The sequence below is a fragment of the Eptesicus fuscus genome, chromosome 12, assembly GCF_027574615.1.
Source record: "Eptesicus fuscus isolate TK198812 chromosome 12, DD_ASM_mEF_20220401, whole genome shotgun sequence".
Lineage (NCBI taxonomy): Eukaryota > Metazoa > Chordata > Mammalia > Chiroptera > Vespertilionidae > Eptesicus > Eptesicus fuscus.
In genome coordinates this window covers 42,500,863-42,572,951 of record NC_072484.1, presented here as the reverse complement: position 1 = coordinate 42,572,951, position 72,089 = coordinate 42,500,863, and the positions used below count along the sequence as shown (strand labels likewise).

The following is a 72,089-nucleotide window of genomic DNA, read 5'->3' as shown; positions in this document are numbered from 1 at the left end:
GAAGGGACCGAGAGGTCGGCTGTTCCTGCCTGCTCACTGGCCCCGCCCCTGCAGTGGGTGAACATCAGGCGATCAGAGCCTGCCGGCTGGGGAAAGGGACCAAGAGGTGATTAGTGTGCCTCATAGTAACTGGTCCAGTGGTCGTTCTGGTTGTTCTGCCATTAGGGTCAATTTGCATATTACCCTTTTATTATATAGGATAGAGGCCTGGTACACAAGTGGGGGCCAGCTGGCCTGCCCTAAAGGGGGTCCCAGATCAGGGTCGGGTGGGGCCAGCCTGGGCGAGGGGCCTGGGTCAGTTTGCAGGCCGGCCACACCCCCACTCGGGGTGGGGGTCCCTGCTTGGGGCTGGGGTTGGCCTGGACGAGGGGCCTGGGGTAGTTTGCAGTCTGGCCATGCCCCCGATTTGGGTGGGCGTCCCTGCTAGGGGGGGTAGGGCCAGCCTGGGTAAGAGGCTGGGGGAGGTTTGCAGGCCAGCCACACCACCAATCGGGGTGGGGGTCCCCGCTCGTTGGTGGGGTCAGCCTGGGCGAGGGGCCACGGGCAGTTTGCAGGCCAGCCATGCCCCCGGCTTTGTCAGGAAGAAGGTCTGGAAGACATCCAGTCTAATTAGCATATTACCCTTTTATTAGTATAGGTAGTCACCATGCTGTACTTTAGATCCCTAGAACTTATTCATCTTATAACTCAAAGTTTGAACCCCTTGACCATCACCAACCCATTTTTCCCGTCCCCCAGCCCCTGGCAACCACCAGCCCACTCTCTGTTTCTATGAGTTTGACTTTTTTAGATTCTACATATAAGTGAGAGCACACAGTATTTGTCTTTCTGGTCTGGCTTATTTCACTTGGCATATGGTTTTCTAGGTTCATCCATGTTGTCACAAATGGCAGGATGTCCTTCTTTTCATGGCCAATTAATATTCATATATATATATATATATATATATATATATATATATATATCTCACATTGTCTTTATCCATTTGTATGCTGATGGATGCTTAGGTTGTTTCCATATTCTGGCTATTGTAAATAATGCTATAATGAACATGGGAGTGCAGATATCTCTTTGAGACATTGATTCCATTTCCTTTGGGTATATGGCAGGAAGTAGGATGGGCCAGATCATATGGTAGTTTTATTTTTAACTTTTTAAGGAACCTCCAAGCTGTTTCTATAATAGCTGTGTCCCACTTTTTAAAACATTTACCCTTTGAGTACAATATCATATTTTAATTTTATTATTATGCTAATAGAGAGGCAGTTACTATGGAGACACAAAATAAGCTCTGCACAAATAAAGGAGAAATTATATCATGATCCTAATGAAACAGACATGGCTCTAAGCCTTTCAATGGATGAGAATAGTCTATTCCAGTTTGTACATCCAAGTACAGTATATATGGTGGATCTGTGGTTTTATTTTAATCACCATTCTATACCAATTTTACCATTTTGTTCATATTTATGGTCAGGAACCTACTAGAATGCTGACATTTACAAGGAACTCTTGAAAATAAGTTATTATTTTTATTATTAGTGTTATTGTTGTACTATATTTGGTGCTTAGAATCTCTTTAGTAAGAAGTAAAGGAAGGAAGGAATGAGTAAAGAAATGTCAACTTCTTAGTTGGCAGATTGAAGAAAGAGGTCTCCAGGAGGTAATGGGAGAAGGACATGTGAAGGAGAGCCCAGCAGTTGCTATGGGAACTGGGCACTGCAGTGATCTAAGTAGAGGTTGTTTCCCCGTGTCCTGTGACCCTTGCTGGAGGAGCAGGCTGCAGGTAGGGCTGTGGGCTGCCCATCTCTGTTTCTGTTTATGAATGACATTATCATTTTCATTACCATTTTACATATTTAAAACAATATGCCTAAAGAGTTGAAAGCCATGCTTAGCGTTGGTTATTCCTAGAACCCTATACAGCTTCACTTTTGATTACAACTTACCGTGGCTGTTGTTGTTGTTATTTTATATGAAGTATTTCAAATGTTTGGAATAATTGGAAGTAGTCTGCCAGATAATATGGCCAAAATGTACAACTTTGATTAATAGAAAAGCCTTCCCTACATTGACCATTAATGAAGGACCTTATAATAAGCCCAAACAACTTGTTTTCAAATAGGTAACATAAGGTTATATGTGTGGTGACTGTGAAATTCTCTCAAAGTGTCTTGAGAAGGACATTGGGTAAAGGTTATTCAGAAGTGAAGACAAAAAGCAAAGCTCTAGAAAACTTAAATATGCGAAATTTAAATATCTCGAAACTTTGAGTTAGAGCAAAGGAGAGAAAACCAAAAAGAGGTCACACTTCACTTTATAGCACTAGAGGATTTATTCTTAACATGAATTATGATTCAAAAGCAAATAAACTCAAGTCACCACAATAATAAGAATGCTGGCAGAAACCCAACAGGCCCAGACCTTAACTCAAGTACCTCCATTACAGGCACATGGCGTGCCCCTGAGCATCTTTGGATGGCCTGGCGTCAACACTCTGGGTATAATGAAGTGAAAAGAAGTTTGCAAGATGGCATCTCTGAGGAAAGTACAAAAAAATATCTGTGCAGATAGAAGGCAGCTGGCCAAACTAGCTAGCTCCTGGGGTGACAGCATTTCTGTTATGAGCTCTGAAGGGTGCCTGAGCTTCGGTGATTGTAGAGACCCAACAGGCTGTAATTTTTACCATTACTTTAATTGTTAAAAACTTAGGATCTGCTGTATCAGACTTACTTAGAAACCTTTCTAAAATGTCATTTTCTTAACATGCTTGTAAAAGCATATGTGAACTCATAATCATACTTCTAATCATGGGTTTCTTTTAGTTTGTTTATTTTAAACTCAGCATCTGAAGAAAAGTGTATTATGCTGTGGTTTCAGAAAGAAGAAATGAGTGTGTTTATGAACAACTCCATTAACTATAAGTTTTATCACCATTTTTAAGAGGGCATGATAGCATCACCAGTTTAAACTCCAGGTCTCAAATCCATCTGAAAGATTTACTGTATTGGGGAAAAATTCTGCTTGTTGCTGCATTTTAATAAAATTAATCTCTATAATTTGTATGTGGGCTCATATATATGATCTCATATTTTGGGTGCTGACAGAAGATGAAAATTTTAGTGGACAATAAATTACCTTTATTTTGATTTTACCCTTGTATAAGTTGGTCATTACCTGGGAGAAATATAATAATGGAAGAATTGCTCTGCTAAAGAAATTTCTAAGTCCAAATAATTAGGTGTAAAGTGTTTAACTAAACTGAAAAAAGAAAAAAACTTAACTTTTTCCTTTAGGATTATCTTTCTTTTTAAAGAACCAAAAATGTTTGGGTGCTTCTTTCTAAATTGAAATATTCTTGTCCTTAATATACTCAATTATGCCAAAAGGCACTCTAACATACGTCTCTTATCCAGAAGAATTTGAGAAATGTCATTTTCATCTACAGCTTATATCTTCTTGTGTAACAAATAAAACTCAGTTAAAGTATGAAGATGTTACGTAGTGCCAGAAATAGGAATGCATTTTTGTCCAAACTAAAAAAAGCATGTGGTAACCTTGCTTCTTTCAAAATAACCATTCTGACACATTTAATTTATAATATATATAGCATATAGAACATTTGACTGTTCTTTAATAATATAATATCTTCCCATTATGGACGGGATTGTCTTTTCTAAAAACAAAACAACAAAAACCCTGTAGTATTTCTGTTCTGCACAGTATCAACCAAATGTGTATTGTTTATTCCTAGACTGAATGTTTTCCTTACATGTCTGTCTCCTATCAAATTCTAGTCCTCTGTATTGGAATGACTACAAGAATCTTAAACACAAGGATTGCCAAGTCTACTAGTATGTCTGCAGAAAGATGCCAGTTTCTTATTTCTCCCACTGATTATGTTCCTGTTCCTCTTTAAAATCAGGGTTGTGTCCTACATAAATAGCACTCCCAGGAAAAGAAAATGAGAAAGAAGGCTATGTAAACACTCCGAGGGAATACAAAAGACCCTCCAGCCCTCAAGTTGCCCCATCTCTGGCCAATGTAACTATAGCACACAGAGCCACCAGTGCTCAATGAATACTTGCCACCTACCAGAATCTCTTCACCTCTCAATCTCTGCCTTCTTCCTTCAGAGGATCCCACAGCCACACACAGAATTGTCTTCTGGCCCCTAAAGTGGATGAGTAGGGGTGCAGTAAGGATAAAAGTGAAAGTTCATTCTTTTCCCAACTCCACAACCCTTATAATAGTTTCCTAGGGCCACCATAACACCATATCACAGACTGGATGGGTTAAGGCACAGAAATTTATGTACTCACAGGTCTGGAGGGTTGAAGTTCAATAGTAAAGTGTTGGTAGATTTGGTAATTTCCGAGTTTTCTCTTTGCCAATGGCTGACTACTCCCTGTGTCCTCACATAGTTGTCCCTCCATCTGTGTTGCCTGTGTCCTAATCTCATTTTATGAGGACACCAGTCTTATGGAGTAGAGCCCATCTATATGACCTCATTTTAATTACCTCTTTAAAGGCCCTATCTCCAAATGCATTGAAGGTTAGAATTTAGGGAGACATAACTAATCCCATAACACCCCTATATTGGTTTCTTAGGGGGAAACCAATTGTTGTGACAATTTACCCCAAACTAGATGACTTAAAATAACAGAAATGTATTCTCTCCCAGAGGATTCTGGCGGCTACCCGTCTGAAAGCAAGGTATCAGCAGACCCAAGCTCCCTCTGAACCCTCAGGGAGGATCTTTCCATGCTTCTTTCTAGCTCTGGTGGTCCCTGGCCATACCTGGACTTCCTTGGTTTGTAGCTGTATCACTCCAGTCTCTGCTCCATGTTCACCTGGTCTTCTTTCCCTTGTGTCTTCACAGGGACTTCATATAAGGAAAGCAGTCATTGGATTTAGGGTCCGTCTTTCTCCCAGCTAACTACATCTATGAAATTCCTGTATTCAAATAAGGTAATATTCTGAGGTTGTGAATATACATGGAATTTTGAGGGATGCTATTCAACCCAGTAAATCTCCTAATATGAGTTCAACTTTTATTATCCCCAATAAGTAATGTCTCAACACCAAACTTTGTATTTTTTTTTATTTCTCATTTTGGAAATAGAAAGGTTGCATTTGAAGAGATTTGTGAATGGTTAAGACCACTGGAAGCCAGAGATGAAATTTTCCATATGCAATCCCTGGCTTTAAGTGTCAGAAGTTCTTAGAGAGAGACAAAATATGTTCTTAGTGCACTAAAGTGCTTTTTTGTTCTTTCTGCGTTTATGGCATTGTTCTGCACTTATGGCACACTGATGGCAGTTTTTTATCCCTTTCTCTATTTCTGTCTCCATTATGTCAAGATGTACCACTTTATTTCCATAAAGCCTTTAGAATTAGAGAAAATTGAGCTCCAGTGGGCCATTTTTTGAGTCACAGTTTTCATCATCTGCAAAATTAATATAACAGTATTTAACTCTCAAGGTTGCTGCAAGATCATTGCTTGGCATGCCATATACACTTAAGTCGTGTACAAGACTCTGCGTTTCATTGCTTGGAGCTCTCTCTGGCCACCAGAACCTGCTTTGTGTCCTGACGAATGACCTTCAAACAATGGCCAACAGGTGTCAGTGTATAAATGTCCCAGCTCAATCACCTCTCAAGTAGAATAACACTCACATGTGTGTTCTAATTCCCTTGTGAGATTAAGCTTCTCAGTTTCCCTCACAGTTTCCCACACAGTATCTAACTTGATATGGCATCACTTCCCCATTCCTTTTGTTTTCTCTTCTTTTATTTTTCAATTACAGTTTACATTCAGTATTAGTTTGTGTTAGTTTCAGGTGTATAGCATAGTGGTTAGACAATTATATACTTTACAAAGTGGTCCCCCTGATATTTCCAGTCCCCACCTGGCACCATACACAGTTATTACAATATTATTGGTTATATTCCCTATGCTGTACTTCACGTCCCGTGACTATTTTGTAACTACCAATCTGTACTTCTCAATCCTTGCACCTTTTTCATCCAGTCTTCCCTCCCCTCCCCTCTGGCAACCATCTGTCTATTCTCTGTATCTATAAGTCTGTTTCATTTTTGCTCAGTTTGGAAATGTTAGTGGGTCTAATACTCGTTTTTCTCTTTTGCTAGTATTATGTGTATGTGTGTAATCTAGGCCATACATAGTGGCTTTGGGGGAGGGGGGTGTTAATGCATGCTATTTGTTTATTTCAGTGATGTTGCAGGCCTGTTTACTCTAAAAAAATGTTAGTGTGGACACTAAATAGGCTCTTCTCTGTGGCATCCAAGTGAAGTTTTTTCCAGCTTGATTACTTGTTAATCCGAATGAGAGCATTGGAAAGTGAACCATGAGTGAGAAGGATTTTAGCATCAGCCTTTGCCTTCAGTCAGTGTCTGCATGAATTCAATTTGAAGATCAAGGTACAGAACTTCCTCCATGGAATGAATGATGCTACATAAGTCCCCTCTGTCTCAATCACCCAGACAAAGCAAAAAAAATAAAATAAATAAAAATAAAATACTTGAACCTACTCGTGAAATGGCAAGTTTTATTTTATTGTTGTGGCTTGATGTTTGATTTTCAATGTAATTTAATTGTTTTGAGAGAGGACTAACAGTTTACCTGAGTCTTTTCCAAATGCTCTGTAAGCTCACGTGTACTGAGGTGAGGCCAAGCAAAACAGCAAATATTTATAAGCAGAGTCCCAGCAGCCTCACTGCCTGTGCCACCCTTCACCAAGGTGTTCCTTTCCTGGGCCTCTCCTGATGCCCCATGCTGCCCCATTTCTAGATCTGATCAATGTGAGCAGTGTCTTGGCTCCTAAAATTATCTCCCATCCCACCTGCTCTCAGCCTGTCAAGTGATGAACTAATTCTCACAATTAGAGAATTAATGAGCAAGTCTTGAAGTTCTAATCTTATGGGCGCATTCTTTCCTGTGTCCCTGCAGTTCCTAGTCCAAGGAATTTATTCGGTGTCTAAACCATTCCTCGTGATGTGTCCAGGGATCAACCCCTTAATAAAATTCTATTTGAATTCTTTTCTCAGCATCTCCTTGGGAGAACCCAAAATAGACAGTCTGTTATATCACTATGAGGAATGAAATGTGGAGCTTTTAAAATGCTCAAAGGTGATCTGTGTCCAAGCTTTAGGAAATATTCTCCTCATCTCTGAGACCCCTTCTCCATAGGTGCTTTTTGAGGCAATCTGCTCACCATTTCTCTTCTCACCCAATAGTATGTTTTTTGGTTTTTTGTGGGGTTTTTTTTGTTTTTTTTTTTATGGCCAGTGCAAGCATTTTCATTCCATTGAATTTTGCCTCTGCTGGCATCATGCAATTTTCTAGGGAACTGTCCAACCTCACTCAGGTGCTTAAAGAAGGCCTGCAAGCATCATGTATTGCTTAAAGCACCCCTATCTAGCAATCTCTTTTTCATGGTATTCACTCTGGATTACTGTCCCTGATCAGTTCCTAAATCACATTCCATCTTCGGCTTGCACCTCTGATCCTCCTTATAGACTCAGCTTGCCTTCTGGACTTGCTGTCTTTTCACCTATTCAATAATTTAATAAATAGATATTGAGTGCCTACTCTCCACCAGGCATGAACTAAGGAGGTGGGCACGACGAGGTCTCTGTCCGCACCCTGGAATTTCCTTACTTCACGCTCTCAGGGGGAAGCTTCTTAGTTACAAGTGGTGGAAACCAATGCCTTTAGATGAAAGGAATTTATTCAAGGACATGTAGGATCTCACGGAATTTTTAAGAAGGCTAAAGAATCAGGCTTGAAAGCGACTCAGGCAGGAATAATACCCCAAGATCACAGCCTAGAAATGGTTTGTCAGAACAAAATTGCCATCCATCATCCCTGCTGCTGGAGCTTCTGTGCTTTTGGACTTTAAAGCTGGGTGTAGCTCCTGCTGGCACTCTGTAAAATGGATTCCTTACTTTCTGTGGAGAAAGCTTCCTCCTTTCCCAGGACACTTAGACCTCCCCACTCTCCTTCACTTTAGATGCTATCTCTCTTCCTTCAACCCTCCTTGCATTGATTTTTATCTCTATTATACTACTTATCTCATTCTTCCAGGTTTGTATTTCAGTTTATTTTTCTACTTCTTTCAGCCAAATCATTCTTTCTTAAGTTATATAGGGTGTAAGGGCATAAAACACCTATATACAATAGGTGTTCAATAAATACATTTAATTGGTCATCCTCCATCTTTGACATATAACCCAGTACTATAAAGTTGTGTATACACAGGCTAGCTAAAACGTATGTCAATTCAAGTCTATAGACATAGTAGGCCTGAGTCGACCTGAATAGTGACTACAAAAACTGATGTGATTCAATTCCACTATCAAATTGCATTTTCAAATTGGAAGAAAATTGTTTTCATAATCAGCAAGCAAGAATAATCATATATTCTTGAGCTGCCAAAGAAAGAGACAGTTGCAATAAAAATAAGACAAGATTTCCGCAAACTCTTCCAGTAACATATGTGTGACCTTGTGAATTAATTACTCAACTAAGAAATTTTATAATAATTCTGTGTATTACCCTTTTTGCTAGGATTTGAACCATAATTTTCTCAATTTGGTTTACATATTCGTGTTTTCAATTCCCCAACTATTTGAAAAAAAAATGCCTAGTGAAACATTTTATTTATTGACCTAGATGACTAAGCATCTCATTTTTAAGAGCAGGGTTTGTTCTCACTGATTTCTCTTTCAAAGTCAGCTCTTAAGCCATGCTACTATAAGGTTTTTATAGCTAAAGCCATGATGAATTAACAAAAATAACTGCAAAAACTTTACTTTGTTAAGATAAAGAAGATATTTAATACATACATTTCCAGGTTTTAGAGTATCTTTCATGTGTTTTCTAATATGGTGGTACAATTTTTATTTTAAAAGCACTACAGACAAATGATCTGTATTTGTTTATTTATTCAACGTCTTCTACATACAAGCAGCATGGTAAGAATTGTGAAGTGTGAAACAATTTGAAACTAAAATTCCTGCCAAAAGTCATCCCATAAAATTATAACAAAAAATATAAGGCTGTATATGATTAGTCCAAAATATATTTGGTTCAGGCAACAACTGAAGTGGGAGGGCAGATGATACAGAGTTCCATGTGGGCTGGAGGAAGAGGAGAAAGTTACTTTGTGGAAGTAGCATATGGACTTGGAAACCTAAACTTCAGAAGCAGGAGTGAGATTTAGATGGGTAGAAAAGACTTCATTAACCATCATATAAATTCAAATATATATTAATTGCATTTATAATAATAATCACATGCATTTATATAATACTAGTTGCCCAGTGCATGGATTTATGCATACTGAAAGGAAATTTGGATTTCCCTTGTGATGAAGTATTTACAACTTTAACTTTAACGTCACATACTCTTCAAACTCAAGAGAAAGCAACATATAACTGACCATGTCTGAAATGGGTTCAGGCAGGAATATTCCTACTCTGTCTAGAGTTTGTCCTTGTGATTTATTAATAGTCACCACAAATGCTGGCATCATGGGAAACTGTCTTCGAATTAATTTAAATGGGAGGCCAGTGTGAGACGGGGACAGTTGTACCAATAGTTGGTCTTCAGACACATTCCGTCAACGCCTCTCCTTTCTTTCAGCTTCAGAATGTCTACAAAAACAACTAAATTCTCAATTGACAATGACAGATCGAAACACAAGTGTGCAGTTGGCACCAGCAAGTTTTATATGTATTGCACATGCGCAAGTCAACTTAGCCATTTATATAGAGAGAATAAACCTTCTTAATTACACCTGCTTTCTGATGTAGCTAAACTTTTTCCAGCCCAGTGAAATACCTCAACTTCTCTTTCAGGTAATTGTCAGCAACACAGCAGTAAACATCAACACTAAGCAGATTAATATTGTAGATCACACAGGGAGAACAAAGTGTAAAATAAATTTAACTGCAGCAGTGTTTGACTATATTCTGTGCAGTGAGAAAACCTGAAGTCATTTTCAAGGTCCACCATTTCTTACTTCTTTTCAGTCATGTCAAGTTTGTAAGCTTTCTAAATCTCTGTTTTCTGGCTAATGAAAAGAAAATAGGGTTCTGCAAAGTCTCCTATCTACCTACTCCAGGACTTCTGTGAGGATCAAATGAGATGAGGCACATGAAAATGCTTCACAAACATTTGGTTAAAGTGTAAAACATTTGCACCTGGCTATATAGCAAGTTGTGTTTCTGGGCTGAAGACTCTCCAAGAAGGCTAGTCGCTAGGGAGAGAAAGCCATGTGTTGCTATGTGAGGTCATTACCTGGCGCCCAAAGCCATCATTTCCAGGCTGGGCTGGGCTGTAGGCCACATTTTGCACCATGGGGTCTTGGCAGCGTTAGCTGAGATTTGGTGGGGTGTTGCTCCAGGGTGGTGACAGGGCCTGCGTCCCACATGGAGGAAGCTGAGTGTTGGTTTGTTGGTGCCAGGTCTGTGGTGCTGGCCAGTGCGCATCATGGCAGCTCCTGCATTGAGTGTCTGCCCCCTGGTGGTCAGTGCATGTCATAGTGATCAGTCGGATGGTCGAAGGGACACTTAGCATATTAGCCCTTTATATGTATAGATAATAATCCTATCTAATAAAAGAGTAATCTGCAGATTGATCATCACTGCAACACACAATATCGCTGCCCCCATGTGGTCAAAGATCCTGCCCCCATGTGGACACAAGATGGCCACCACAAGATGGCCAGCAGGAGAGGGCAGTTGGGAGGCACCCGGCCTGCAAGGGAGGGCAGTTGAGAAGGACCAGGCCTGCAAGGGAGGGCAGTTGGAGGTGATCAACCCTGCAGGAGAGGGCAGTTAGGGGTGACCAGGCTGGCAGAGGAGGGAAGTTGGGGGCAAACAGGCTGGCAGCAGAGTGGTTAGGGGGTGATCAGGCTGGCAGGCAGAAGCGGTTAGGGGCAATCAGGAAGGCAGGCAGGCAAGCAGTTGGGAGCCAGCAGTCCTGGATTGTGAGAGGGATGTCCGACTGCCCGTTTAGGCCCGATCCGATCGGGCCTAAACGGGCAGTCGGACATCCCTCCAGGGGTCCCAGATTGGAGAGGGTACAGGCTGGGCTGAGGGACAACCCCCCTCCGTGCACGAATTTCGTGCACTGGGCCTCTAGTATAATAATAATCACATATATTAAACTCCCATCATATTGGTGAAAACTCAAACAATGGCCAGTATTTAGTGTTGGCAAGGGGATGGCACAACTGGAGCTCTGATATTACTAGGTAGGATATAAATTGTTTCAACTACTTATGAAGTTGTTTGGCAGTATCTTACAAAAACTGAACATACATATGTCCTTTAACTCGGTAATTCCACTCCTGGCTATATACCAAAGAACAATGAGTGTTTATGTCTATTAAAATACCTGTATTCGCCAAAACCGGTTTGGCTCAGTGGATAGAGCATCGGCCTGTGGACTCAAGGGTCCCGGGTTCAATTCCGGTCAAGGCATGTACCTTGGTTGCGGGCACATCCCCAGTAGGGGGTGTGCAAGAGGCAGCTGATCGATGTTTCTCTCTCATCGATGTTTCTGACTCTCTATCCCTCTCTCTTCCTCTCTGTAAAAAAATCAATAAAATATATTTAAAAAAAAATACCTGTATTCAAAAGTTTATAATAAATTATAGCCTTTTTTTTCACAATCACCATGAAAAGGAGTCTAAAAGTCTATCAATAGAAGGACAAATAAATTGTGAGATATTCATATAATGAAATACTTTACAGCAATGAAAAAGAGCCATATACCAATATGGGTAATTCTCATAGACACTGTGTTAAATAAAAGAAGTCAGACACAAAAGAGTGAATGTGTTATTATTTCATTTGTATAAAGTTCAAGATAGGGGTTAAAATAGTAATTACTTTTGAAGGGTGGTTGTTCACTAAAATGAACCTTGAGAGAGCCTTCTGGGGGCCTGTTAATGTCTTATATTTTGATTTGTAGTTATAGAAGTACTAGAGGCCCACTGCACGAATTCGTGCCTGGGTGGGGTCTGGCCAGCCTACCCCAATTGGGGCTGGTAGGGGCTGGCTGGCCGGGGGGAGGGGCCTCAGGAGGTTTGCCGGCCAGCCCCACTCCCATCGGGCCAGTTGGCCTGCTGCAATGAGCATCATAGCAACTGGTCAATCTGGTCGTTCTGGGCATTCTGGTTGTTCTGGTCACTTGGCTTTTATATATATATAGACTAGAGGCCCGATGCATGAAATTCGTGCATTGTGGGGGGGGGTGTCCCTCAGCCCAGCCTGCACCCTCTCCAATCTGGGACCCCTTGAGGGATGTTCGACTGCCTGTTTAAGCCTGATCCCTAAACAGGCAGTTGGACATTCCTCTCACAATCTAAGACTGCTGGCTCCCAACTGCTCGCCTGCCTGCCTTCCTGATTGCCCCTAACCACTTCTGCCTGCCAGCCTGATCACCCCCTAACCACTCCCCTGCCAGCCTGATTGATGCCTAACTGCTCCCCTGCCAGCCTGTTTGCCCCTTAACTGCCCTCCCCTGCAGGCCTGGTCCCCCCCCCCAACTGCTCTCCCCTGCAGGCCTGGGTCCCCCCCAACTTCCCTTCCCTGCAGGCCTGGTCACCCCCAACTTCCCTCCTCTGCTAGCCTGGTCACCCCTAACTGCCCTCCCTTGCAGGCTTGATCACCCACATTGCCCTCCCTTGCAGGCCTGGTCCCTCCCCTGCTGGCCATCTTGTGGTGGCCATCTTGTGTCCACATGGGGGCAGCCATCTTTGACCACAAGGGGGCAGCCATCTTGTGTGTTGGAGTGATGGTCAATCTGCATATTTCTCTTTTATTAGATAGGTAGAGGCCTGGTGCATGGGTGGGGCCAGATGGTTTGCCCTGAAGGGTGTCCCGGATTAGGGTGGGGATTCCCTTGGGGTGTGGGGTGGCCTGGGTGAGGGGCCAGTGGTGGTTTGCAGGCTGGCCACGCCCCCCCGACTACCCAAGCAGAGGCCCTGGTATCTGGGATTTATTTATCTTCTACAATTGAAACTTTGTAGTCTGGAGCGGAGCCAAGCCTCCTGTTCGCTCTGTGGCGGCAGCCATTTCTCTTGGGATTTATTTATCTTCTATAATTGAAACTATGTAGCCTTAAGCGGAGGCCAAGGCAGGCCAGGACAGGCAGAAAGCTTGGCTTCCTCCATTGCGGGGGGGAAACCCTAGCCTCCTGCTCTCTCCAGCTCCATGGCTGCCGCCATTTATGTTGGGATTTATTTACCTTCTATAATTGAAACTTTGTAGCCTTGAGTGAAGGCCTGGGCCCACCAGGGTGTGTGGAAAGCTTAGCTTCCTCCATCGCCAGGGAAACCCAAGCCTCCCTCCTGCTCGCTCCGTGGCCACAACCATCTTGGTTGGGGTTAATTTGCATACTCCTGATTGGCTTGTGGGCATGGCTTGTGTGTGTGGTGGAGTGATGCTTAATTTGCATATTACTCTTTTATTAGATAGGATATATACATAGAAAAATTTATTCAACTCAACATTTAGGTTTTATGCACTTTACTGCAAGCAAATTCAAAGTTAGTAAACTAACCAGATTTTAAGAAGTCTCTTGCTTTTTAAAAATTGCTTGTCCACATTTTCATTTCATGATGTTTTCCCTTTTCTATGCATCTGTTACCTTCTCCTGTCTTGGCTGGTTTATTCTTCTTACTCATTTCATCTGTGGACCAGATCTTTGTGATTTTTTTTACTTGGTTCCCCAAAGATAAATATCTACTACCATTGGTGTCTGACATTTATTTTAATCTGTGAGGTAATATTAATAACAGCTGATAATCATTGTGAGGTATTGGGCTGTATAACATGCATTATCCCACTTAATTCACACAACAAGCTCATGAACTATCTATTATCATTGTTTTACTGATGAAACTCTGAAAGGTTAGGTACCTCACAGAACTGACATCTGAACCTAGGTGCATCACATTACAGAATCCATGTTCTTAACACAATGCTCTGAGAAAGATTGCAGACACAGGAGAGACTGACTTCCTGATTTTCCAAGTCATCTTTTCATATCAGCAATACAAGGAATAAGTCACAGAAAATCTTACAGTTGGGCCAGCCCAAGTCAGTCATCAAATCAATTTTTAGGATTGTGACTCTGGGTGGAAGCAAATCCCTACTTTTGCTGTGAAATTATTCAAAGTTACACCATGTATGGATCTCTTTCATTAAATAATAGTCTCTAAAAGTTAAAGATAATAAAAAATAATAAAAGAAATAAGCTAAAATTGCCAAGGGAATATTAAATAAGTGTTTACCCGAGATGAAAGAAGAGACCCATTTTAGTGCAAACTGACGACTTTGATACTGAAATGTCCTATAGTCAACTGCACAAGTCACTCTAGGCCTGCATCCTCAAACACCATTGTAGGAATTATAAAGCATCATCTACTTTGAAGTTAGATGTTTTAGGTAGTGCACTTGAAGCGAGGATTTGAATGCTTTATCTATTCATTTTCATTCTTCTTTTGGAATTAATGAGCAGACTTTTACAAAGTGGTTTTGTTCAGAGAAAAACTGAATATTCCATGGCTGGAGCTAAAAAAGCATTGGCACTGTATCTTTTTTCTCTCTAAATTTTTAGGGTCCCATGGTATATTTTGAAAGCTGAGACTACAGATATGAGAAAGCCCTGTCTTCCCCATATAAACACATGCACAATTAAATAAAATTTTGTTCTGGGTTTTCTATTAATTAAAGTTTTATTGTGACTGATCATTTTTTCATTGATACAAGGTGTAAATAGTTATTAAATTTGTTCCATGGATGTGTTGAATACAAATGCATATGTGATGTCAAAGTCCAGTGCAAGCCAACATTTTAAATTAGCCCTAGTGTGCGATTAATGAATGCTCATAAAATGTCTACAGACTTATCTCCAAATGTCATTTACTGCCACAATTAAAAGGAAAAATGTTTATTTTTAATGGGAATCTCTCCAGAGTCTCATCATGCAGTGGAATTAAAACATTGGATAAAGTCCAACACAAAAACTCATTTCTCTCTGAGATAGAATTAAACCTCAGGTTGAAATGAGTTTACTTAGACTTAGTAAATTTGTTTTTATAAGTTTTTCAGGATAAAATATTTGAGGATTTGAGATATTTTGCATGTTATTTTCTATGCTTTTAAAAATTATTTATTTACATTTTTAAACTTTTTCTTTTCATTTTATACCTGAAAAACATCAGATTTCAAAACACTAAACAGCTTTCCCAAGATAACACAATTAGTAAATTGTTTGTATATATTTATTGAAATAATCATATGATTTAGAGTCTTTAACCTGTTAATGAGATGAAATACATTCAACAATTTCCTAATGTTAAGACAATTTTGCATTCCCAAGAAAACCTAGCTTTGCCATCTTTTATGTATAATTTTGGACTTGGTTTGCTAATATTTTGTTTAGGATATCTCATATGTATTCAAATCTTTTTATTTATATACTAGAGGCTCAGTGCACGAAATTTGTGCACTGGGGGGGTGTCCCTCAGCCCAGCCTGCACCCTCTCCAATCCGAGACCCCTCAGGGGATGTCCAACTGCTGTTTTAGGCCCGATCCCCAGCAGTTGAACTTCCTTCTCACAATTCGGGACTGCTGGCTCCCAACTGCTTGCCTGCCTGCCTACAATATTGCCCCTAACAGCTTCTGCCTGCCAGCCTGGTCACCCCCTAACCACTCCCCGGCCAGCCTGATCGACACCTAACTGCTCCCCTGCCGGCCCAGTCACCCCTAACTGCCCACCCCTGCAGGCCCGGTCACCTCCAACTGCCCTCCCCTGCTGGCCCAGTCGCCCCTAACCACCCTCCCCTGCAGGCCTGGTCACCTCCCAACTGCCCTCCACTGCTGGCCTGGTCACCCCAACTGCCCTCCCCTGCAGATCTGGTCCCCCCCAACTGCCTTCCCCTGTAGGTCTGGTTGCCCCCAACTGCCCTCCCCTGCCGGCCCGGTCACCCCCAACTGCCCTCCCCTACTGTCCCAGTTGCCCCCAACTGCCCTCCCCTGCAGGCCTGGTCCCTCCCAACTTCCCTCCCCTGCAGGCCTGGTCCCCCTCAACTGCCCTCCCCTGCTGGCCTGATTGCCCACAACTACCCTCCCCTGCAGGCCTGGTCCCCCTCAACTGCCCTCCCTTGCTGGCCTGATTGCCCACAACTACCCTCCCCTGCTGGCCATCTTGTGGTGTCCATCTTTGACCACATGGGGCAGCCATCTTTGACCACATGGGGGCAGCCATCTTTGGCCACATGGGGGCAGCCATCTTGTGTGAGGGTTTGAGAGTCAATTTGCATATTACCTCTTTATTATATAGGATATTAAAAATTGTATATTGAAAATATACATGATGATTTAATATATATTGTGAAATGATTACTACAGGCAAGCTAACTAACATATATCCTCACATAGTTACCATTTCTGTGTGTGATGAGTGCACCTGAAATCTACTGTCTTAGCAGATTTCCAGTATTCAGTATAGTATTATGATATTCCTCCTCATTCTTTTTCTCACTCCCATGTAAATCCCTTTGTTTATTTCTATCTCACCCTTTCTTAGACCCATACAAACCCTTCCACTGTATACTCAGAAACTCAGTCAACTCATCAGCAGTATGTTGAAAAGTTTTTTGTTTGTTTGTTTTACAACAAATCTGTTTCTTTTCTTGGGATCTAATCACTCCCACATCTCTCTCAAATAATAACACTTTTCTCTCAAACACTTCTTATGCCCTGGATCCTGGATGGGGACATCTCACTGTCATTTTCAGATCATTCTATAAACAACACATTCCCTTGAAGCCTTTGATATCAGATTTCTTTACTCCTCAGTCTGGGTACAATGCTCTGTTTTCAATATTCTCCCTCTTCCCTTAAAAATATTAGCACCTGGATCATTGCTTTATTCTGACCATTTTTCTAGTTCTCATTCTGAGTAACTTGATAGTCATTGAGATCATCAATCCAAACTAAACATTCCTCAGTTCTTGATCTTCTCACTTTCTCTCCGTTGTCTCCCTAGCCACCTCACCTGTCAAACACCACATTGGACTGGTAATTACAGCTCCATATGGTCTCCTCTTCAGCTGTTCCAACCATCACCTGCTATCTTTGTATTTCATATCTCTAGTAACTATGTTGTAATAATGTTATACAGTTCAGGGTCATACTTTATCCTTTTATCTTTTCCATACCATGTTCCTTCTTACCCAGCTTATATTTTTATAGTCTATGAATAAAAGCACTCCTAGTATAACCAGAAGAAATAGAGGACTTGAATAACATTATAAAGCAGTTGGATCTAACAGACATAGAACACTCTGTCAAACAGCAACAGAATATACACTTTTCTCAAATGTATATGGAACATTCCCTAGTATAGACCATATATTTGGTCACAAAAAAATGTCTTTAATAATTTTTAATTGAAATCATATAAAGTGTATTTTCTGATCACAATGAAAAAATAGAAATGGTGTAAGAAAAACTGAAAATATCATTAACATGTGGAAATTAAATAACCAATGAGTCAAAGAAGCAATCTCAAGGGAAATATATATATATTTATATATATATATTTATATATATATATAATCTTAAGATAAATAAAAATGAAAACACAACATGTCAAAACTTATGGATTGCAGCAAAAGCTCTACTAAGAAGGAAATCTATAGCTATAAAAACATTAAAAAGAAGAAAAATCTCAAATAACGTAATTTTACACCTTAATGAACTAATCATTAGGGGAATGCAAATCAAAACCATACTAAAATACCAGTTTTTACTCATTAGAATGGCTAATGTTAAAAAAAAAAAAACACACCACAGAAATGACAATTGTTGGTGAGAATATGGGAAAATTAGAACCCTTGTGCACTGGTGGTGGGAAAATAAAATAGTACAGCGACTGTGGAAAACAGTGTGGTGTTTCCTCAAAAAATTGAGTTGAGAATTACCATATGATTCAGCAGGTTCACTCTGGATGTACACCCCAAAGTGGAAGTAGGGATTCAAATATATCAATATTATTACCAGCATTATTCACAATGGCCAAAACTTGGAAACAAGGCCAAATTCCTCTCAAAGGATGAATGGATAAGCAAGACATGGTATATACTTACAATAGAATATTGTTCAAGCCTCAAAATGAAATTCTGCCATATGCCACTACATGGATGAACCTTGAGTGTATATGCTAAGTAAAATGAGCCAGGTGCAAAAGGAAAATTATTGCATGATTTCACTTTTATGAGGTACCTAGAGTGATCAAATTCATAGAAACAGAGAGTAGAAAGATAGTTACTAGGATCTGAGGAAAGAGGGTATGAGGGGTTATTATTTAATGGGCATAGAGTTTCTATTTGGGAAAATGAACAAGTTTCAGCAATTAATAGTGGGGATTGCAGCACAACAATGTGAATATACTTAATGCCACTGAAATGTGCACTTAAATAAGGGTTAAAATGATGATTTGAATGTTATGTATATTTTATCACAATAAAAAAGTACTCCTACCATCAACTCTCTTGCCCATAGGTTTCTCTGACTGGTAAAACCCCAGCCATAATTAAATCTGAATCATTCTACTCCATGCACCTTTCTGGATAAACTCAGCTGAAGTAAAGTGACAAACTTGGCTGACTGATCTTTCTTTAAATTTAAAACCATGGCACTCAGAGTGATCCTTTATAACATAAGTCATCATGTTGCTCCCCCGTGAAAAAAATCTACAATTTTCCATCACAATATAAAATCCAAGTTTCTACACGACTCCCATTCATTTCTCTTCTATCTCATTTTCACTATCCTTTCCCTTAATCATTCTACGCTTGGCCACACTGGCTTTCATAAGATTCTGTGGGATTGTCGAGGATACTTCCACATTGGACCTATTGCATTTGTCATTGTGGGCTTGGAATGCCCTTCCCCTAGATATCTGTCCAGTCAAAGTTTACCTTTTTAAAGAGGTTTTCCTGTCCATTCTATAGAAAATAAGAACATCACCACTCTCTTTACCATTATGCTATTTTATTTTTTTCTCACAGTGCTTACCACTGCATGCTGTTATTATGACACTAGGGGCCCAATGCACGAAGATTCGTGCAAGAATGGGCCTTCCTTCCCCTGGCTGCTGGCACCGCCTCTGGCCTGAGCCGCCTTTCCGCCTTCACTCTAGCCCAGAGCCGCCTTTCTGCCTTCCCATGCTGCCCAGAGGCCCAGAGCAGCTGGGGCGGTGCCTGTGTATGCAAATTAACCCATCATCTTTGTTGGGTTAATTTGCATACTCACTCCTGATTGGCTGGTGGGCGTCGTGAAGGTTCGGTCAATTCGCATCTTTCTCTTTAATTAGTGTAATTTGTTCATTTGTCTATTGTCTTTTTTCCTCATAGAACAATTCCTCAGTGTCCTTTTATTTATTTCCAATTACAGTTGATATACAATATTAAATTAGTTTTGGGTGCACAACAAAGTGCAACTGAGTACTAGACTTATTAGGGCAAGCACTTTGTAAGGTATATAAATGTCTAATCACTATGCTGTAGAGCATAGCCTTTTTTATGTTCACTGTTACAGTCTCAGCACCTATAAGAGTGCTCGCTAGTTGGTTCTAAATAAACTTGCATTGAATGATGGAATTACATAATGGATCCTATAAGAGGCTTAGAATCCATCCCAGAGAATCAGTTACAAAGGTGGACTCTGATGTTCTCTTAACATTTTTATGCTTCGTATTTTAACTCCTTCTTCTTTTAAACCTGTTTAATAAGCAAAACATGTTTTTTATGTGATTGTAATTAACTAGCCTAAACCTTGACAATCTGTTGCTATGTACATTGATAATCTTAACCTATGTGGTTGAATGTATAGACTGTGGAGATATACTGTACTAAACAGCCTTAGAACTTTCTCTCTTCTTGAACTAATGAATTTGTGTAAAAGCTAAAACTAATCCTAGAAAATGTCCCTATTATGTTTTTTTCTAGGATGAGGGCATCTTATCTAAGTGATTCATATTTTCATATTTTAAAAATCATGTTTATTCTGATTCTGTTCACTGCTGATTTATGGAATTTTTAGGTGAATAATAAAAAAGAAAGATGTTTTGTATGGGAGAACATATTTGCCAATGAAACATCTAATAAGGGGTTAATTTCAAAAATATATAAAGAATTCATAATTCAATACCCTGAAGATAAACAATCAAATTTATAAAATGGGCAAAGGATCTAAATAGACACTTCTCTGAAGAGAACATACAAATGGCCAAGAGACATATGAAAAGATGCTCAATGTCACTAATCATCATCAGAGAAATGCAAACTAAAATCACAATGAGGTATCACCTCACACCTGCCAGAATGGCTATCATCAATAAATCAACAAATGACGAGGTGAGGATGTGGAGAAAAGGGAATCCTAGTGCACTATTATTGGGCATGAAGACTGGTGTGGCCACTGTGGAAAACAGTATGGAGTTTCCTCAAAAAATTAAAAATGGAACTGCCATTTGACCCAGTGATCCCACTGCTGGGAATATGTCCTAAAAATCCCAAAACACCAATCATAAAAAATATATACACCCCTATGTTCATAGCAGCACTATTTACAATAGCTAAGATTTGAAAACAGCCTAAGTGCCCATCAGCAGATGAGTGGATTAGAAAACTGTGGTACATTTACTCAATGGAATACTACGAGGCTGTAAAAAAGAAGGAACTCTTACCCTCTGACATAGCATGGATGGACCTGGAGATTATTATACTGAGTGAAATAAGCCAGTCAGAGAAAGACAAATAGCACATGATCTCACTTATATGTGGAATCTAATGAACAAAATAAAGTGACAAACAAAATAGGTCCAGAAGCTTGAATGCATGGAACAGACTGACAGATCTAAGAGGGAGGCAGGGGGCGGAAGGATGGGAAGAGATTAACTAAAGAACATATATGCATTTATGATATATATGAACACAGACAATAGTGCAGAGGAGGCCCTGGGGCAGGGGCTGCGTGGAGGGGGGCAAAGATGAGGGAGGGGACATCTGTAATACTGTCAACAATACATTTTTAAATAAAGAAAACAACTATTATTTAAGGAAAAAACTTTACAATATTTTACAATATTATCCCTATATGAGAGGTCCTCTATGGGGGTCCCATTGATATATAACTATGTGTTATATATATGTACATGTATATGTATCCTAATATATAAAAAGCCAGGTGCTGTCACAACCTAAATGACCAGACGGATTACCGAACAGCTGGCTAGGGAGCTGAGGGAGTGTTAGCTGTGGGCCCCGGCTGCCCATGGTGTGGTGGTGGGAGGGAGTTGTGGGCCATGGCCACCTGCAGTGCGGCAGTGGGAGGGAGCTGTGGGCCTCGGCCGCCTGGGGCGTGGTAGCGGTGGGAGAGAGCTGTGGGCCCCAGCCAGCCAGGGCACAGCGGAACTCTGCATCTCGCGTGATCAGGGGCATGGCTGACCTTCAAATTGGATCTCCACAGGAGGGAGGAGGGAGCCCCATTCCTCACAGAATCAGCCATTGGTCAGATTGCTGTTAGTGGCCTGCCAACCAGGAATCCCATTCCCCTGCATCCTGGACCCGAACAGGAGGGAGGAGGGAGCCCAATTCCTTGTGGAAGTGGCCATTGGTCAGCTTGCTGTCAGCAGCACGCTAGCCAGGAATCCCATTCACCTGCACCCCAGACCCTCCCTAGGGAGGGCAGTTGGGGGCGATTGGGCTGGCAGGGGAGAGTAGTTGGGGACAATTGGGCCAGCAAGGGAATGGGAGGGAGCAGTTGGCAGGGAGCAAATCGGGCTGGCAGGGAGCAGTTGGGGACAATTGGGCCAGCAAGGGAGCTCCCTAGTTGGGGACAATTGCTCCCTTGGTGGGGACAATTGGGCCAGCAAGGGAGCAGTTAGGCATCAATCAGGCTGGCAGGGAGCAGTTAGACATCAATCGGGCTGGAAGGGAGCAGTTAGGGAGCAATCAGGCTTGCAGGCAGAAGCGGTTAGGGGCAATCAGGCAGGCAGGCAGGCGAGCAGTTAGGAGCTAGCAGTCCTGGATTGTGAGAGGGATGTCTGACTGCTGGATTGGGCCTAAACTGGCAGCTGGACATATCCCAAGGGGTCCGAGATTGGAGAGGGTGCAGGCTGGGCTGAGGGACATCCCCCGCAGTGCACAAATTTCATGCACTGGGCCTCTAGTATATATATAATTATGTATGTCCTATAAATGATAGTGCCCTGAGAAGTCTTGCCATGTTTCTCTACATGACTTCTATTTATGGTTTTCCATGAAAAACTTTTAATCAAATCAGTCAGTTCTTTTTTTTGCTTAACCATATACTTATTTCTGTTGGAAATAATAGATACAGTGGAAGCCCGCTGATACTCCTCAACTAAAAATATTTTAGCTTTCTCTTTGGGACCAGATAAAGTTGAAATTCATTGTAGCCAGGTTAGAGTGATTAGGTATTTCAGTGCCTGACTTTCTGAAACTCCAAACACTCTTAATGTTTATAATAATTTTATACAATGAGAAGCTTTGTGGTGAAAATGATTGACTAGTTGCTATCTGCAAACAGCAATTTATAGCCAAAAGGGGCTCAAAGATCCCGAAAATAATTGGTAGCTCATTATTTGGAGCAAATTGCTGAGCTTAGCTTTTCATTTAAGTTTGAGCAAAATCACGTTTACCAACTATTAGTGTAGGCTTGGTAAATTAGCACACTGTCTCATATCACTCTTCCAAAATGACAAAATGACAGTGGAACTATAAATGGCAGAGGTGCCACGGCTTAATAATGCAATTAACTAAAACAGTACTCCATAACAAGGAGGTTTGCTACCACCTTCAAAGAGATGTATTTGCCTTAAAGTTTCTTTACAAGTGGTTCCCAAACTAGTTCAGTAGAAAGGAATTATTTGGAACTTGGTACTAAATGAGCACAAAGTGTGATCCTAATAAGGGGCACTTAGCTCTTTGCAGTCTCCTGGCCAGAATCACCCTAGATTTCACCCATCCTTCAGCACCCACACCCATAAACTAAATGTGGATGGGGACACATGACAGGAGTGGGTCAGCGCCCCTGCTCGGAGCCTGGGGCTGTGCTGCTCGTGGGGTTCTCTGTCATGATCTTTGAAGGGCGGTATCTGTGGTTGTGCTAGAAAAGCCCTCCGGATTCCAGCACAGAAAGCAGTGCTCAGAATGCCCAGGCACTGCACGAGACCCTTTGACGAAGCAGTTGCAATCTCCACAAGAACACCATGAGGGGTGCTTTACCAGTATTACCCTCACTTTAGATATGAGGACACGAGTCTTCCTAGCTAGTAAGTCATCTGAATTATTGGGATTTTTAACTGGAATTACTTGAATCCAGTGTTTGGTGTCTTCCCACTTCACCATTCTGTCCTTCTTAAAATATTTAGGTTTCCAAACAAACTAGATCTCTCTATGCTTCGAAGACAACATGCTAGCAGGTGATTTGATGATCTGGTTTTGCTCCAGTAGTTTCTAACTGAAGGCTGGATTGCCATATGAATGAGCAGGTCGGCTTCACAGGCGCAGTGGGAAGGTCCCTCGGAGTATGTGTGCTGCCTGTGAGGTGCAGAGACAAGCTCCTTGCTGTTATTATGCGATGTGTTATTTCAGGGCAAATTTATGCCTCTCCCAGGGAGCCTTCTAGAGTAATAATCTCTGACAAATGGCGATCCTGTTACACCTTGGCTCCCTGAATAGCTCCACCTGAATTTCTTCTGCGTGTAAATTACAGTGTGCGTGTTAAGGAAGAATCCCATAGAGGTGGCTTCATTCCTACTTACTAAGGGTGAAAAGAAAAATGTCGTGACTTGCACAGAACATCTTTCAATCAGTCTGCACTTTCCCCCAAGTATTCGTTTTCTGGTAACTGGATTTTAGAAACCTGGGCTCCCCTTCCATAAAAAATAGTGTCATTGTGAAAGTTTATGTGACCCAGGTCTTGCAAATAGCCTGAAACAAATGTGAATGGGCAACCATAGTGTATAAAATAACACATTTCCACTTCTTGAATTTTAAACATCAGTAACAACTTTATTTTTTCTTTAATTTTATGGGGAATAAATTTAATCACTGCAATTGTAATGTATAGTTATTAATAACATGCCTGTACTTTACCTTCTCCATAGTCAAACTCAAGGTCTCTGGTCTCTCTCTAACCAGGATCTCCCCTAGTTGCTTCAAATTTGAAATGCTAAGTTTAACATTGATGTTCTTATCTCTACCATTAATGGAAATGTCTCTGTGGAAATAATCACTTAATTCCATCTTTTTTCCTTAATTAAAGACAAACCAAAGTGTGTAATTAAGAGAAGATAAATTAGAATAAAGCTCTCTTTGCCTTCTCTCTGGATTGTTCTTTGAATAGCTCGTCAGAGGAGAGGTCAATAAATGTTTCATTAGTTGCGCAACACACATTTATCCTCCCCCAACTCCCAAATGATTATACATCATGCACTCTTTTTATAGCTAGAGTAATACCAGCAGCTTACAAATACAACTTACTTCATGGTCTTGACTTACTGAAAGTCAATGCATAAGAAAGTCTTTTACAGAGGGATCATCTGTTTTCCTCACTGTGTATTAGGTCTAAGCTGTCACTCTTCATTCTTGGAAAAACTCATTTTTGTCTTGGTAAAAGTCACTTATTCTTTCTGTGCTCATTTTATTGCCTTTGAAGGGAATGAAATAATTTTTAGCATCTATTTAAGTGATTAATTATGTATAAAATCAAAATAGGGTTTTTTCCTTATGAAAGTAAAACAATTTTTAGTTGGTATTTAGCATTGTTGAAAGGCTCAAAGGTAAGGATTCTGTTCAGTTCACCACAATGTATTTATTCTTTCAGAAATGCAAAGAAAGCATCCAATAACTTAAAAAAAGATAATATATAATGTATTTCTGTCTTCTCATAAGTTTTCTTTGTTAATGGAGGACCCTTTGACTCACTCAGAAACATAGAAAATAAACTCAAAAGGAGATGATAGATAGATAGGTAGGTAAGCACATAGATAGATAGATAGATAGATAGATAGATAGATAGATAGATAGATAGATAGATAGATATAGCTATTATTGATGTTCTATAGTATTGAGAGAATGAATGCTGCCCTCTGGAGGCCATGAATAGAAAATGCAAACCAAGTGATTCTATGTTTAATGCTACAAGTTTGAAAATAAACTGTATCTCTTACCTTTTCAATAAATAATAAGGTAGCAAAATAGGGCAGGGTTAGGTTGAATCTGAATTTCACCTTATTGCACATACGTTTTGTGAGGGTATGGGTTCTTTTCTCATACATTACTCACCATGTCTTTCCAGTTACTAAGGATCACAGAAAGAAATGTGACTAAGAGAAAAATGGAGGATGGTGTTGACAAAAAGCAAATCACTCTTTGTCTTCTCAACTTCTGTTTGAAATATATATGACTTTGTGCTTTAGATGTGTACATCAGATATGTGCCAAGTTTTTAAAGTGATAAATGTGGATTAAAAAAATAAATAAAAATGGAAGAAAAGCTGTCAATATGGAATTAGAAATACATATATTATTTCTACATAAGAACAACACTTTTCTTATGAAAGTTAAAATAACAGAATTAGAAAGAACAGCCTTTGTAGCCACCTACCAAAGAGTGTATGTACATCTCAGTTTTGGAATATGAGGTATAGATTAGTGATAAAAATGCAAAAAAATTCCATTCAGAAGACTACAGAAATCACCAGTAGGAACCAAATGTTTGCTAAGGTTCTTCCCAGAAGGGCTCTCCTTTCTTAAAAATATAATTTTTATAATCCTTATGGATTATTTAAAATTTCCAAGTAAGAGCCTTTCTCTACTTCAGTTCATTTTAGGAACTTGCTATTTGTTTTGCTCTTTTAACATTCTCACACAATTCTACAGTGTTTTAAAGTATCACCTCTGTCACCAAGTTTGTTTTAATATACACTATTAATATTATTCTCACATCACTCTCCTAAGATAGGGTTCTTTATCTTTTTTTATAGATGAGGTAGTGAGAATCACGTTACTTGACTCATTTCTTTGTAAGAACATGGTGCAGTCTGGATTAAATGCAAAATGTAGGACTTCAGAATTTCTTCTTTCTACTACATAACATTTAATTTAAGAAAAAAATATGGTTATGGACTCAAAGCATGAAACATTGAAAATAAATAGGAGTTTTAGAATAAAGTGGATACAAAGCCATATTAATAAACAAAATATAAAATAATAATCAAGTATTCTGAAAAATGAAAGAAGAAAGAAAGGAGGGGAGAAGAATAGAGGAAATGAGGAAAGGTCGTTGGAAAGAAAGGAAGAAAAGAAGGTGAGCATTTCGCTCAGTCCCTGGTATTACATGTGATACTTTTCACCTGCCAGAGGAAGGAGCCTAAAAATGTGATTTGAAATATAAGGATTGCACAGGTATTTCTGGAGTAACAAACTCAGGTGTAGAAAATAGAATATTATGGGACAGTAGCAGAACCTAAGGTGATAATGAGCCACCAGGGCATAGTGGTGGTCTATTAGAAGCAGTAGTTAACTATACAAAGACATTTAATGAGAAAAAAATAGAACACTCTATTAAAGAGCACATTTTTAAAACCATTTTCCATCTGTGTTCCTGGAAATGTGAATTACATCAATGAATAATTCATCCAAGGCAGAAAAAGGGAAAATGTAGAATGTATTCACTTGGCCAAGATATGCAGGACAGTCAACTGGTAACAGCTCCAGTTGTCCTGGTATCAAGGTTTAATTAAACCAAAAAGCAATTCTGAAATTTCAAAAAGAAAATTATTGCTTTTATGAAATCTGTAAAAAGTGTTCAGAAGTTTTTGAAGACATAAAACTAAATTGAGGGTAAAATAGGCATATGAATACAAACCATAAAGTTTATCAATTTTATCCCTACATAGTTTAGTTAAGTAGAGAGTCATCATTTTCTTTCCACCCAGATTCATTTTCTTTGCTTTTATATTCATATGTCACAGGCTTTATATGTAGATACTGTTGCAGAATGTAGAACATGAACAATAGCAATGTCTTGCTTCCAACTGGAAGCCATGATATTCTGGGATCATCTTTCTTTATCAATTGGCTTTTACAACTTAAAAAAGTCATTATAAACACTGTGACTTCAAACAATAGCCATGTATTTGCATTGGGTATCATTTAGGTTTGTCAGCTAGAAGGTTCTTCAGTTGGTCTCAGATCGGTTCACTTATGCACCTGTGGCCAGCTCCTGTTGACTGAGGGTAGGTGGTCCAAGGAGATGTTAAATAGAAGGGAATGTTTCTCCATGTGATTTCTTGGCCCAAAGCAGGCTGTCTCAGGCTTGTACACATGGTGGTCCCAAGTGTAAGGATACCAAAGCCTCTTGAGGTCAAGTGCAGGATATGCATAAATTATCTTTCATTGCTGTTTTTAATTAAATCAATTACATGGGTGGCCCAGATTGAAGGGTTATAGAAAGATTCTATCTTCTGAAGGAAGGAAAGGTTATGTGGATATGTTTGCTATCTGTTCTATTTCCTTTTGAGAAACATTCAATGATAAAGATATAATTGTGAGAACAAAATTTGCTAATAATTTGGTGTACTTTTAGTCCCCAAATATTTCTGAGTTCAAAGTTCTACTGTTCTATGCTTTCCTTCTTTCAGTGGTCACTCAGTCACTTGGTCAAACACTCCCTCAGAAACTTTTAGAAATTCCCATGGGGTGCTGATGTCATTTAGTAGCTTGATTTCTGATTTGCCTTCTGCATATATGGTGGTGGTGCTTCTGCTTCTTCCTCCTCCTCCTCTTTCTCCTCCTCTTCCTCCTCCTCCTCTTCCTCCTCCATGTCTGCCATAAAGAGCTCCTGAAATGCTTAGAATAACCACATAAACTGTAATTTTTAATATCTTCATTTTTTCTATAATATTCAGTTTAAAGACTAAACTTTTGGAACACAAGGATATTTATGTTCTAATCTGTTTTTTGCTTAATTTCCCAAAATCATCTCTGCTAAATCCACATATTATTTTAAGTACTTTTCATTTTTGCAATACCCTTTGCTCTCTTGATGATTTAGAAAATAATTTGTAGTTCCTCAGGATAATAGAATATTTTTCTGTCACATCTTTTTAACCAACCTAGCTTCTACTCATCCTGATTCAAGATTTCAGACATGTCAGTCACCGCCAGGAAGACCACTTGATGTCTATTTGAATTAAATGCCCGTATGGGGACTCCATGTACTCCGTACTCATCTGATATCACACATCACACTTTATTAAGCATTGACTGGTTTTTCCTAGTCTTTCACATGACCACATCAGCTGAGAGAAGAGCTGTTCACATTTGTGTCTGTGCTTTTAGCACTTACCACTGTACCTTGGTATGTAGTATGACACTCAACAGATGTTTGAAATAATTAGGTGGGACAAAGTATGTACCATAAGGGGAGAGAAAGAAAGTTTATGCATCAGTTACTTAATACCCTATGTCACAACCAACCATAGTACCTTAGTGGTAGGAAACATATATTTATTATTTTTGCTCTGAGACTAAATTAATCAGTTGCTCTGCTGATATGGACAGGTGTGGCTGACTTGACTAGCCTTGCTCATGCACTTAAAACAGTTAATGGGTTAGGTGGGGGCTGGCTGCTCTAGAATAGCCTCAAATGAGAATACTCATCTCTCCTCAGTGTTGTCTCTAGTCCTCTCATTAGCTAGTCCAGTCTTATTTTCCTGGAAAATGCAGGCATCCATTAGCATTCCTAGGCTTGGAACTGGCAAAGCCTCTTCTGCTTTGTTGTATTGGCCAGAAAGGTCACAAGACCAGCACAGATTTAAGGAGTGAGGAAATACACTCTCCCTCATGATGAGGGGAACAGCAAAATCACACTACAAAGAGCATGGACAGAGTGAGGCCGTCAACTGGGGCTGTGAATGCAATTCATTCAGCATACCCTATCTACAGGATATTATGTTAACTTACATATGTATCCTCATCATTCAATAGTGTAACACACCCCTCTATTCTTTTAATATTGTTTCTGTTAAAAGTGTTTTTGAAAAAGATGAATTGTTTACTAATATGTAACCCATAGGTAAGCAGCATATTTGTTTAAGAGTTCCAGGAACTAGCTTTAGGGAAGGAAACTGACTCCAGCAATAGGACATTCTGACTCCGGGAGACTTGCTGACTCTCAACCATAAAAACCAGAACTCTGCTTGACCAGTTTTGAGATAATCATCGGAACAGACTGTGCCAACTTACATGTAGATAACTTTCAATCCCACTCCCCCTGATTTCTTTGTTCTGCTTTTCCTCTCCCTCCTAATAAAAATCCCTGTCTGCACTGACATGTTAAGTAGGGCTTTAGAACAGGAGTCCACCATCTTTACAGGCTGCTGGCACTTAAATAAATCTCTTTCCTTACATCAGCACCTATCTCTGAGTGTTGGCTTTCAAAGCAGTAGGCACCAGAACCTGAGTTCAGTATCAACAGTATGCTACTAATTCTCTCACAAATGTATGAAGAAATGTAATCCCAACGTAGACATCAGGTTTGTTCAAACTACTTTAATTTGAAATAGAAGTTTCTGATGAAAAAAGAATTTAGAAACAAAACCATCATTTCAACACTGAGCACCACAACTCAAACAATAAAGAAATTATAAAATAAAGATGCTAATGAAACAAAGAGAAGTAAGGAAAGAGGAGAAGGAACAGATAATGACTCAACAGAGCCAAACAGCTAAACTATAGCAATCAAAGCAAATACTGGTAGCAAGAAAACAAAAGACAATGATTAAATTCAACCTTGCTGCTCCCAAAATAATATGTATGCTGCATCCTTCTCAGCAAACAAGAAGGATGGTAAAGACCTAAGTTAGAGCACAGCAAGCATTCTCAATTCTACTTTCCTTGCCATTGGAGGAGAGATGCATTTTCTTAATCAACTAGGAAAATTTATCCCTAGTAAAGTTCTGTGTGCACAATGATAGTGGGTCACTTGAAGCTATCTCATCCTTGCTCTGGCCTTGACATATTGGAAGAAAACTATGCTTTCATCCACATATAGCTTGGCAGAGAGCAAAATGACATATCCCAGAGCCTCGGTTTCCCAGATCAAGGGACCAATTCTCTGCTTTAAGGGCAATTTCAACAGTGTTATGGGAAGGCTGAAGACTGAGTGTCAGACACATGAAATTGTTAGCTAAAGCAGGCAGTGATCAAGGTGGCCTGAACATTTCCCTCAGCTTGACTACACTCCAGACAGGCCGCTTCTGGCCTCCAGGCCCTGACCTCCCTTTCACCCAGGCCCTTACAGAATCAGGATCGATGGCCTAACCACAGACGTCTCTTTGCTCTCTTTTCTTATAGCATTTACTTCAGAAAACATAATTGTAAAATCTTCCTCTGCTCCTTTGAGATGCAAATATTTTTTAAAAACTGTTACAACCCAGGACTGTCTGTCTTGAGGAGCTGGAGCCATACCTTTGAAATGCCCTCCTCAAAGAAGAGAGCGCTCCAGTCTCTGTGGGAAGCCAGGAGCCTACATTCCCTTCCTGGGCACCTTGCTACAAGGGTAAAGCTTCCTCCTGTCATGAACACACATGAAAGTTTTCTTTTCCTTTGGGTAAAGCTAATTAGCAAATACAGATGGCCTCTGATCCTCCCAGGTAAGTCTTGAAAGCTCAGACTGAGTTCTGGTCTCTTTCCCCTATTGTAATGGCCTGTAATGAAGTCTGCCCTCCATGCTTAAGTTTGTCTGGTGCAATTTGGTTTTGAAAGTGGCATGCACACATTAGAAAAAAATGGAGATGTTTGAAAAATTTCAAAATTATTTACTGATAGTCTAAGAATCCTGAAGGTCTCTGTAGAGTATTTGGAAAGCACATAGCTCATCTTTAGAAAGTCCCATTTATTCATAAATGGTTTTAACTTATTAAAACAAAGCTATGAAACCTTCCTTCTAATTGAGGGAAGAAAAAAATGTCTTAAGTTTATCACATATAACTCTAAAGACTCATTTTTAAATTTTTTCAATTATAGTTTATATTTAATATTATTTTGTATTAGTTTCAAGTGTACAGCATAGTGATTAGATAATCATATTCTTTCCAAAGTGTTCCCCCAGATTTTCCAGTACTACCTGGCACCATACATAGTTATCACAATATTGATTATATTCCCTATGCTATACTTTACACATCCCCACGAGTGTTTCGTCACTACCAATTTGTATTCTCAATCCCTTCACCTTTTTCCCCCAGTCCCCTAATTTCTCTCTCCTCTGGCAATCATCTGCCCATTCTATCTGTAAGTCTGTTTCTATTTTTTTGTAAGTTTATTTTGTTCTTTAGATACCACATATAAGTGAAAGCATATGGGATTTCTGTCTGACTAACTTATTTCACTTAGCATGATATCCTCTAGGTTCATTCATGCTATCACAAATGGTAAAATTTCATTTTTTTCATGGTGGAATAACATTCCATGTTATAGGTGATATATAAATATAGATAGATAGATAGATAGATAGATAGATAGATAGATAGATGATAGATAGATATAGATATATCAAGCTTTTTTGTCCACTCATCTATTGATGGATACTTGAGTTGCCTCTATAGCTTGGCAATTGTAAATAAGGCTGCAAAAGCCCTAGCCAGTTTGATTCAGTAGATAGAGCATCGGCCTGTGGAATGAAGAGTCCTGGGTTCAATTCTGGTCAAGGGCATGTACCTTGGTTGCAGGCTCCTTCTGGGTCTGGGCCTTGGTCAGGGCATGTGCAGAGGCAACCAATCAATATGTTTCTCTCACATTGATGTTTCCCTCTGTCTTTCCTTCTCTCTTCCACTCTAAAAAAATAAATGGAAAAATATCCTTGGGTGTGGATTTAAAAAAAAATGAGGCTGCAGTGAACATAGGGGTGCATATATGAATTAGTATTTTGGTTTTGTTGGATATATACCCACAGGGGAATTTCTGGATCATAAGGCAGTTCCATACTGTTTTCCACAGTGGCTGCAACAATCTGCATTCCTACCAACAGTGCATGAGGGTTCCCTTTTTCGCCACATCGTCACTAACAATTGTTTGTTGATTTATTGAGGATAGCCATTCTGACAGGTGTGAGGTGGTATTTTGTTATGGTTTTAAGATTCCTTGTTTAAAAATGTTTTTTCTGTAGCTATAACTGTATATACACCTGCCCACCTTTTCCTTATGAGGCTTATAATAGAAAAATATGCCCTATTTGTAAATCAGCTAACTTAAATTTAATGTACATCTATACTAATAAAAGGGTAATATGCTAATTAAACCAGACATCTTCCAGAGGTGCTTCTGCACAAAGCCACGGTGATGGGGGCTAAGGCAGAGGCAGTTAGGGACAATTAGGCTGGCAGGGGAGAGCAGTTAGAGGTGGTCAGGCCAGCAGGGGAGGGCAGTTAGGGGCGATCAGGCCGGCAGGGGAGCAGTTAGGGGGTGATCAGGCCAGTAGGGGAGCAGTTAAGGGACTATCAGGCCTTCAGGCAGAGGCAGTTAGGGGCGATCAGGCAGGCAGGCAGGTGAATGGTTAGGAGCCAGCAGCAGTCAGACATCCCCCAAGGAGTCCCGGATTGGAGAGGGTGCAGGCCAGGCTGAGGCCCCCCCCCCACCCCCACCCCCGCCGCCCCGTTCACAAATATCATGCATCGGGCCTCTAGTTTAATATATTTCCCTTTAGTCTTAGGTCTGGCTCAGAGCCCAGAGCACTGAGTCAAAGGTTGATGAGCTTCAATTCTAATAAAGAAAGTTGCTATTCACACCACTATTTCTGGAGTGATGCAAAGAAAAAGGGCAATTATATGGGAGAGGCACACACAAAAGTCAAAGAGATTTATCAGCATCCAAGACTAGAAAGGAAAAATTGAAGAGAGATGCTCTAAAGCCAGGTCTTAAAGGATGAGTGGGCATTCGAAGGGTATACAGAGTAAGGAAGATTCCAGGTTATGGGCATAGCTTGGGAAAAGGTTACATGAGCATGCTTGCTTAGGTCATGTTCTGTCGTGCTCTAAACAAATTAAGACAGAGTCTGGCAAAGTAGATGAGCACAAATCCTGCCTAAATTCTTAATCCTGCCTCTATTTTTAAACAACACTACCAAAAGTTAGTAAAATATGAGATTTGCACTTTTAATTACTAATTTATAAAGTTGTTTGGGTTTTACATTCATACTATACTTTTATTGAGAGTTAATTTATATAAAATAAACCATATCCATTAAAAACATTCAGTTTGGTGAGCTCAGACTGATGTATATATCCATAAAATCACCACCTCAAAGAAGACAGTAAACCTACTTTTGTGTCACCCTGTATATAAAGCCAAGAAATTGTACACTTCTGCTGGGAATGTAAATTGGAACGATGACTTTAGGTACTTTTGGTACATTCCAATAAAGTTTAAAATGACAAAAAAAAATCTACTCATAAGTACATACCCTAATGAAACTCTTGCTCATGGTCTGCAGGAGAAATACAGGGTGGGGCAAAAATAGGTTTATAGATGTTTGTATGGAGAATATACAATAATTAATAAATGTTAATATAAGAATAAATTTCTTTCTCACACTCACAACTGTAAACCTACTTTTGCTCCACCCTGTATGTGTAGCAACTTTTGTAGTAGTGAGAAAACTGGAAGCAACTCCAATGTCCACTGAAGAAGGGGGAATAAAATAATTGCCATATGTTCATGTGCTGGAATACTATGTAACAGTAACAACAAATCAAATATAGCTACATGTATGAAATAAATGTCCCAAAATCTTTTTTAAAATTGTGCAGAACTATTCACAGAAAGACTAATCCTATATAATAAAGAGCTAATATGCAAATGGTCATCATGCCCTCATTCCCTGGCACTGGGGCCGGGGGACCTGAGGCCACGTCCCCTACCCCAGTGCCAGGCTGGGGTCCTGAGGCTGCACCGGGGGACCTGAGGCTGGGTGACCTGAGGCTGTGCTCCCCGCCCAGAGGGATTTGACTGGGGAACCTATGGCTGTGCCCCCCACCTGGCAGGGCTTGACAGGGCACCTGAGGCTGTGCCCCCTGCCCTGTGGGGCTTGATGGGGGTGGAGCTGGCTGGGTCTGGGTCTCGTGTGATTTCGAGGCACATGCAGGTGGGCGGGGACTTGACTCTGGGTCCTGCTGTGTGCCCCAGACTCTTACAGGAGGGAGATTTTCATATACATTTTACTAATATTTTTTCATCTCTGACACTTCCATTATAGAGAAAGGGCAAATAACAATATTAAAGTATTTCCTCTAATTAATTCCCTTTTAATGTGCACGAATTTTGTGCACCAGGCCACTAAAGCCTAATATGCAAATTGTGCCCTCAGGAGTTCGACTGGGAGACCAGGAGTTCAGTTGCTCGCTATGATGTGCACTGAACACTAGGGGGCAGTGTGGAATGAAGGAAGGCCATCAGCAGCCAGGGAAGGAAGGCCTCAGCTGGCAGCCAGAAGGCCCTGATTGGCCCTGATCATCGGCCAGGCCTAGGGACCCTACCCGTGCATGAATTTCATGCACCGGGCCTCTAGTATGTATATAAAGCTCAAAAACACTTCAACACTGAAATATGCATTTTTTAGGAAAAAATAAGTTGATAGCAAGGAAAGGATAAACCTGTAATTCAGGAAGACAGGCGGAGAATTACAAAGTAATGGAATCACAAGGATCTCACAGGAAGCTTATAAATTGTTATGTCCTATTCTTACGATGGGCAGTGTGTCAATGAGTGTTCATTCTGTTTATTAGTCTTCATAGCTTAGATAAACCTCATCTCTCAAATATAATAAAAAATATTAGGGGCAGACTCCATGTCTCTTCCACATTCACCCAGCTATTTATCATTTCTCCATTCACCATTCATCTGCTCTTTATTTCTGTAACAAGCACTGCACAAAGTGTTCCTCTTGAGAAAAAGACAATTGAGTATCTCTTTGTTTGCTTTGTCATTATTGATGATGGCAATTATAATATTGTTTAAAAAATAATTGAAAAATTCCTCCCTTATACTTCCTCTAGAACTGGAATAAATTGATTTTTTTCACATTTCTAGAAATTAATTGCTCACATATCTCTCCACATCAGTTGAGTAATAGATCTTGTGCTTGTTATTCATAATTTAACATAGGAAAATTTGCATCTTTTGATGTATCTCTCCCTTGTGAGTACCTGCAAATTGGGAATAGTTGGAAATAATATCACCAAGAAACAAAATTCAGAGCACTTTGAAATGTTTGTTTGTTTTCTCTTTTAGAGCCTAATTCCCCAATGCTATATCAATGTCATCTTTACAAATGACAGAAAGATTAATAGTGAACATCATGTATACTTTTGCTAGACCATTGTTCATAGAGGACACATTGTGACTAGACTTCCTTGGTAATCAAGACAGAACTTGACACCAGCAAGATTTATCTGGAGATGTGCTTCATAAGAGGAATAGCTTGACCTGTGTGATGACAGAAGTGTGCATTTTTTTTTTTTTTTTTACTTAAAGGTTGGATAGTTGGGATTTATGACAAGCTCAAAGCAATTCTCATCAACATCATCCAGTGGTTTGCAAGGAGGCAATTTTACAGTCTCTAAGGATCAATTTTATATTTCTCAATATTTATATGAATTGACAACTAATAAGAAACTTGCTCTAGTAGCTGTTTACAATTTCAAATTAGATATTCTCTTCCCGTCACTGCAAAAAGCTCTACTGAAATTATTGACAACCAAAATCATTCACAGTGTATGCCGCAACATTCTGTCAACATGTGCAGGTATGGCATTGGGGGTCCCTTGCTTGTTACACAACTGTTTGGCAAGTTCTTAATCACATTTGGGGGTGGAGACTTGTCATGAAATAATATTTTATGTATTTTGGGGGGCATAAAATTCCATCCAAAACAATTAAATTTGGGGTGATCGTTTCCTACTCTCAAGCCAGTGAAATCCAATTTTATTCTGTATTTAGAATCTGGCAATATTTGTGTAGTGGTGTGAATGAGAATCACCTTTGGAAAAGTATATGTCCCACATTCTCTAGTTATTTTATAAAGATTAATCAATAATGTGATTCTTTCATTCTTTTCTCATTTCTATTAATAACATCCGAGAAAAATAAAAAGTACATATGGCACAATTCTTTCTGTTGTAAAATCCTAAATATACCTTCAAGTGAGTATAAAAAAATTTTAAGAAAATGAATAGGCAAGTTACAAACTGAGTGACAATTTTTTCAGTACAAATACCTTGCAAAAGATTTATATCAAGTATATATAAACAACTTCTACAACATATTAATCAGAAGACAAAATAATAAAAATAGGCAAAATATGCAATGGACACTTTAGGGGAAAAAAACAAGAATGACCAATAAACACATAAAAATATATTCAACATTAATAATCAAAGACTGAAACATCCAATTTGATGAGGGTGTGGAGCATCAAGAGCTCTCATACATTGCTGATGAACGTTTCAAAGACTACGTTCACCTCATTAAACAGTTTCATAATTGTTTTTCATAAAATTAAAACCTACCATATGACTGAAGAATTTCTCTCCTACGTATTAACCAAAATAAAACTTGAAAAATGAGCACAAGTCCACAAAAGTACCTGTACAAAAGTGTTCAGGACAACTTTATTTATCACATTCAAAAAGTGGGAAGCACTCAACAGGGAAATGGATGAACAAATATTGGCAGATTTAGTCAGTGGAATCCTACTCCTTAACAGGAATACTGATATGAGCAACAACATGGATAAATCTCACTAACATTACACTGAGAGAAAAAAGCTAGTCACAGAAGAGTACAAATCTCCCAATTCTATTTATATGTAGTCTGGGAACAGTTCAACTAAGCTAGGATGTTAGAAATCTTACTAATGGTATCTCAGTTGTTGTGGTAGAGTAGAGTGGTGAATGGCTGCAAAAGAACATTAGAGGACATTCTGGCATAATAAAAATATCCCACATAGAGATTGGGGTGGTTATACTAATGTATACATTCATCAAAGTTCGTCGTACTGTACATTTAAAATCTGTACCTTTTTCTTAAATGTAGAAAAGGGACTGTAATAATAAGATATTCAAGAGGTATAACAACAAAATATAATGTAAAACCTTTTTTGGATCTTAATTCAAATTAGCTATAAAAAGTTATTTAGAGAAAATTAGAGAATTTAATATGGACTGGAAATTAGATTATATTAATATTAATGTTAATTTTGTTAGGCATGATGATGGAACTGTGGTTATGTAAAATACTACCCTTATTTGGCAGAGATGCATACTGAACTATTTATGGGTGAAATTATATGATGTGTTAGAGGTGCTTTAAAATACTGAAGAAAAATGAGGGAATAGGTAAAAATATGAGTAGTAAAATGTTGACAGTTATTGAAGCTGGGTTATGGTAAATGGGGATTCATTATATTATTCTGTATATTCTGTATCTCTGGAAAATTTTTCATAATGAAAGGTTGAAAAGTCTGATACTAATGTGTAGGTGTTATAAAATTATATTTTTTCCATCTTGAAATTAAAATTCATCCCTGAGTGCATTATCTGAAAAAAACGCACCTGTAAAAAACATATTCAACTAAGATTGTCATGTGCAATTTTTTTTTTTTGTTTTTGCTTTGAGGTAGTGACTGGATTCCCTTTGGATATACATATATCAGGAAGTAGGATTGCTGGATTATACTGTAGTTCTATTTTTTACTTTTTTGAGAAATCTCCACACTTTCTGTCATAGTGGCTACAATTTACCTTCCCACCAACCCTGTACAAAGGTTTCCTTTCCTCCACATCCTTACCAACACTTGTTATCTTTCGTCTTTTTTATAATAGCCATTCTAACAGGTGTGAGGTGATAGCAGGTGGTTTTATTTGCATTTCCTTGATGATTCATGATGAGCATCTTTTCATATGCCTGATGCCATTTGTATATCTTCTTTTCAGATTGTCTGTTTGTGTCCTTTGCCCATTTTTATTGGGTTATTTGTGTACCCTATAGATGTACACAGAAAAGTAATTGCTTGTTCAAGGTCACTTGGTACAAAGTGGCTATCATTTCTGAATCCGAAGTTCCAGTTATCTCTAGCTCCTTACCCTTGCTACGTTGACATCAGTGAGAGGTTTTTGATGGCTCTGTGTCTCAGTCTGGGTGACAAAGAGTAAATGTCATGACTCTCCAAGACAACCTGTCAAATGTTTCTCAAGCTTTGCTTTGGGTGCAATTTCCTTCTTCCCGTTGCTGTAATGTACAATACTGTGAGCATAACCAGGCATGGGTCTCCTCTGCATTCCTACTTTGTTTACAAGTATAAATGACCAAAGTTGGAGCACCTGTCATGCACACTTGCCTACGTGCAGAGGACTGGTAAGCCAGGTCACTCCAGTGTGCATGCTGATAAGCCTCCGGAAATGCCATCATGGCTTCGGGAGGAGAGAAAAGCATTTAATGTTTCCCTTTCCATTCTTTCTCACCATGTGATTATTGCTAAACCTTTCCTACTTGGTATTTTTTTCCTCCAACAGGCTAAATATATGCAAATAACCTTTTTAATTGTTCATGAGAACTCATTAAATTTCCCTCTTATGATGAAATTTCATTCTTTTAATCAGTGGTTGTTTGGAACATAGTAGATAAAAAAGTAAGTATTACCATACTGCAAAAGGCTTTTTTTAATATGTATAATTTAACAGAAGGGAAATTTTAAACTGAAGTAATTGCAGAATTTAATTTAAAAAACCACATTCTTGCTCATCTAATTAGAAGTTTAAAATGGTTTCTTGTATCAAAGCTAAACTATCTGACCTCCCTTCGTAATATTCATTGAGAATTCTGATTCTATAAAGTATCAGACATGAATATATGAAATTGTACCATTATTCTTTTTCTCCTGGTATCTTCTTTTCTCTTTCTAGTAAGAAATGTGAATTCCTGCTTTAGGAGAGGGGAAATTTTTTGAATTAAAGATGTTTGTCAGAATTTGACTATTAGAGTCCCAGGTTTCATCTAAAGATGAAGAAATGGAGTCGTAATGGAATATACTGGTTGTCTCCTTCACCTCTGTTGGCTACTTAGGACACTATATTATTGAACCACTATACTATTATTAACCTCTGAGCAGTGGGAATTAAGGGAGAGATTGTTTTGGTTTAGCAGAAGTCTCACAGTGGAACTCTAACCTTTTGCCGATTGCTGAGATGAACTAGTATGCATTCTAGAGAACCCTGGTGCCTTCTATACCCAAAACTCAGAGATTCTTCAAGAACAGAATCAGTTTTAGTCTCAATTTAACTTCCAGTTATTGTTTTGGAAATGGTATTAAAATTTAAATTGTTACATGGATATAAAAGCCCATCTGGGTCAGTTAATCTATGTTCCTACAGTAAGAGCAGAGGTTTCTGGTGACCAAAAACCAGCTTCGTAAGTGGGATGGACAATAGACATAGGAGGTGCTTCCATAAAAATCAATTCATTTGTTTACTCAAGGAGCTATGCAGAAAGACCTGTCTTCAATTTAAAGACTGAGATTTTTCTCTTCTTTTATTCTGTTTTATAAAATGGTGTATTTTAACATACCAGTGCTCGGGGCACTTGGACTTTAACTGAACTACGTTTTAGTGTCAGACACTGAAGGTCCAAATTAAATAAAACACGGTCCTCCCCAGTTTACAGGTTAGGCAAAGACCACAATGCAAGCCATTACTCATAAAACACCAACATATGTTTCTAAGATAGCTACAATGTGCATGTAAGAGGATATAGGAATAAACATTCTATTTCCCTTTGCCTAACCAGCTTCCTCACACTGGTCTTTTTTTGTGTGTCTTCAACATAGGAGGTATATATCTCTCAGCATCAGAACCTTTTCATTTTCTTATCTATCAAGAATAAGTTTCCCCCATGACTTCCATACTTTCTTCCTGGTTTGTTTTATACTTCAGCTTCAGAGTCACCCCTCAGCGAGGCCTTCCTGATTATCCCAGCTAAATTTACTCTCCCTATTGTTCTAACCTCCCATAGTCCCATCTTTGGGTATCATAAATTGATTTGGTTATTTCTTTGTCCCTTATACAAACACTTGGAAGGCAAAGATTTCTCTGTTTTGTTCACTGCTGCAACCCTGTGTCTAATGACATATTGAGATTCTCAAGTATTTGTTGGATTATGATAGGAGGAAATTGGGGGAGAATAAAACATATTTTGGCTAGATACTGAAGAATTAACAGTTCCTACAGCGTGTGGCAAGTGTTTTCATAGTTCAGCCTCAGTCCACTGGCTCCCTGGTCCTCAGGGTATGGCTTTCTCCATGATTCCACCCCTCTCTCCGTGGGAAGGATTCTCTAAGTTTTAAGTTCAGGACATTTTTCTGCTCCTTCCCTAGGATAGAGGGTTTTTTCCTCTTCTATTTCCCCAGCTATGGTGGCTCTTCGCTGGTGCCTTGAGGACACAGAGCTTGCCTTCTTTCTCAGTGGCTTTAGTCTTCTGTTCCATTTGGGGAGAAGGATGCAGACTTTCCAGTGGCCATATATGTCTCCTTCCCCTGCAGCTATGGCTTATTACCTGGCCTCCTCATTGATGGCTATCTTTCTCTTAAGAACCTGGTGAAATCCATGGAGAAGGATTTGCCTGTGGGTACAAACTTTCCTTTGTCCATGGCTCTGAGAGCTCCTATTACTCTCCTATTGGCTCACACTTGGCCTCTGGAAATTTATTAAAATTTTTAGCTGAATTATTCTTACCATTTCGGTTTTTTGTTTGTTTGTTTGTTTGTTAATATCACCCAAGGATATTTTTCCATTGATCTTTTTAGAGAGACTGGAAGAGAGACGGAAAGACAGAGAGAAACATTGATGTAAGAGAAACACATCGATTGGTTGCTCCCTGCATGCGCTGGGCCTGGGCCTGGAGGAGCCTGCAACCAAGGTACATGACCTTGACTGGATTTGAACCTGGGACTTTTCCTTCTTTTATGGATGCCTTTATCTTCAAAGATCTTGTTTTTAAAATTTCACTATAATATAGTATATTAGTAGTCATTGTTTCATATTATCTTCTCTCCCAAACACACTGTGCTCTTTCCTGAAAATTCTAGTTTTTTTTTATACTTCAGGAAATACCTTTTTTTTTTTTAATTCTATATTTTCGGCCCTGGCTGATAAGGTCAGTGGTTAGAGCTTCGGCCCTTGGACCGAAGGTCGCAGATTTCATTCTCTGTCAAGAACAATACTTGGGTTGCAGGTTTGATCCCCAGCCCCGATCTGTGTTTCTCTCTCTCCCTCTGCCCCTCCCTACCTGAATTATATGCTGGAAAAGTGGGGGAGGGAGAGAACAGTAGTAGTTAGTATCTTCAATGACGGTTTTCTTCCTCGGATCCCAAATACTATGCCCTCTGCCCTCAGTTTTATCTCTCTCTTTGTTCTAGAAAACAAATGGTTGACATCACAATAAAACTTCTAAAATGTTATAAGTTCTGTTTCACTAACCAGCTGTTTGAATTTTTCTAACCTATGCATTAGATGTGAGTGAGAAAGCTTACAAAGGATGTTAGACTCCAGGCTCAGAGTCATCCCAGCTGTTGCAAAATTGAATAGAGATAGCCCAAAGTGCCAGTGTGTGGGAATAATAAACAATACTTACACAATAATATGTAACTGGAAGAACCATATCTGGTGGGGTGAGAGGAGCTATGTTTGAGTGCCCTTATGTATTCCTCAATTTTGGTACCATAAAACTGAATTTGGTAGGTAATCTTCATACAGTCAACTGCAGGCAATAATATATGTTCATCCTAGTGAGGAAATTATAATTTTCTAATTATATACTTAACCATATACTTGGGTACAAGGTGACTATGCCATTTGTTAACATTTTAGTAGTAATTTGACCTTATGACCATGGTTTTAAGAGAGCTACTATAGTCAATTTGTAAGTTAGAAAGCCAACGAGAGTATGATTTAGAAACTAATATAACAAACATAAAAAAAGAATTTAAACTAGATCAGCTATTTTCAAGTTTTTCTTGCACCTTTATTTCTTTGACTGTAAATTCACTGGTTTCTTCTCCATATAAATAGAAAAGTATATCTGATGTTAGACTTTAGTCATATCTGTCAAACATTTTAGAAAGTAGAGAACATAACTTTTTAACTTACAAAATATGTATTCAAAGATGCTTTTGCTCCATCTTTTCAAGTATGAAAAACTTGATCTAAAATGGCTTTAGAAAGACACAAATTTTCTTTACATATAAATATGGAGCAAATTAGAATTAGCCCTAAAGTGGCTCGTATTAATTTTCCAGCATCCCATCACTGTTCCTGAAGACTCAAAACCAACAGGCTGTTCAGTATATCAAACATTATCTATGAGTAACATGATTTGACAGCCACATGGTGATGGCTACCATGATTTGGGTAACTTGAGAGCCCATTAAATCTAAAGTCAATGTAAATCTCTTCTTCTGTGTAACCTGGGTGCTCAATAAAATTGAATTTGATGTAGACTGTACATGAAAGATAAGAAGAAAAGAGTTTCTTTTTGCACTCACTCAACTGATGAAACACAAGGATTTGCCAAGATTGAAAATCATAGTGACAGACTGAGGTCAGAAGTATGCTTGTCGTGTCATCAAGATTGTAAATCACAATTTTACACTTATTTTCCTCACATTTATCATGTGTACAGTGATGTTGTAGAGCCCTGCTTTGTTTTTCTCTCTCACATGATACTTAATTACAGAAATCACGTTTTCCCATGTGGTCCAGGTCTCAGTGTGGAAGAAATTTCTGTTATTGATATTGAGCCTTTCAATATGAATGACACCCTAGTGGCAACAATGGAGATAAGTGAACTTTTGCTTTTTATTTTTTTAATATCTTAGTTGTCTAGCATAGTTGTGTTATTTAGCTCTAAGCCTCTAAGAAATAAGTATCTTTTCTGTGTTTAATAACTAATCATGATTTATATTCTTTGCAATTCTTAACTAGTAGCCTCAATAACAGAAGCTCAAATAAGCACAGGGGAAAAGATTCTGAACTTTCAGGAAGGTACTGACCTGCATTACTTTAAGGTGAGATTCAATTGATCTTAGAGTTGTTGGGGGATAAAGCTTTGAAGGATCCTTTGCATTGCACCTGCTCTGTAGGTCTCTATTTTCTTCCCTAGATAATAACGAGAATATATCAAAAGTGGGCTAAACAATGTGCTCCAAATATATTATATTTATCACTTGGTTAACTATAAATATCTATTATTTAGCATTTTATATACTTTTACAGTGTATATAGTCTAATATAGTCTTGAGGTACTGGAAGAGTCTTTAGGATCTTCTGAATTTATCAAGGATCAACTATAAGCCATCTAACTTAAGTGTTTGAAATATGCTCTTGTGGTTCAATACAAGACAGAAAATTAAGGAAGCCATAGACCTGAATGGAGGCCATGTGATTTGGGAGAGGGTATAACCTCTAATGCCCAGTTTTCTCCATTCATTCAGTCATTTTAAGAAGCACCCCAATGCACAAGGTATTCTCAATGCACCTACTCATACAATATCTAATAGAGCAGATTGCACAAGTATTATAATATCTAGTTGTTAAAATAAACCTCTTACTGATGAACAGGAAATTGAATTATTTGACTTCTATAACATTTTGGAATTGAACCATGATTTACTGTATGCATGCATGCATGTATGTATTTCTTTGACTATTTTTAATAATTAATAAAACCGCTCATATTCAGGTTATAAGAAAGCAGATGTAGGCCACTATAAAAAAACTTTAACATAACTAAAAATTTTAAAAATGAAAATTTATTTTTTAGAAGGTAATTTATTTTCAATCAATAAATGGATTTACCAGAAGACAGATGACCGTTGTCCTAGAGTGTTCTAAGAATGGATTTATTTATTGCCATAATCATCAGACTACAAAGAGAAATAAATTCTCAAAGAGATGAGTCAACTTTAAGGGAATATCCTATGTTCTTAATCACTATGTTGGCTTGGATCTGAATTCAAGTTTAGCCCTTCACTATATATCCATATATGCACAATATATGTGAGAACATCACCTGCCACATAGGAAATACTAAGTAATAGCTATAATGCTGATAATAATGGTAATATATATTATAGCACATATTTTGTATTTTAACATATACATATTAATAATAATGATGATATTATTAAGGCCAGAATTTCACTGCAGTGCCGAAACAAAAATTGCATGACAGAAATAACAAATCAAGGATTAGGAGAATACTCAAAACTATTGTGTTTATTTATCTTAAAAAATACAAGATTTGGTCTACAACTGCATTCACTCTTTCTTAGTTTCATTTCTTATTCACAGACTTTAGAGTATCACTATACTACTAGATTTTCAAAGGAAGAACAGTTGGGAACATGAATTTCATTATCCATTAAACTATGCCAGGAAAAAAATGTTTTAGTATAGACTCATTTAAACAATTTTTTTACCAAATGATTTGATTTGGAAAATTATACTCATCACCTTTGTCAATTAGTATAGGACTTGTACTATAAGCAACATGCTAAAACATAGAAATTAAATCTTAAATATTAAGCTTTCTTTTATGAGTACCTAGAATAATAAAATGTAAAAATCCTATTACAAGTTTACCTATTTTATCCCAATTTGTGCTACTGATTATTTCATTTTCAGGTGCCCATTTAATCTACTTTTTTTAAAATTTTTTTTATTGATTAAGGTGTTACATATGTGTCCTTATTCCCCCATAACCCACTATCCCCCCTCCACTGATGCCCTCACCCCCCTGTTGTCTGTGTCCATTGGTTAGGCTTATATGCATGCATACAAATTCTTTGGTTGATCTCTCCCCTTACCCCCACCCTCCCCTACCTTCCCTCTGAGGTTTGATGGTCTGATCGATGTCTCTCTGTTTCTGGATCTGTTTTTATTCATCAGTTTATGGTGTTCATTATATTCCATAAATGAGTGAGATCATGTGATATTTATCTTTCTCTGACTGGCTTATTTCACTTAGCATAATGCTCTCCTGTTCCATCCATGCTGTTGCCAAATGGAAAGAACTCCTTTTTTACTGCACCATAGTATTCCATTGTGTAGATGTACCACAGTTTTTTAATCCACTCATCTGCTGATGGGCACTTAGGCTGTTTCCAAATCTTAGCTATGGTGAATTGTGCTGCTATGAACATAGGGGTGCTTATATCCTTTCTGATTGGTGTTTCTAGTTTTTTGGTATATATTCCTAGAAGTGGGATTACTGGGTCAAATGGGAGTTCCATTTTTAGCTTTTTGAGGAAACTCTATACTGTTCTCCACAGTGGCTGCACCAGTCTGCATTCCCACCAGCAGTGCATGAGGGTTCATTTTTCTCCACATCCTCGCCAGCACTAGTTGTTTGTTGATTTGTTGATGATAGCCATTCTAACAGGTGTGAGATGGTATCTCATTGTTGTTTTCATTTGCATCTCTCCTATGATTAGTGACTTTGAGCATGTTTTCATATGCCTCTTGGCCTTCCTTCTGTCTTCTTTCGAAAAGTATCTATTAGGTCCATTGCCCATTTTTTGATTGGGTTGTTTATCTTCCTTTTGTTAAGTTGTATGAGTTCCCTGTAAATGGAGATTAAACCCTTATTGGTGATAACATTGGCAAATATGTTCTCCCATGCAGTGGGCTTTCTTGTTGTTTTGTTGATGGTTTCTTTTGCTGTGCAAAATCTTTTTATTTTGATGTAGTCCCATTTGTTTATTTTCTCTTTAGTTTTCATTGCCCTAGGAGCAGTATCAGTGAAAGGCATCCAAATTGGAAAAGAAGAAGTAAAACTTTCCTTATTCACAGATGACATGATACTATACATAGAAAACCCTAAAGACTCCATCAAAAAACTAATAAACTTAATAAATGAATTCAGCAATGTAGTAGGATACAAAATTAATTCCAAGAAATCTATGGCATTTCTATACACCAATAATAAACTTACAGAAAGAGAGACTAAAAAAGCAATCCCATTTACCATCACACCAAAAAAATTAAGATACCTAGGAATAAACTTGACTAAGGAGGTAAAAGACATATAAGTGGAAAACTACAGGACACTGAAAAAAGAGGTAGAGGAAGACATAAACAGATGGAAGAACATACCATGTTCATGGATTGGTAGAATCAACATCATTAAAATGTCCATACTACCCAAAGCAATCTATATATTCAATCCACTCCCCATTAAAATACCAACGGCATATTTCACAGACCTAGAACGAACTTTCCAAAAATTCATCTGGAATAAAAAAAGACCCTGAATAGCTGCAGCAATCCTGGGAAAGAAGAACAAAGTAGGTGAGATCTCAATACCAGATATCAAGCTGTATTATGATGCCACTGTTCTCAAAACAGCCTGGTACTGGCACAAGAACAGACATATAGACCAATGGAATAGAATAGAGAACCCAGAAATCAACCCAAGCCACTATGCTCAATTAATATTCGACAAAGGAGGCATGAACATACAATGGAGTCAAGACAGTCTCTTTAATAAATGGTGTTGGGAAAATTGGACAGATACATGCAAAAAAAAAAATGAAACTAAACTACCAACTTACACCATACACAAAAATAAACTCAAAATGGATAAAGGACTTAAACATAAGATGGGAAACCATAAAAATACTAGAGGAATCCACAGGCAGCAAAAGCTCAGACATATGCCAAAGCAATTTCTTCACTAATCCACTTATTTTCGGTCTCTAGACACAACCTTGTCATTAACTGTCACCTCCGCTGCCTCTTTATGAGGCCAACATACCTCCATCCTGCCTGAAGCCCAACGCAAGCCCTAGCACACACCTTCTTGAGTTGAAGATCAAGCTTGAATGACACTTGGCAGCAGCTCACTTAAAATAAAACTCAATTAAATCAGACAAAAAGCTAGCAAAATACTGAAAATAATATGGGTTATGGGAGTGAAATTAAGGAAAAGTTTATAATTTTGTCTAACAAAGGAACTCAATGTTGGTTGGGTATGGTGTCATAACAAATGGAATTTTTAAAAAGAACTATTATAATAAATGTTGTCCCTGAAAGTAAAAAATATATGATGACTATCTTTCCTGGTTTTTAGAAATTAGATTTTCCCGTGGAGTCATGGAGAATAACTTTTTGAAAGCACACATACATGCATGGGTATGTATATCCCATCTTTACTCAATATGTTCATTGTACACTTACAAAATGCTAGTGCTGTGACAGGTGTTGGTGATTTAAAGGTGGAAAGGCCTGGCCATTGCTCTCAACAAGCCCACTATCCACCCAAGTGAGACAGGCACCTAGAGAGATAAGAACAACGCATTGTAAAAAGCAGGGCCCGGACCAGAGGAGCTAGTAAAGCACTTGCCTCAGGCATAGCATTGAAGGAGGTATAATGTAATCAAAATAAATCATATTTCGATGCCATAGTTTTAAAAATAAAGGTAGATACAAAAATTCCATGATGAAGATCAAAATTTTAAATAAAGCAGCATCACTATTACTGTTTTTTGCTTTTGCCTCAAGCTTTAATACAGCTCAGCATGATACTGATCAGAAGTGCAAGCCTGGGACAGGCTCGGGGCTGAAGGTGCTCTACAGAAGGAACATCTAAAACTCTTAATAGTGAGAGCAAGGTATGATCCATGAAAGTGTCCCTAGAGAAGTATGAGAGCCACATTAAGCCTGAGTTATCTTGATAAAGATTTGGGAAGTGGACAGGAGTGAACATAGAGCAGCATTCCGTGTGAATGTCTGCAAAAACACAGTGATTTTTGTTTTTAATGTGTTTTCTCCAGAAAGAAATTCTTTCAATAGAAAAAAAAATAGGCACGTTTTATAACATATCATAAGACTTCTGAGCAAAGATGATTGTACAAAAATATAAAAATATTCATTCATTCCCCAAAGCACTATGAGTTGTCTGCTTCTAGCTTTGCAATCCAAGCTCACATCAATTATAAGAATAAAAATCTAGATACCTTGTAATTTCTTTACAATGGAATAACCACTTGGACCCAACAACATATACATCTGTGAGAAGTTTATCCATCTTTTTTTTCCATGACTTGCTGTCATATATGTCTGTCCCTTTTTAATTGGGGTAATTGGGTTTTCCTTCATTTGTAACCTTTTGCTCCAATGTACCCAGAGGTTCTGATTTCTACCTAACATATAAGGATTGAGTTTAACTGAGTCTGCGGGTAAATACATAGGCAATTTGGGGGCTTGTAAATGTAGAATCAATTGTCTTCAGACTGATGTGATCTGGTGGTCACTGACTATGATGTTGGAAAACTAACAGAAAGGTTCAGAAGGACACATAGATTTTGCCATTTTCTTGAGGACATAAAATGGTGTAATTAATAGCACATTCATCTGAATTGCTCTGCTATGTAATTGCTGCTAATCGAGCTTTTAAAATACTTTTATTGTTTGTCAATAAAATAACTTTGTAATTCCAGGCCCCAAGAATCTGACAAACTATTGAATTCATTCACAGCAAGAGAATGCGTTCTGCTCTTGACTTCTTAGTCTCGCATTAACAGCCAAAATGTTGTCTTTATGGAGTTTTATTTCACTTTTGTATGATTCTGTTTGGAATATGGAGCACAGACGACCTTGCTGAGTGAAAATAAAATAACAATTTAGTTGTTTACAGAATGTAGAAAATAGTTATATTTATTAATTGAGTAAAGTTTCCAATAGAAGGCTTAGGGAGAGAACAATTTGTAAATCAGTGGGTTAAGGAGGATGCACACCTCTAAGGAAAAGGCAAAATTAGCCATCAGTGTGTGGAAAGAACATGTTTTATTTCTATTTCCATTCATTTCATTCTAACATATGACAGTTGGGTTTTGCTAATATTTAATATACAGATTGATTTTCATGCACCCCAACATCAACTGGAGTATATGTGGTATATTCAAGGAAGATTTTGAGCTCCATAATTCAGAGATACACACAATAATATCCTCATCTGTATTCCATATTTGGCAAAACATTAAAATGTGTTTGTTGCCAGTTAAGTGGATTTGTGAATTACATTATCTAGTTTTAACTAAACTAATCCTCAGAAAATAAAGAAGTGGCTTAAATAAATTCTTGAAAAGAAAACAACTTAGTATAATACTGATAATATGATTCCTCGGAGATGACATTTTTACTACTTGTATAAGGTCTTCCTCAGCCACAGTACTTGGTAACAATAATGTCAGACAAATCAGATTTGACAAAATTAGCCAAAAATTCAAAATATTAGAAGTGTTATTTCCAATATGAATTTATATTCACTATAGATAATAGCAAGCTTGTCTGAAGTATATATTTTCTTTTTTACGAGCTATACTATTGTGCTATATCTTTTTCAATGATAGTCATTATGAACCATATACCAAATAAACTGAACTTCAAACTGATTTTCTATATCTCTAAGCATTTAAGTAAGATTTTCCAAAGGTGAATATTAAATCACCTTGCTTTCACCAAAATAAGATGAATAACATTTTTAGTGAGATCAAAAATGTGGTTCCATTAAAAATTAAAATATATCTTATAATGTACTATATTCATTCTATCCCTTATTAATATATATTCCTGTATGCTTTATGTTATGAACATTATATTAGTAAAACAATATATGAGTTATGGTAGTGAAGTGACTATGTACTGAGGTGAATAAAAAGCTCTTAAAAAGTTATATTGGTACATGATTGATCAAAAAAGTCCAGAGAAGCAATTGCCCTATACATTCAGGTCACTTAGAAGAATGGTTGGTGAGACAGAATAGGACAAGCCTGTTTTATTACAACATCTGAATGGATTGTTGACAGGTCTCTGGCCCACTGGTTCTGTTACAGAAAACCGAAGAACAAAGCAATACTTAGGGAGATGGAGTTACATTTATTACGCGCAGGTCCAGAGGAAAATGTCTCTCAAATTCTGGGCCCCAACATGCAGGAATTTTCCCTATTTATATGTTTTTATCTTCTTTGTCTCCCAAATATGGAGTGTTTCTGGCCCCTTCTGCAAGTTCTTAAAGAGCCCGTATGTGCTGGGCCTTGAGACCTCAACCAGAGGCCTAGCCTGGCGCCAGCACTGATAACCTTGTCTGGGGAAGGTTTAATGGCCTCTCTGAAGTGAGAGTAGTCTTAGCAAGCAAGAATTTACAGAAGCCAAATAGCAGGGTTAAAATTTCAAACAGCAGTTTTTATACAAGATGGATGCTTCAGTTCTAGGACTACATAAAAGCCAGAATATTGGAAGATTTCATCACACAGAGGGAGTGAAGGGTGCTGAGATAAGAGCTGGGCAGACAAAATCACAACAAAAGCTGTAGGCACCAGTGCTGAGAAGTTCCAGGAACATTTACCCATACACTGTTTTGGTTTTGTTTTACCTTTTACTTTATTTTTTTTTTTTATGGTTGTTTTCAACAGGGACTTTTTAAACAACATAATAGAGGTAACGCTAAGTAGACAAATTTCCTTAAAACTGGATTGCTGAGACATTTATCTTTGCTGCAGTTGTTAAAGACAAACAGCACAGGAAATATGCATTGAATGGCTAACACTTTGAGTCCAGCATTCAATACCTGTGCCACAGGTAAAGGTTAATTATCTCCCCAGGAGGCTTTAAAGCCATGGACGATATCTGATTTGTTTGTTGGTTGGTTTAAGGTCAAATCAATATTGTGACTAAGGAAGCTAATTTATTTTGATTTTTTTAAATTTAAATATTACATTAAAGCAATAGTTCTCAACCATGAGCAATAGTACTTCCTCCTAGCCCCATCTGTGGGAACATTTGGCAACCACGGGAGATACTTAGTTATCACAACTCGGGATGCTACTGGCATGTAATGCTAAACATCCTGCAATGCACGGCAAGGAATTAACTGGCCCAAAATATCACTAGCCATGTGCTGAGAAACCCTGCCTTTAAAGGAAAGATTCCACTTCTTGAGTTCAGGAAAAACATGGTTTAATTGAATTTTAGAGAGAGAAGAAGGGAAAGGTAGAGAGAGAAAGAAACATTGATGCGAGAAAGAAACATTTATCAGCTGCCCCCTGCACACCTCCTACTGGAGATTGAACCCAAAACCCTGCATGTGCCCTAACCAGGAATTAAACCAGCAACCTTTTGGTATATTGGAAGATGCCCAACCAACCGAACCACACCAGCCAGGGCAGGAAAAAAAAAAACATTTTGATGCAATTATTTAATTAGAAAAACATTTTTTAAATATTTCCAGTTACTTTTTAGATTGCATTTGCATTTTCTCTCTCTTCAATATCTCTGTTCCTATGAAAGCATTGTGTACAAATGCATTTTTAATCTTAACTTTGTGACCATTTTATTGTTACTATTATATGTTCTAGTTAAATAATTAATTCTCTTTATCTAGAATAACTATAGCAGCTAAACAATTGCTGCTACTTTTCTTTTCAACCTACTTTGTTTATTAATATGAGTCAATATTGAACACTGTGGGGATCCATTTAAGAGGGAGTGTTTTGTGATACACATTCTCACTTAAAAATCATCCTTCTCCACATGAATAAATAAATTTCCAAACAGTGACTGAGCTATTTAGCCTTCTTCACTGCATTTCCTCACATAGTTTCCTTCTCTGCTGTAAAGTGGCAATACTGTATTGTATTTGATTAGTTTTAAATTTTTTCCTCTTGGCATTAAATCCCTATCCACATGCCTTTGTGAGGCTCTAGCTGCTTCAACCGCCTCCCTTGCTTTTCTCCATTGCTCCTGATAGTTAGCTTTCCACACAGAAATCCATTCTCAAATTCATATTAACAGTGTGATAAAAGTTGGGTGACTGAGGCAGAAAAAAATTATTTGCATTGTTCAAAAATCCATCTGCAATGTGATATTTTGACTTCAGAAGAAAGCATATTGACAAAGGCTACCTGAGATGGAGAAAAATCAATTTATCAGAATAATAAGGTGACGCTAAGAAAAGACATTTTTTAAATAGAAATAACACAAAAACTGGATTTGAAGCAGATAAAATTTCTCAACTCACACAAAAATGGAACTAATATTCTATAACTCTGATGATAGTATAAAACCATATTTATTTTTTAAATAATTGAAGTAGTGTTAAAATATATAAACACTAGATTTTAAATGAAAATAACTCTAAAATTTTAAGATTACTTGGAACACACCTATTGATGTGATATATGAAGCATTTATAGGAAAACAGAATAAAAAGAACTTCATGAATAATTTAGGACAATGAAATTATGAAAATATTGAGAAAGCATTTTTGAAGAATGCTACCTCCAATACATATACACAACCATAAAAAGTATAGCTTATAAGAAAATAAAGCAGAAAAGTAACAGTAGAGGAACAAATGACACACAGATTTTTTTTAATTAAATGATAGAATATATAAAGAAAAATAAAGATTCTCAGAAATTTTTCACTTTAGTGGTTAATGATACAATAACGTGTTTAGTATTTGTTTTAAGACAAACTCTATGGAAAATGGGGAAGGAGCCCGTGTTGTTCAGGGATTCAGCCCAGGATCTAGCACTGGGCTAGGTGCATGGACAACTAATTGTGATGGATGTTCAAAGGCACAGAAACTCCAAACTAGAGGAGGCTTCCAGGAAGAGCTGGGCCTTAACTACAGATAAAAACAGACATGTAATGAGTAGAGTAGACATTTCCAAATGGAAGAGATAGCACAGACAAAAGAGAAATGAGGAGAATGTCGTAACAGTAAAACATTTTTGGGTCCATATGCTTGAATTTGCATTTTTATACACATTTTTAAAGCTGTCGGGACTGTTATCGAGATGGCAATGACTCTATAGTTTACTTGAGTAGGAATAGGCAACTTTTAAATTAGGCGAAAGTGTGCGATGCCTTGGCCAATGACAGAAGTGGTGAGCAATACAGTGGCAGCCTTAAGAGCCAGCGTGCCATGGCCTTGCTTGCCCTTTCCTTTGACCGTCAATGGTGGCCGCACACGATCAGCCTGGTTTCAGATGACACGATGTGGAGCAGAGCTCTCAAACAACAGGCAATGTTTATGGAGCAGGAGCAAAGCCTAATCCTTTGTTACGTTTAACTATTGAGATTTTCACATGCACATCGCTGCGACATGGCGTTTCCACAGTTAACTCTGCAGAAGACAGCTTAATACAGCCTTCATAGTAGTAAGAGCACAGGCTCTGGAATCTTACTTCATAGGTTCAAACCACTGCTTTTTAATTTTTCTGTGTGCTGCCTTTGGCAAGTTACCTACACTTTTCTTTGCCTCACTGAGTAGTAATAATGCCTTCCTTTATAAGGTTCTCAAGAGGAGTACGCTTGATACCTATATGGAAATAAATGAAGACTGCCCAAGTGAAAAAAAGCAAAAGCTATTTATGTCGAGGTTGCTATAATAAGGGAGTCAGCCACCGACATGTCACTTGGATTTGGCAGAGACTCCAAGGCAGGCAGAAGAGTGGAAACACTGTGTAGTGGGGAAAGGGAGTTTTAGGTGCACCCTTACTGGAGGTTGCAAGCCAGGAAAGCAGGCTAACAGGAAGTGGGTCAGCATCCCATGTGTTGAGGGGAATATTTTTGGCTTTCTCTAATTGTTCCTAAGTAGGAAGCACAGGTGAAAAATTAAGGAATAAGCTGGCAGTTACTGATTAAGTCCTGACTGTTTGTGATGGGTTGCTACAGAGATTATGGTTTGGCTTCCTGGACTCGCTGCCAAACTGTGAGCCAGAGTTTTATTCTTACATGTAGTCTGCCACTGATCATTTGGTGGGGTTTTTTTGTTGTTGTTGTTCTAAATATATTTTTATTGATTTCAGAGAGGAAGGAAGAGGGAGAGAGAGATAGAAACATCAATGAGGAGAGAGAGAATCATTGATCAGCTGTCTCCTGTACACCCCCCTGGGGTCAAGCCCGCAACCCAAGTATGTGCCCTGAATGGGAATCGAACCGTGACCTCCTGGCTCATGGGTCGACACTCAACCACTGAGCAACACCGACCAGGCTGGCCATTGATCATTTGTATACTCATTCTCTCACATGTGAGATTTGCATTGTAAATTATTTTGTTCCCTACTATAAGTAGGGTACTATTAAAATCAATAAACAATACCTATTATTTTTATTATTGTACTTCATATCAATATATCCTAAAATACTTTTTAAAATGCATTCGACTGTTAGATATTCCTTTTTATTTGAACTGACTTTTAGCTTCTCCCAAAAATAGCTACATTTCTATGTTATGGTGCCTTCACAAAATATTTTATTACGGATTAAAATGAGAAGATTCCAAGTGAAGGAGAAAGTAAATGAAACTACTCTCTCCTTGGGCATCAGTTTCTCATTAGCCAGGGTTTCCATCTTCCTGGAAATTACAAATGATGGCTGTTACTTGGAAGTGAAGGAGCTAAATTAGATAAAGCTACTTCTAATGAAACTCAGGACATGTTGATGGTAAATGAACAAGAAGCACATGTTAGGAGGGAATTAGAGTGAGACTGAGGATCATAGAACATCTGCTGTTGTAGGGCTGAGATTTTGTTCCTGGTGTAGAGACCTGCAGGAGCAGCTGCACCTCTTAGAAAAATAAACTATTTCAAACATAGTATATAACATTCTGTTACAAAACATGTACATCCCTGGCTGGTGTGGCTTAGCTGGTTTAGCATTGCCCCATGTACTGAAAGGTCTGTGGTTCCATTCATCATGGAGGCATATGCCCAGGTTGTAGGCTCGATCCCCATTAGGGGAAGTGCAGGAGGCATTTGATAGATGTTTCTCCATCGATGCTTCTCTCTTTCTCTCCCTCTCTTTCTCTCCCTCTCTCTTTCTCTCTCTCTACAAAATCCATTAAAATATATATATATATTTTTTGTTGGTGAAAATAGGGCTCTTCCATGGAGTAACTAGAAAAGAATTTTGATGGCCCGTGCATAGGGGCATGAGGTGTAGCGGTGAGATTTATTGGAGTAGAAATGAAAGACTGCCCTCAGGTTTCCAGTGTCTCATCTCCGTCTGTCCCACAATCGAAGACATTCAGCCTTGTCTTCATCAAGCCCAGAAGAAGGACCAGGCTCAAGAAATTATGTGCTGTTGGTTCAATCCATGCCAAAGCTTAGCACAGTTCCAGTTTCTGTCCCCATCCAGCTAGCTCGGTCTCTGTTCCCAGTTGTGCTCTGGCTGGCACTGAGTTGCTGTACCCAGCCTGTACTTGGGCCTATGATTGGAGCCCATTCTTGGACCCATGCAGCTGCTGAACCCCAGTGGCCACTGTGGAGAGAGAATGCATGAACAAACTTAAACGCATGAAGGAAGCATGGTATCTAGAGAGGCCTTTGTTAAGCTTTAATTATATTATCTCGGGCTTAGGAACGAGCCGGCTAGCTTTCAAACTAACCAATCTCTTTCCCAATTCTTTGGGGACTAATGCTGACCCTTCCCTCTAGCCAATCAGATGCTTTCCTCAGACTAGATTCCTCCCCCTATGATCACCATCTTGGCTTCTACTGGGCATGTGCCCCAAGAGGAATTATCTTCTTCTCCCCCCCATAATCCCAGTACCAGGCTGACTGTTCCCCAAGCAGATTTTTTCTATCTAAGGGTGGAGGATGTGACAGTCCCCTCGGGAACCTATGAATGTGGTGGCTTCCTAGTGAATGAGGCTTAATGTCTGATTCCATTTGCTCCCTTCCTTTATTTATAACTAACTAGCTACCTATGCTAACATTTTGACAATTGTGTTATAAGACTCTGATTCCTATTTAAATCTTCTATTTGAGCAGGTAGTCTACCTGTTAGGTTCAGAAGTCCTGGTTCATTTGCGTAGGCTGTGGTTTGCATGTCAATTGCATTTATAAAGCTTCTGCAATACTCCTCTGGTCTGCCTCAGAAGACAGGACTCCACCCCAAAGTCCCCTAAGCACTGACTAGGGAGTGGGGTTGTCAGAGTTCTGCTTATTTTTCCATTAAATAGCGATGCCCCCTTGTTCCTGCAGTGGGTGAAGGTGAGAATTCCATCTACAGGCTCTGTGGGCAAAGGGCACCTACCTTGATAGGTCAGGGTGATTGGAAGTCAGAAGTCCACTCACAGGCTCTACCAGGAGGGCTGCCTCCTCGTAATTGGAGCGGGGGGAGGGGGGGGAGAGAGAAGGTGGAAAACAGTTCTGTTAGTTCAGCACCTGTTGGGGTGGAAGGTACATATGACCTTTTTCAAGGTATTTGTCTCAACCGTAGAAAGAAGTAGCCCATTGGGCTGCCCCTTTTCTGGCCCTTTGTCTAGATAGAGTGGTCTTTTCTTAAGGCTTTTTAGGTCTGTGCTAGTCAGATTTCCTGGCTGTGAGCTTCCCTAGCACTTGGTCTGGGATATATAGTATACAAGTAAAAATCCCAGACTTGAGCTCACTAGCCAATCTGCCTTGTTTTCTCCACCTTTCAGAGTTACCTGGTAGGTCATTTGTGAATTTTATCCAGGGATTTTTGTTGTAATTAGCAGAATAGGTAAAATGAACTGTCTTTCCTCCATCTTAATGCTCTTTATTTAGTTTTTATGTGCTATTTCAACATACAGACTTATTTGTCTTGTCCCTGGAATTAAAGCACATTTTTTTCTACCTAGAATCTTTGTATTAATCTTTTTTAATTGATTTTCACCAATTATGGACAAGACAATTTTCCAATTGAAATAAAGAGTTGGTAGCAGTTCTTCTTATTATTGTTATTCTTTATTTCAGAGAGGAACGGAGAAAGAGAGAGATTGAAACATAAATGATGAGAGAGAATTATTGATCAGTTGCCTCTTGCACACCCACTACTGGGGATTTAGCCAGCAATCCGGGTATGTGCCCTTAACAGGAATCAAACCCAGGACCATTCAGTCCAGAGGCCAACACTCTATCCACTGAGCCAAAACTACCAGGGCAATAGCAGCTCTTAAGCTGTGGGAGGCTCTGTAACTTTAACCATCATTTCAAACTTTTCTATTAAATGCCTTAAATTAGAATCCAGAGATTTCTTGATTCTGCTCTTTCAAATCAAATAACCATAAAATGACACTGCATACTTGTAGCAAAGAACCACCTGCTGAAATAGTATTATTTGGCATGCCATTTCTCACACCCAAAGAGCCAAGTATCAATTTATTTAGGTCATACTCACAATCTGGGCTGTTATTCACTTTAAAGGTAAATTGAAAGGTGGTGATAACATTTTGTCACTGCTGGATGAACAGTCCCATCATTGTAAATAAAAGAGGAAAAAATGACATCTCTGAACATTTTGTCATAGAATATTGAACACTTCTCTCTCAAATCATGTCTGCATTCTCTGTAACCATAGAACCAATTCTATATAAAACTGCTATTTCACTTTTCTGGAAATGAAGAGATACAAATTCCTCAGGAGATTACAGTTTTAAGTGTGTGATAAGTTTTATTTTACATGCTGGACTGAATGTCACTAAAATATTTTGATACCAAATGGGTGAACGATGATAACATCTTGGGGAGATTATCTATAAAATGAAGCAATATTGGGGCATTAAAAATGTATTCTCTGACCATTAATTTCCACTTGTACTAAAAAGAAATTAGGGAAATTCAAATGATACATATAGAATCTTGAATTTTGATTGCCTCATAAAAGGCAAATGAGTAACATCAGATGTATCAGAATTTCACTCTCATTTTAGATTCAAATGAGTCCAATAAGTGTATTTTAACCTGTTTTTCCCCCCAATAGTTTTGCTTCTGAGTGTTCACTTTCACATGGCTTTATAATAGAGCTTGAATGGGACCAGGAGCTGGAAAGCAGATCACAGCATTCTAGAGGTCTAGGTATTATGTCTAATGATATACCAGCAAGCCTATGTAACTATGTAAAATAGAAGCTGATGAAAACCTCTTACAAAGGCTTCATACCACACACGTGAATAGAAAAATTAAACACATATTCAGATCCTGATCCTAAAATAGCATAACTCTGAACAGTATGTTCTAATTTCATCTATATGTTTCCCTATGATAAATACTCTTTGCAACAAGTAGACTTTGGAGGGCTGGGTAGGATTACCACATATACACTGAGTGGCCAGATTATTATGATCTCTGAATGCATAATAGTCTGGCCACTCAGTATGTGTGTGTGTATATATATACATAGGCTGGACTCCACCTATTCCCAGTGCATGAATTCGTGCATAGGTGGGGTCTGGCCAGCCTGGCCAGGGGGAAGGACATGGGCAGTTGGCCAGCCTGCCTGCTGGTCAAACTCCTGGTTGAGGGGACAATTTGCATATTAGTCTTTTATTATATAGGATATACACTGAGTGGCCAGATTATTATGCGTTCAGAGATCATAATAATCTGGCCACTCAGTGTATTATGCAGAGTGCATTCTAGAGCGTCAGGGAGTCTGATAGTGCTGAAATCCAGCCATGCTTTATAACTTAATTGGGAGAGTTGGTGGGTTGAGTCTACCTGAAGGAGAGGTCTATTTCTAATTCCCACAGAGATCCATTAGACACTAATGATGACTCTAGATTTACGATCTAGTCTTGAAAAGTTGCTAGGTTATCATCCACACCAACATCATCACTATTAAAGTACTCCCTCAACCATGGGTCACTTTGCATATATAAGCCCACTCATTTACCGCTTCATTTTTTTCTTTGAGATTTTGAGATTTTTTTTTCTCTTCAGAATGTTCTGAAATCCTCTACAATAATTGCCATCCATATCATAGCTACAATTAGATTAGGTTTTTAATTAAAATTATAAAAAGTCCAATTCTTCTGTGTCAAAGTATTGGGAAGACCATTGCACCAGGAATTAGGAATCATGGGTCAGCACTGACTTTGGTGTCATGTGATACCCAGTTTTTGTTGCAGTTTTTAAATCTGTGTAATGGGAGAATTGTACTGATGAATAAGTTTTAGAGGCAGATTGAGTACTGGAACTACCATTTTTATTTTGTGTCTCATGCTAAGCAATTCTGAGAACCAATAGACTTTTCTGTTCCTGAGCTAAGCAATTCTGGAACAGGACATACTTTTTTTTTACTTTGTGCTAAACAATACTGGGACTAGGCAAAACAACCTGAATACTTTCTTCAAAAAATATACTCTTGGATGAGAAGGCTGTAAACCCACAAAGCCCTGTGTCATAAACTCTGTCCAGTGCCAATCAGTTCTATGCCTTGGAAGACTCACCTTGAAATCACCTAGCGTGGACCTATAACCTTGGAAATGTTCTCTCTCACTGTCACCTTCCTGAGGCCCTCTAAGACTGTCAAGGTGGCATGCTCCCTTACTGAAGCAAGCCTAATCAACTTAGCTTTGCCAATTTAAACAGGTTTCTATGGCAATTTGGGAGAAAGGGTGGAAGCTGATGGTGGACTGTTGACAAAACACGCTAGAAGAACTAATAATAGACCATAAGTCCATCTGACACTCAATAAAAGGCCTTCGCAATGTCATTGCTTTATTTAGTTTGTTGATATATTTTCCTCCTTTAGACCTCTGTGTAAGAAATAAACATAAGATATTCATATATTCATGCTAGAGTGCTTCCTAGTGGAAGTATTGACTCCTTCCAGTCTCTGCTTACTATTGAAAAGATAAGAGTTGATACTGAAAAATACATTGGCCTTACTTTTACATCATAATATTTTCTAGAAGCATTATCTAAACAAAAATTTTGAGACATTTCAGTCATTTAAAATATGGTTAGAAAAGAACCTGTCATCATCATTATTAAGAGTTTTCGAAGTCAATGTTCACATGAATACTGATTTCATAAAACTTTCGTGAAAATGTGAGCAATTCTAGTTGAAGAGTTACTTTAACTGTTTTTTCTTCTAAATTAGGATGCAAATTACTATTACCATCTCTATTGAATATATTAAAGATATAATTGCTAAGTTTCACCAGATAAATCTAATGAAGGTTATTTGTTATGAGGAAGAGAAAAACAGACAGGAAAGCAATATCACAAGAAGGAGAGAACAGTGATTACCAAGTTTACTTTTTTACTATGGGAAGGCAGGAATTGATTGGAAATGTAACTAGGAAATGAGCTCATCCTCTCTCATATTCACTGTGATAAAACTACTGCTATTAAAACATCAAGTGCTAACAGTTTATCTAAGGTATTTAGCCTGAGTGGGGGTCTTGGATTGAGTGTGAGAAGTGGAAGCTGGCACTGATTTTAGGACTTAGAAAATAGTCAACTTTAACTCCCAAGTGGTTGGAAATGGCATGACTACCCTATGGAGAGAAGGAAATCAGAGGAGCCTCCTACAGCCTTTTCCTGTTTCGGTGCATGTTCAGGACAAAGCCACGTGAATAAATGAACCAGGGAAATTTTTAAAGGAAGAGCTGATCATTGCTTGATAGTGTAGGGAATGCTGTACACATGCTTTGAATTTCAGAGCTGAAAAATTATTGATTGAGTTACAATATTTTGGGATTTGAAAATTCAAAGTTGCCTGTTGATGTGCACAATTTAGAGACATGGGCTATTTTAAAAGACACAAATATTTTGACTTTGGGGAAGCAGGGAAGTCAGAAGAAATGATCCCATGTTGTTTTCATCTCTGCTGCTGGCATCAAGACTGTGAGATATGGGAACAGCTCTGGGCCAGAAAAGCATTCCCCACTGTTACTTCCTTTGAACACAGAAGGATACAGCTTCAAGTGCTGCTGTGATTAGCTGCGGACGAATAGGATATACCATGTTCTTTTGAAATAGTGAAATCCATGCCTCCCATTTTAGTAAGGGTTTATGAAACATTGAATTATCTTCATGATTGAAGCAAAGTTATGAAAAAGAAACGTTTTAATTTTTCATTCAAGAGAAGTCACAAGAGGGCTCTTTGTTCAAACTGATGGGGTGATTGATCATTTATTATTGTATATACTACATATGGTCAATTAATCTTGGTTATTTGTACTCTTAAAAATGATGTTACTACAAATACTCTGATGCAAATTATAAAGAATCTGTCTTCTGGGATGCCAAGAAAAACCAAAGGTGAGGTTATAAAAGCTTATATTCATCTGATCTAATAGGCTCACACTATTCTGCCTTATAAAAGACTAATAGCCCTGCGCACAAATCCATGCACCAGTAGCTCTCTGAGGAGCCTGGCCACTCCGTGCCTGCTGCCCAGAGGCTCTCCGCAGCCCAGAGGCCCATCTGTGGCCAGGCACAGAATGCTTGCCTCGTCACCGGGGCAACAAGGCAAACGTTCTTCCCCCACCCCCCCACCCCCGGCCGCTTCCTGCCCACTGCCTAGAGGCCCTCTGCAGCCAGGGTGGAATGCTTGCCTCGTCGCCATGGTGATGAAGCAAGCATTCCACAAGGCTGCTCACAATGCCCGCTCTCAGCAGCCGCCCCCCCCCTGGACTGGGGGACTCCGGTGGGGCTGAGAGGACTAGGTACCGCCATCTTGTGGCTATGGGCTCCACCATCTTTGTGACAGAGTGATGGTTAATTTGCATATTACCCTTTTATTAGATAGGATGGTCATAATGTATCAACTAGTGATAAATTGGTGGATGCACAAAATATAAACCCTGCACTTGCAAATGATTTGCTAATGTAGAATTCTTTAAAAAGCAAAAAATAAACCTCACTTTTGACCACTTTTATTAGCAAGTTTTTTTACTTGCTAATAGATGACAGATTAGAGAATTAAAGCAGCCAGCTATATAGAGTATTTACATCTCACCTTCAGTACCAGTACAGATTTTTAAGGGCCCATACATCTCTCCATGACACTAAGGGAATATGTCTATGTTGCTGAGCAACAAGATGTTGACATGAAAAGCCCAGTGGCTCAAAAGAACATAGCTTAAAAGCTCAGGTAGTTTTGTAAAAAAAGAAAGAAAGAAAGAAAAAAGTCCTGGAAGAAGGAAGCGCTGCATTCTGGGCCTCACTCTGCTGGTAACTGACCATGTTACCTTGAGCTTCTCTTTCTCTATTTAAAAATAATACTTAGTTAATTTGTAAGTCTCCTTTCAGCTTGTCTTACACAGTTTACATTTCTGCAAATGTAGGTGTTTGCTGTCAGTATTGAGCAAACTAATATGACTGCTTCTCCCAATAGGTTAACTTTTCTTCACTGATTTTAGAGATTTGGCACCTTTCTACTAGACCCTATGGGAATAGTTGTCCTTTAAAGATTATCCGTGGTGGTCTCCAAGTAGAATAAATCAACATCAATAGGTAGTTAATGATCGATATGTATATAAATATATACAGGGTGGGGCAAAAGTAGGTTTACATTGTATGTGAAGCACAGTTTATTCTTTTTTTAAAAATATATATTTTATTGATTTTTTACAGAGAGGAAGAGAGAGGGACGGAGAGTTAGAAACATCGATGAGAGAGAAACATCAATCAGCTGCCTCTTGCACACCCCCTACTGGGGATGTGCCCACAACCAAGGTACATGCCCTTGACCAGAATCGAATCTGGGACCCTTGAGTCCGCAGGCCGACACTCTATCCACTGAGCCAAACCGGTTTTGGCCAGTTTATTCTTGTATGATTATTTCTTTATTATTGTACTAGAGGCCCAGTGCACGAAAATTCATGCACTAGGGGGTCCCTCAGCCCGGCCTGCCCCTCTCACAGTCCAGGAGCCCTCAGGGGATGTCCTACTGATGGCTTATGCCAGCTCTGGGGGAGGTGACCGGGCCAGTCAGGGGAAGGCGCTGCTCCCATCACTCCGCTGCTGCTGCCACTGCCGGCCACCACAGCTGCTGGCCCTCGGCCCTCGCGTCTTAGCACTGGCCCAGCCCCCCGCCCACTGGTGGGTGGGGGGTGATCTGGGGCCAGGCCGGCTGAGGGAGGGGTTGTGTGAGATTGAGGCACAGCAGGTCGCACCCCATCCAGCCTCTGCAGAGGTGTGGCACCAGGCCAGGACCACGCCGCTGCCTCTGTGGCTGACTCTCCCAGGGGCAGCACTGGGACCGGGATCACACAGTTCCCTCTCCCGCTGTCTCTGTGGAAGGGGCCATGGCACTGGACCGGCCCACACCATCGCCTTGCACGTGCCACCACCTCTCCCACACCACCAGCCTTCGGCCCTCGCAGCCACTGTGGCTTTGTCTGGAAGGATGTCCTGAGGACATCCAGAAGACATCTGGTCTATCTGGTCTAATTAGCATATTACCCTTTTATTAGTATAGATTACTTTCCATATAAACAACTGTAAAGCTGCTTTTGTCACACCTTGTATAATCGATCCTCATTATTTGTAGATCCTATATTTTCAAATGTGCCTATTCACTAAAGTTTATGTTTAACCCCAAAGTCAATGGTCATGGTGCTTTTGTGTCATCCATGAATATGTGCAGAGTAGCAAAAGACTTGAGTCTCCTGAGCCATGTGTTCCCATCTGAAGTCAAATAAGGTGACTCTGTCTTCTTATTTCACAAAAGCAAGTATCCTTTTCATGATCTATTAGGTGTTACATTTTTTTTTCTTTTTTTGCGTTTTTGGTATTTAAAATAAATGACCACTAAGCATAGTGCTGACATGCTACATGGTGTTCCTAAGCTCAAGAAGGCTGTAATATATGTACCTTGTGGAAAAAAATACCTGTGTTAGATAGTTTTCTTCAGGCATGAGTTATTATTCTGTTGGCTGTGAGTTTAGTGTTAATGAAGCAACAATATATATTAAATAAGGTGCCTTTTAACTACCCCTAAATTATTAAGACCTTTCTTCCAGGTGTGAATGTATATAAAATGGTCATCAGGAAGTTTCATGTACAGGACCTATGTCATGACATCCAATTATGACTTGATATCTGTCCCCAGCATGATTCTGAATTAATATTTTTAATCTCAGCACATGGAATATGGAATGTAAGCCAACTTTAAATGGCACGATGTGTAATCATAGGTAATTTTCTTCATAATGTATGAATGGAACATGGAATATGTTAATTGATATGAATAATGTATAGCTGACAGTCTAGGAACAATTTCTTGTGTGACATTGTAAAAAATATCCCATGAGAGCTCCCGTGCCAGCACTAGAAGAGTATGCACACCTGTCTACACCTCTGACATATCTTTATAGGAGTAAGCTGGGATTAGATATGGTATCTAATTGCCTAATGCATGTTTATTAAGATTCATGGAGCTTAGAAAAGTTTGTGCAATCATTAAAGTTATTATTGAGTCCTGAATATCACAAAGCTTTACTAACAATGGCAGAATTTGGGATTTGCAATCTAAGCATCCTTCTGCATATCTCCTAACTACAAATAACACTAGCTGTCCACCAGAGTGGATAAGTTGAAAATACCATGTGCCTAGAGATTGATTGTAGGAAGTAGCTATTGGGATAAAAAGTGCTTTTAGTGTTATTGAATGGTTTGAGAGTCTGTGAATTTATCATCACGTGCATTCCAGCGACCACCGGTTCATGGATAAGAGAGAATGGTAGAGGAGTGAGGAAAACTAGCGAGGAACACAAACGATGACTGAGGAAGCTAGGGGAGAAGCGGAGGACAGTTCCTGATCTGAGTGTTAGTTCCCACCTTCATTTATCAAATACATTTAAGCAGCTCCTCCCAACTCTTTTCAGTAAAAACAACAGTAGAACCCTACCTGGTTCTGCTCAGTGGATAGAGCATCTTCCCACGGACTGAAAGGTCTTGGGTTTGATTCCTGTCAAGGGCACATACTGGGGTTGCGGGCTCCATCCCCAGTAAGGGGCATGCAGGAGGCAGCTGATCAATATTCTCTCTCATCATTGATATTTCTATCTCTCTCTCCCTCTCCCTTCCTCTCTGAAATCAATACAAATATATTTTAAAAATAAAATAAAATACAAAACCACAGTAGAAATAGCCATCCTTTATTTTGTTTTACCACCATATAAACAGATTATGAATGAACTCTGGAAAGTTCATCTGAGCAATGCAGAAACTGAACAGTATACCCACTGGCGGTGCAAATGGGTACTGACCATGTGGAAAGAGGTCCTGACCTTGCCATGTTTCTCTAATCAAACAAAATGGTATCATTTGACCCTCACAAGCAGAAAAGCATTGTTTAATGATTATTCCCACTTCCATTTTTGTCTCATTCTCTTTTATTAAACTAAGGTAAATTTTGTGTCCTGTTCAAACTGACACATTGAAATCTCAATTCTTGTTAAACACCATAAGAAACTAAACATTTAGTATTTTTATTTTGGCATCACTACAGAAATTTTGTTTAAAAAAGAATTCAACATTTCAATAACAGATGCTGGGTGTGGGGGGCGGGGGAGGACTGTAAGTGAGGCCCTCTCTCTAGTGCAACATTTAAGTAGACACCAAACAAAATAAAACAAAACTCAGCAATCAAGATAAATAATATTAAATGTAATATTTTTAAACACCAAAATTAATGCAAAATCTATTTTGAACAAAATATTTAAAAAGGAAATAAGACAAAATGATAAATATTCACCTATTCACTTAAAAATATTTATTGAATGCTAATACTAGGTGACAAATATTTGCTGAGCTGGGAATACAGCAGAGAGCAAATGGCAAGGTCCCTGTCAGCAGATAACATTAGAGAAACCAGGGGGTCCTTCCCCTTTTAAAACACTATGTATCAATTATGTAAAAGCCAGTTTCAGTCTAGTTCCTTTTTCAAGGTTTAAAGCAAAAACAAAAATCATGAAAGGGGGGATAAGACTATCATGCATATTTAACTAAAGAGTTTCCTAGAGATTCCAGCCAAAAGAAAACTTCCCAGACTGGAATGAGGAGGAGTTGTTATTGTGCCAGGAAAAAAGCTCAAGATTCAAAGAAAATAAACCATTTGTCTTTGTTCGTTGTTTGCACAACTCCTGCTGAGCACCCATCACTGCCCAAAACTTTGATAGGCCTCAGGGGTACAATGAAGATGGGAAAAATTCTTGACAGAACATACCTTTTAGTCGGCATTAGGAAGACCATTACCTTCCTTTCCAACTACTTTTCCCAAGATTGTGGTCAGAAGAACATTTTTTTTTTTTTGCAAGTGGAAACCATTTTTATTTATTTTTTTTAGCCTTAACACATACTACTAGGTCTTAAGAAGGAAGCACATCAGCTCTGCAGCACAAATGATGAACTGATAAATGACTCTACGTGAAAGCTACATGAAAGGGAAGAGGGTGAGCATCTCCCGCTAGTATTAGGATTAGAGGGAAAACACAGTGTTTGGGGAGAGTAACGGCTGTTTAACAAACCTTTTCATTAAAATGTATGTTCATGGCAAATGACGGTCTTTGGAAATTTTTCACAAGGTATTTGCTTTACTTCAATGAGACAATGCTGGGATTTTTAAGTGCCAGTTTTGCAAGTTTCTGTCTGTTAGATATCAGATCATTTATTTGACTTCCTCAAACTTTGGTTTTCTTCTCTATTTAGAAAAAAATGGATGATAGTGCTGCATTAGGTTGTTACATATCCTAAGTAATGTGTGCTTCTGAACACAATAGCTGCTCAATATTAGTTCTTATACACTCCACAGAAGCCCTCTGATCTCTGTTTTCTGACTTCTGGCACATCCCGTTAAGAATTTCAAATAAGTCAAAATCAATTATTTTCATTCTAAAAAACTACATAATAATGGGAAATCTCAGTATTTTCAGTGAATTGTAATTCTTATTTCCACTCACCATGTTTCTATCCAAGAACACACGAGATATGGAATGGGGTCTGAATCCATCTGAAGCAGGAGTCAGCAAGCTTTCTCCATAAAGAACCACATAATAATGGCTTTAGACTTCACAGGTTACACAATCTCTATTGCAACTACTTAGTTCTGCTCTCAGTGCAAAGCAGCCACAAACGAATAAAGGGGTATGTGTGGGTGTGCTCCAATCAAATTCTACTTACAAAAACAGGGAGTAGACTGCATTTGGTGGTGGTTTGTCAAACCCTGATCTAAAATCTTATCTTGTCAATCTACTATACCACACATCTCAGCAAAACAATTTGAAATTGAAGTGCAATCTTTGTTCCCCTTTTTAAAGCTGTTTAAGAATTCCAATTAAGAACCAACTATCTCTGTATTTGTAACACATGATGCATCCCTCACTGTGACGGTTTAATTTGTACATAATCCATGCCTCGTTAAATGTAAATGAAGTGCTTACTCCATGATAATTTAAAATGCTCTGTTGTATCATGAGTAGTTATTAAAAGCCTCATTGACATGATTGCTTATTTTGTTTTAAAATTTATTGTCAAGATGCAAGTTGGCAGGTTTTATCCATTCTTTTTCTAAATACTAAACAACTCTATGGCATGGAAGAAAAATGTCAACTGGAATATCTTCCTTGGGGCATATATTATGAAAAGGGGCATAATAGTATTAATACTATAGATGATATATTCATTCAATAATACATAGTATACTTGAAATCATGGTCCCAGGTCTATGATCACTTAGTGTTTTAGTGGGTTAAGAGTGCACAATTTCTCACCTTGCATGGTATTTCTTGTTTATTTGCTTATTTGTTTGTTTGGTCTGGGGATCAGATGGAGAAAGTGATTGTCTTTGTATGGGAAAGAGGATTCTAGAATCTTCAGCACAATTTTGTTACGGAATAACTTTGGCAAATGCACATAGATGGGCTTCATTAGGCCACTTTCATATGATAAAAGCTTCCCATCTAAATAAGTGCTGTCTTGTACTTAAGGGTCATATGGGGTTTATTTTCATTTTATTTTTAAAGGAGGATTCCTGTGGTTGTACATGGATATTGTGATGCAGTAGGTCTGAGGTGAAGCCAGGGGTCTGCATTGCAAGACAACAATCTGAATCTGCATTTTACATTCAGACAAGTTACCTGAGGATCGTAATTTAGAAAAACTCACCCAACTTCTCAGATCAATTTGAATTTTTAAGTAACTGGGTTCAACAGAAAGAGGCTATAATGGCATCATACAATGACTTCCTAGAGCCATGGAGGAATGTCTGTGGGTTACAGCGCAGATGAAGATGGCTTAGGGGGGGTCTCAGTGAACGTCATCAATGTTGACCTCTTAAAATAGAGAAGCAGGACAGAACCAGCGTATAAAGAGGACTTATTCCTACAAAGGATGCCCTAAATTCACATCAAAGTGAAATGACAAATAAAAATATTTATTTTCCTAAAAGTACTAGGGAAAAAGTAATGTCCTAATAAGGTTGAGAGAAAGGCACAAATAATCAAAAGGGGGTGAGGGGAGGAAGTTTGAATTCTTGTAATATACTTAGTACTTGCTGGTCTAAAAACACTTTTCAGGAAGTGCTAGGCAAAGGAAAGCATTGACAAACTAAACAGGATAATGCATTAATATAAGTAAAACAAGAACCAAATTATTGGATGGTCACACATTCAGATGTTAACCCAAATCAAAAATTAGTACCAGCATGTCATGGCAAGAAGGACCTTCTTGATAACATTCATCTTGGTTACTTACATAATGAATTATCTAATGAGAAAGTTTGGATTCACTTTGCTCACACTATGGATTTCCTGTTTGCCCTCTGATGAGTAAAAGATATTTATGGCCCTAAGTGGTTTGGCTCAGTGGATAGAGCGTCGGCCTGTGAACTCAAGGGTCCCAGGTTTGATTCCAGTCAAGGGCATGTACCTTGGTTGCAGGCACATACCGAGTGGGGAGTGTGCAGGAGGCAGCTGATCGATGTTTCTCTCTCATCGATGTTTCTAACTCTCCATCCCTCTCCCTTCCTCTCTGTAAAAAATTAATAAAATATATTTAAAAAGATATTTATGAATCTTTGATTAGATGGATAATTCTTCGTTATGAACAAACAATAAAAAATTATCAAGAAAATTATTTACTCTCAAGAAGCATTTCCCGTGCTTCCATTCAATTGCTTAGAAATAAATGTTACAAAATAATAGACTGGACAGTTTAGTAAACTTTAGGAAATCAATTTATTTTTAACATTTAATAATGTACAATAATTTTCTTGAATAGGTCTGTAATTTTTAAATTGTGAATAAAAATTAAAAAGCAAGTACATTTAAAATTTATATGTATATATTATAGTTTTAAAGTATGCTGTATTTAAACTGCAAATGAAATTTTTATTTAAAATTTAAAATATATTTCTAAAGACATTTTATTAAAGCAATTAATTTGGTTGTTTTACTTGTGCATTGCATGTTTTGCAATTGAGTAGTTACTATAATTATGTCATTACAATAATTATGCAATTACTCTCTGTAATTATATCATTTAATTGTATAAGTATGGTTACAGGAATTAGTTGTATAATTAGAACATGTAATTACATAGCAAAATAGAAAACTGTACTTTAAAACACACTAAGTTGGACATATTGGTCTATTCCAAATTACAAAATTCAGAGTGTTAAGACTTTTATTCCATATAAAATTTCTTAAAATGTTAATAAACTTTTTATTTTAACTTTATAATTCTTCATAAAATCCATATTCCCTTCATCCAAATACCTCGTCCAAGTTTTTCCAATTGTATAATTTTGTCTTTTTTATCAAAATGATCCAATCCAGGATCATGCATTGAACTTCAGTATCTATTTTGACTTCTTTAATATATATGTATGTATGTAATATAAGCATGTGTGTAGTATATGTATGCATGTTATATATATACTAGAGGCCTGGTGCACGAAATTTGTGCATGGGTAGGGTCCCCAGGCCTGGCCGGCAATCTTGGCTGATCTATGGGGCAGCCGGCAGGGCAACTGGGGGGGGGGGGTCACACATTCAGATGTTAACCCAAATCAAAAATTAGTACCAGCATGTCATGGCAAGAAGGACCTTCTTGATAACATTCATCTTGGTTACTTACATAATGAATTATCTAACGAGAAAGTTTGGATTCGCTCGCCGGTCCTGCCCCCCTCCACTGCCGCCAGTTGCCTCCCTCTGTGGGGCGACTGGTGGGGCGATTTGGGGGGACCCCACTGGCACCCACCTTGACTGACCTGGGGCCTACGAGCTGGAGCAGCTCCTGCATTGAGTGTCTGTCCCCTGGTGGTCAGTACACATCATAGTGACTGATCATTTCGCCGTTCGCTTGATTTGCATATTAGGCTTTTATTAATAGGATATATATGTATGTAATACATGTATGTATGAATGTAATGGATGGATGGATGCACCTTAGCAAAATGTGAATGAACATGAAAATTTTGAATTTAATTAGATGAGCATAGCTTTTGTTTTTAACTGTCCATTTTTGTTTTTAGTTATTCATATCTTGCAGAAAAGAAAAGCAGAGATTAGCAAATGTGTCATTTTTTTTTATGTTATTAATCCTCACCCAAGGATATTTTTTTCATTGATTTTTAGAGACAGTGGAAAGGAGAGAGAGGGGGAGACAGAGAGACAGAAGTCAGAGAGATACATCAATTGGTTGCCTCCCTCACAGGCCCAGACCTGTCCTGGGAAGAAGCCTGCAACACAGGTACCTGTCCCTGACAGGGAATCGAACCCATGACCATTAGGTATGAGGGCTGACATTCTAACTACTAAGCCACGCCTGCAGGGCAAATATGCCATTTCTTAATATGTTAAAACTACTTCTTGGCCAGCTGAAGTATTATTTATTTGTTGTTCTTTTCAAACAGTTTCTAAACAGCTGTGTAGAAATAATTTTCAACTGAATAATTTCATCCACTTTGACTTTGAGAAGTACTTTGTCATTATTGATTGGTAAGGGAAAATGACTATATAATCTCTTGGGGGCATCAATGACTATAGAACAGAATTGACTATTGAAATATGACACCCTCATTAAACAAAGATTAATTTGATTTGTTTAATGGATCCACCTCGATATGTCTGGATTGGTTTCTTATATGAAACACCTCCTTTTCTGTGTCTTAGTTTAAATGAAGTTCTATTACATATGCACTACTCTTGGGTATGTAAATTATTATAGAAAGCACACAACTTAGTACACATAAACCTGTGTTCTTGAAATGCAGATTTTTCTGACATTTTCTTCAGACTTTCAAATTTTGAAAAATTTCATGACAGCAGAGAGGATAAAACAAAGAGGATAAAACAGTTACCAAAGTACCATATTTTCCGGCATATAAGACGACTGGGTGTATAAGACGACCCCCAACTTTTCCAGTTAAAATATAGAGTTTGGGATAGACCCGCCCTATAAGATGACACCCGGCGTATAAGACGACCCCCGACTTTTGAGAAGATTTTCCTGGGCTAAAAAGTCGTCTTATACGCCGGAAAATACGGTAACTGTTTGTAAAGGAGACATCAGGAATCCCCAGGAGACAGGCATTATGGTGGATTTGTACTTGATCAAATTAGCTAAGTTGAAAGCCTTTCCCATAGTACTCCCTTTCTTTTATGATTTTGGGTTACAAGGTTGATCACAAGGGGGATTTGTGTAATAACTAGAAGGCAGAAGTAAAAGGCCCTCACTCTCCTCCCTCCCCCAAGGTCTGCCTGGGGCAGGTGCTCCTTCCCATCACTCCTATCATTGTTGAATCATCTTCCGGGGTGTGGCTCCAGCCAGACTGAAGTTCCTCCAGCTCCCTGCTGATTTCTTTTAGATTCTGCATGTCCTGGGTTAGGTGCATGTGCTACTTTATGGTGAATGGTGCTAGTTTATCTGTCACCCGTGGCATCAGAATTGAAAGCAGTGAGAGGAAGATGTAGGTTCCAAGCAGATTCCAGTTTTTCTTTGTAGGTGCCAGTTTTTCCCTGTGCTACCAGCTTTTCTTCCTGACTGCCAGCTCTGCTGACTTCAGGCCAAACACTAGGTGCAGAAACAGCTGCTTTAAGTCAGCAGCCTTACTACAGCGG

General features: G+C 38.6%; 1 long non-coding RNA gene across 3 annotated transcripts; it reads right to left on the bottom strand.

Annotated features, from left to right (window-relative positions):
- Nucleotides 1-55,200: 55,200 nt before the first annotated feature.
- On the bottom strand, nt 55,201-59,580 carry LOC114234484 (uncharacterized). Of its 3 annotated transcripts, XR_003620694.2 has the most exons (4): nt 59,457-59,580; nt 57,407-57,467; nt 56,300-56,364; nt 55,201-55,522 (listed from the first exon to the last, which is right to left on the bottom strand). It is a non-coding gene; the product is annotated as an uncharacterized LOC114234484 (long non-coding RNA). The 3 variants fall into 3 exon arrangements; XR_003620693.2 differs by lacking the exon at nt 57,407-57,467; XR_003620695.2 differs by lacking the exon at nt 57,407-57,467 and having other exon boundaries at nt 56,300-56,361.
- Between the last annotated feature and the right edge of the window lie 12,509 nt (nt 59,581-72,089).